At 38.7% G+C, this 72089-nt stretch overlaps 1 protein-coding gene across 2 annotated transcripts; it reads left to right on the top strand.

Moving 5' to 3' along the window:
* Positions 1–15844: 15844 nt before the first annotated feature.
* ZC4H2 (zinc finger C4H2-type containing) lies at positions 15845–45301 on the top strand. 2 transcript variants are annotated; one of them, XM_015076831.3, is made up of 5 exons: positions 15850–16010; positions 37191–37362; positions 38939–39111; positions 39991–40153; positions 43874–45301. In XM_015076831.3, exons 1-5 carry the CDS (start codon positions 15958–15960, stop codon positions 43985–43987), a joined length of 675 nt encoding a protein of 224 aa, XP_014932317.2. In that variant the 5' UTR covers positions 15850–15957; the 3' UTR covers positions 43988–45301. The 2 variants fall into 2 exon arrangements, with proteins under 2 accessions (XP_014932318.1, XP_014932317.2); XM_015076832.3 differs by lacking the exon at positions 39991–40153 and having other exon boundaries at positions 15845–16010.
* Positions 45302–72089: the final 26788 nt, after the last annotated feature.

Genomic DNA, 72089 nt, shown 5'->3' with positions numbered 1-72089 from the left:
TATAACTGGGAAAGAATTCTTCGTAAATATGTGTTGAAATCTTGTTGCTTTAACACTATATCATTGATTCAGTGTGGGGGGGGGAAAGCCAAGAATATCACAAAAAGCATATCACAGCTAATAATTTATAATGGTGAAATGAGTTCCTGAACCTGCTTTTCAACTATGAAGTCTATAAACTGAAAAAGATGAGGCTTCTGCAACAACTCAGCAATACAAAATAGTACAAAGTTTCTAGACATTGACTAATATAAAGAAAAATTTGTTTTGGATCCCTAAGAACACTCTGATTTAATTAACACAGACATAATAAATCAAAATTTTCTTTATTTTATTCATATAGAGTATTGCATAGTGTTAAATACATGAGCTCTTCAGCCAGTTTCCCTAGGTTTTACCCTAGGCATGTCACTTATTAACTAAGTGACCTTGGGGTAGTTATATTACCTCTCTCTGACTCTGTTTCTGCAGCTTTAACACGAGAATAATGGCAATGCCTAATTCATAAAGTGCTTTTAAGAATAAATTAATTTATCCATGTAATGGCTTAACATAGTACCTAAAATATAGTTAAGTACTCAGTAAATGTTATTATTCAATGATGAAACATCATGAAAAATGTGACGTTGTGTTTCTATAACTGGCAAATGAAAAACTTGACTTAATTTTAAAATTAAAACAAAATTTAAACAATTCTTATATAAATGCTTTTTAATGGGAAATAATTATCTTAGAATCATGAAAATAAATATGAATAAGATCCTGGCTTTGCCATTTAGTAAGTGGCTTTTGGTAAATTTATTTCACCTATTTGCACCTGAGATTCCTCATCTATAAAATGGGTGTTGAAATAATAACTGCTTTGAGGATGAAATGAAAGTACCCAGCACAATGCTTGACACATAAGCAATCAAGTGGCTCTTATTATTCTGGATAAAGAATGGGCATATTTAAAATAGAGTTGAGGGACACCTGGATGGCTCAGTCAATTGAATGTCTGACTCGATTTTGTCTCAGGTCATGATCTCAGGGTCATGGGATTCAGCACTGCATCAGGGTCCTTGGTGAACATGGAGCCTGCTTAAGATTCTCTCTCTCTCACTCTGTCCCTCTCGCCCGCTCACACTCTCTCAAAAAAAATATAAATATAAATATAAATAAATAAATAAATAAAATAGAGAAGAGAGGAGGCTTTAGGAGAGTGGTGAAGAAAAGAACCCATAACAATAACAAGGGCTGAGATTAAGAACTAAATAAATCAATCAGGCAGTACATGAATGGAGGAGGATGACACTAAGATAAGGAGCTTAAAGGGATGGGGTGACTAAGTTGATGCCACTCCCATGGTGACAGAGTTGCCAAATAAAATGCAAGATGATCAGCTAAATTTGAATCTCAGTTAAACCACAAAAGTTAGTATGGCTGAGATATTGCATGAGACATACTAAAGAAATATTGTTTATCTGAAATTTAAATCTGACTGGGTATCCTGTACTTTATTTTCTAAATCTAGTAATCCTATCTGGAGGGTGGGATACAATGGCCCCATTTGCAGAGGTTAGCTAAGGACTGCACAGTTACATGGTCTAGAACCAACACCCAATTCTTGAAGTGGCAGCACTAAGTTAAGCCTTGTGGTGGGTGGATTAGACAGCCAGGTATCCAGACTCTTGCAAAATACTCAGGAATCAGCAGGGAGATAGAATCTGGGGTTCTAGAATAGTATATAGAACATAATCAGTGACTAGGAAGTGTGGGGGCCAGATCTGTCCCAAGTAAAGGTACTGGCAAGCAATAAAAGCAAGGTGGAGAATGATAAACCATTGTAGTATTTTGTATCTGTGGGAAGAAAAGAGGGAGTGAAACTTGGCAATATCAACACCAAAATGGGAAAGTAGCAGAAACCTATCTCTGCAGACTTGAGCACAAGTGGGGCAGAGCAAGGAAGTTTGAGAGTTAGGGAATGAAATCACTGACATGACCAGGCCTGGTCTCTGAGACCGCTGAATCCTGAGTATGCCTGGGAGGAGGAAGGCTTGGGGAGTTCAGCTATTGTGAAGGGACACCCAACCTCAAACTTGAGAATGCAAGTAAATTCTAAACCCCACAAATCAGTGTGCAGAGTTATTATATGTCTTGCCAAGTGTTCAGACGTGGGCAGATCTGAGCCTGAATAGTGGCATTAGTGGATTCAGCTACATTTTTAACACACATGTGGATGGTAATCGCAGCCTATCAAAAGGATGAGGTCAGGGAGTATGAGGGATGAGGAGACACATTTGGCCTGAAAGTCACATTCATGTTAGGTCTTAATTTGAGGCCTTGACATTACAGATGAGTTTAAATACTGTCACTGATATAAGACATTATTTAATATTTTCAGAGATATAGCCCATATAGCATAAATTTCACTCGTTTTAAAATGTACAGTTACTTTTTAAAATGTACAATTTGGTGGCTTTTATTACATTCAGAATGTTGTGGCAACCATTTCCACTGCCTAATTCTGAAATATTTTCATAACCACCAAAAGAAAACCAATACCCATTAAGAAGTCACTCTATATAACTCACTGCCCCCCCCCACACACACACACACTGACCCAGCCCCTGGCAACAACAAAGCTACTTTCTATGGATTTCCCTATTCTGAATATTACATATAAATGGAATCATACAATATGTGGCCCTTCTATATGGTCTAATATTTTTAAGGTTCATCCATGTTTTAGCAGGTGATCAGCATTTCATTCTTTTATGGATAATATTTCATTGTAAGGATAAATTATATTTTGATTATCCATTTGTCAGTTGATGGACTTTGGGTGCTTATTTCTACCTTTTTGGGTTTTATTAATAATGCTGCTATGACTATTCATGTACAAGTTTTTGTGTGGACATAGGTTTTCGTTTCTCTTGGGTATATACCTCGTTGTGGAATTAATGGGTCACATGGTAACTTAACTTGTTGAGGACCTATCAACTTTTACTTTGTAATATTCCCAAGAACCTTCAAAATTGGAAATAATCTGAGATTCCTCACCACTGAGAAATCCTATCCTTAACCAGTATTGACTACTGGGATGATCTTCAAGGTCCAATGGAAAGGACTATCCCAATATAGTGCCACCCCCAAATGATGCCTTATGCAATAACTATTAAATGTGCCCTTCCCTTCTCCCCACACTTTCTTATTTCTATTCAGTTTATGAAGATAGGGAGGTGAAAAATGTATCTTTATACGTCTTTCAGATACACTGTATTTTCCAGGTTACAAATCTTTTTGACAGGAAAGCATTACTATTCCCATTTGGTACATGAGGAAACTGAGGCTCCAAGCAGTAATGTGACTTGTCAAATGTCCTGAAGCCAATGAGTTGCTGATCTTGCATTAGATGCTAAGGCTTTAGACACCTGGTCTAGGCTCCTTTTCACTGAAGTCTGTGCCCTATAACACCTCTGGAAAAAGTGGAAGATCACTGGTATGTTTGGGCTCATAAACTAAATCCAGATTGCCTCAACAATGTTGAAAGTTGATCTTTATGCCAAAGGGAAAAGAAATAAACATGGACAGAAGGTTACAAGGAATGCTGGTTTTTTTTTCCTGTGAAGGTAGCATGATTGGGAATGACTTATCTGAAGGGAGATATCCACTCCTCATCTGTAGAGTGTGAATCCTTTGAAGGCCTGGTCTATGCTAGGCCCTGAGATACAGAAGAGAAGGAGAAAGTCTGGCACTAAGGTAAGATGAGTGAGGTATTTGCCTTGGGAAGAATTTTAAGGGGATCCAAAAAAAAAAAAAAAAAAAACAGTAATCAAGATAAACAAAAGTTTTATTGATTTTTGTTTTCAGAAAATTGTAGCTTCATATGCCGTTGCCAAAATAATACAGATAGATCCTGTGCACCCTTTACTGTGTTTCCCCAATGGTAATTCTTGCAAAAAATATAGTAAAATATCCCAAAGAGAATATTGACAATGATACAGTCAAGATACAGAACATTTTCACCACTGCAAGCCTCCCTCACATTGCTCTTTTATAGCTACACCTACTACCCTCTTACCACCATCCTCTTTCTAAACCTTGACAGCCATTAATTTGTTCTCTACTTACACAGTTTTATAATTTCAAGAATGTTACATAATCATATAGTAACTTTTGGAGATTGGCTTTCATTCAGCATAATTATGTTTTCATTGCTGAGTAGTACTCCATGATATGAATGTACCACAGCTTGTTCAAACATTCATGTATTGAAAACATCTGGTTTATTTCCAGTTCTTGGCTATTAAAAATAAAATGGCTATAAATATATGGATTTGGTATAAACATAAGTTTTATTTTTTGTAAGATTAATGCCTAAGAGTGCATTTACTGGGTTGTATGATAGTTACATGTTTCCTTTTTTAAAAAGAAACTTACAAACTGTTTGCCAGAGTGGCCATACCATTTTACATGCTTACCAACATGATCCAGTTTCTCTGAATCCTTGCCAGCATTTGGTGTTATCACAATTTTTTTTTTTATGTTAGACTTTATGATCAGTATGTAGCAATATCTTATTGTGGTCTTAATTTGTACTTCCCAAGTGGCTAATGATGTTGAATACCTTTTTGTGTACTTAATTGCCATCTGTATATCCTCTTCTATAACATGTTCCTTCATATATTTTGCCCATTTTCTAATCAGATTGGGTGTTTTTTTTTTTCTGTTAAATTTTGAGGGTTCTTTATATATTCTAGATGCTAGTTCTTTGTTGACTATGCGGCTTTCAAATATTTTCTTACAGTTTATAGCTTGTTTTTTAATCTTCATTCAACAGAAGTTTTAAATCCTGATAAAGTCCAATTTATCAATTTCTCCTTTTATGGATTATGCTTTTGTTGTAAATCTAAGAATTATTTGCCTGGACCTAGATTCCAAGGATTTTCTCCTGTTTTCCTTTCGTAAAATTTTCTAGTTTTACATTTTACATTTAAGTCCATCATCAATTTTGAGTTAATTTTTGCATAAGATGTGAGGTTTAGGTCAAGATTTTTTTTTTTTCCAACAGATATCCACTTAGTCCAGCATCATTTATGGAAAAGACCATTCTTCTTCCACTGAAATGCTTTTGTACTTTTGCCAAAAATAAGTTTGGTATATTTGTTTGGGTCTATTTCTAGGCTTTCTATTCTATTCTATTCTATTCTATTCTATTCTATTCTATTCTATTCTATTGATTTCTGTGTTTATCCCTCCACCAATCAGTGTTAATTACTGTAGCTATCTAATAAGTATTGAAAGACGTTAAAGTGATTTATTTCACTTTAGTATTCTCTTTCAAAATTACTTTTAGCTATTCCTGTTCCTTTGCTTTTCCATTCCAATTTTAGAATTATCTTGTCTCTACCCAATTTTTTTTTCTGTAGTTTGGTATCAACTACATTAAACTTATGAATCAATTTGGAAAGAATCAGCATTTTGTCCCAGTGTTGATCATTAGGCTCTTGTCTTGTTCTTTATGCTTAATTTGCTGTCCAGGTCACCAATCCCTCTACAACAGAGACTTGCTTTTATCTCACAGAAATGTCTGTATCTACCTTCCTCCATTGCTTCCATATCAGAGCCAACTGGAATCTGGTGGCTGGAGCTCTTGTCTCTATGGACACACCATCCTGGAGGTAGCTGTCTTCTGGGATCTTCCAAATATGCACTCTGTTGGAGACTTCTTGCTCTGCATCTCCTGCCTTTTGGGATACTCCTGTTAATTCATGTCACATTCCAATGAGCTCTCTGGTCTGTGGCTTGTCAGTTAATGTTACAAGTCCAGCTTTTTATGTAGGGCCTGAGTCTTCCCCAAACACCCATCTAACACCTTTGTGAATATGTGGTACCAGGTGAATGGGGAGAATTCTTGGTCCTGGTTTTTGGGCCTTTTCAGCCTTACCTGACCCTCCACTCCTAACAGGGCCACACTAGGCAGGGCTTGTAGCTTGGGACTGGAGGATTTATAGTCTAAAAAGGCCCTTTGGCAAAGCTGTTTTTGGCAAGTTAAAGATAAGCATGTTTATCTTAATAGCACTTTTTACTTGTTGCATTTCTTTGGTCTTCAGCCAGGTCCTGCTTACTCTGATCCTCAGTTTCCCTATATTTAAAATAAGGACAAATAGGACTAAAATTACTGTTTTTCAAAATCCAGTAATTTTTAAGCAACAGAGCACTATGTTGAAAAATCTCTTTCATGAAACCCCCAAAATGAAAACAATACCAGCTGAGCTCTAGTTTAACCAGGAGTGAAGTGGCTCCCCTTTACTCTAAATTTTAGGGCTTTCTCAAACCCAATTTGAAAACCATTGATCTAGCTGATTTCTGAGAGGCTTTTGGAGAACTGATATTCACTAGCCTTTGTGTATTTTTCTTTAATATGAAATTTATTGTCAAATTGGATTATTTGTTTTTTTGAGTGTGGAGTATGGTGAGTTCTTTGTAGATTTTGGATACTAGCCCTTTATCTGATATGCCATTTGCAAATATCTTTTCCCATTCTGTCAGTTGCCTTTTAGTTTTGTTGATTTTTTCCTTTGAAGTTCAGAAGCTTTTTATCTTCATGAGATCCCAATAGTTCATTTTTGCTTTTAATTCCCTTGCCTTTGGAGATGTGTCAAGTAAGAAATTACTGCAGCTGAGGTCAGAGAGGTTTTTTCCTGCTTTTTCCTCTAGGGTTTTGATGGCTTCCTGTCTCACATTCAGGTCCTACATCTATTTTGAGTTTATTTTGGGGTATAGTGTAAGAAAGCGGTCTAGTTTCATTTGTCTGCATGTTGCTGTCCAGTTTTCTGAGCACCATTGGTTAAAGAGAGTGTCTTTAACCACTGGATACTCTTTCCTCCTTTGTCGAAGATTAGTTGGCCATACATTTGTGGGTCCAATTCTGGAGTCTCTATTCTATTCCACTGGTCTATGTGTCTGTTTTTGTGCCAATACCATGCTGTCTTGATGATTAAAGAAGCCTTTGTGTGTTAAATAAACCAAGGGAATACGAGGATCAAGAGGGGTAGAAATGTTGAGTCATTCTTTATTCAGGATGTGCTGGTTTAGAGGGGTATGGGTTCTAGGAACATGCATGTCTTTGCCTGCCAGAGGGATATTGATTCAAGCTTTCTACTGGTGCCTGAAAAAGACCCAGCTCTGAGAATACTTGTCTGGGAAAACCCTCGTGATTCTCCCATTTGGAGTTCCTTAGTCCTTTCTATATGAACCCAGAGTATACTATCAAGTTCTCCCTTATAACACAAATAACAATGTATTACCATTGTTTGTTTACCAGCCCATCTCAAATTAGGCTATGAACTTCCTGAAAGTAGGAACTGCCTTAATTCTCTAGACCTCCAGCCCTTAGAATAACACCCAAAATGGAGAGGTTATTCAATAAACATTTGTTGAAGTGAAATGTTGGATCAAGAAAAAAAGTGTTTCTTGAATTATTTTGTTCCATCCTTGAATACCTTTCCCCCCCACGAAACCCAAATCATCCAAATCATTCTCTAGAAATTTTGTCTAAATTTAAAGAAAGCAAACTATATTAATTAGTCTTCCATAGAGTTAGAATATTGATTTTTAATCTGATTTATGATAAAGTTGAGATGCATTTTTGTGTGCCAATGTGCTATATGTAGGGTTTATCTAACATTACTTGGTTAATACCAAATAATAGATCAATACCAAATAGCAGATCATATAATCAATGTGTATAGTATATTAATGGCCATTTTATAAGACCAGGAACAAAATTGCCCTACTTTTTTAAAAAGTTTATTTATTTTTGAGAGAAAAAGAGAGGGAGAGAGGGAGAGGCAGGGAGAGGGAGAGGGAGAGGGAGAGAGAAAATCCCAAGCAGGCTCCATACTGTCAGCACAGAGCCCATTGCAGGGCTCAATTTCACAAATTGTGAGGTCATGACCTGAGCCAAAATCAAGAGTCAGATGGTTAACTGACTGAGCCACCCAGGTGCCCCTATAATTTCCATATTTTAAAATAATCTCAGAAATTTAAATATTTTGTATCTTCAATTTTATGACAGATTGGTGACCACATCACTAATGTACTTATTTGGCATTTTCATTCCTAAGCAGATAGGCACAATCCTTCCTTTCAATACTTAGTATTTGGAGGATAATGGGAACCTGACTGGTGGGGGAGCTAGGTTGTCAATGGTGGTAAATAAAAAGGCGAAAAGTTCATTGAAAAATATCCATCTTAATATAATGGCAAATATTTCTATATTGCTTACTGGTTTTAAGCCAGTTCCAAATATTAACTCAAGTTAATTCTCATTGCAACTCTGAAAGGTAGTTATAATGACCATCATACCAGATGAGAAGAACAAAATTCAGATAAACTAAGTGATTTGTCCATAAGTCAAACAGCTAAACATATTGGAGCACAGACATGCAGCCTAACTGCAGAGTCTGGGTGACTCACCACCGTGCATACTACTACTGGGCTAAGAAAGGAAAGGATATATGGGGCAGTCAGGTTGGGCAATTATATGGGGTCTATGCAGGGGGATTTTGAAAACTCAGGAAAAGATATTTGTCTTTTCACTTATCTCCCAAACTATTCACTTAAAGATGCCTGAGGTTTCATTTATTGAGATTCATTCCTTTCACTTAAGATTTGGTCTGCTGTTCATAATGCAACCAACCCCTGGGTGAGGTAACACTAAGAATTAGGAGTTATTTTTATTTTCCTAGTCTGTTTTTATTTGTATTTTATGCATATCACTTTGCATTATATAGCTTCAATTTTTATATAGTTAAATCTGTCCATATTTTCCTTTGGGGTTGTTTTTCTTGTCATGGTGGCTTTACAAGTTATCATCCTTCTGAGGCTCTACTATAATTAAAGGTGGTGTTTTTTTGGCCCTATATTAAGGGGGAGAAAATGACTCTAACCTTCACATCATATGCTGCCCTGTCCATTTTGAGATCTCTAAATAAACCTCTATCATTGTTTTCTTATGCATAAATTAAGAAAAACTATTTATCATTTTTTATGCTCTGCTCCTATTTCTGTTCACTAAATTCTTTCCAAATTTGGGGAAACAAAGCAACTCTGAGAATTTGGAGAAGTGGAGAGGACAGTAAAAGGTATTAACAGGTACTGAATGCCTACTATATTTCAGTCATTGTACAGGGTGCTTTTTCATACCTTATCTTTTTTCATTTAATCCTTAAACATCTGTATGAGGAGGAGGAGGAGCCTATGGGTGCTTGCAAGGTGCCCCAAACTGGGAAAAATGTGATTCAGCCCTTCTACAAGCCCAGCTCCATACTTGGTCCTTGAGATATAAAGCAGACACTTAGTAATGAGAGCCTGAAGGTCATTTGAGCTAGACATACAGTTTGGTCTTCCTCAAAGAGGTAAGAATTGAAGGAAGTGGGAGGGGTGTTATCAGTTCTCTGATGGAGAAAGCAGAAGAAAAAAAAAGAAATTTGATGTCAATACCTTGGGGATAGCTTCTATTTTGAAGTAAGGAGGAAGAAAAGAAGCAAAGGAGGAGAAATGCACTCAAAGAAAAAAGCAGTAAAAGTAGTGCTGTGGCTTGAAAGCCAAGGCAAGGAAGGCCATTGCAGTATATCACTCTGAGAACATGGCTCTGACCATCTCTCTGGGAAGCAACAACAAACAGATAGAGCCCAGCAACAAGCCTTCTGTTCTGCTACCATAGAAGCTAAATGAACACTGGAACAGGTTCCAGCAAAAATGAAACATACAGATGAAAGCATTTAGTAGAATAGCAAATATATTAACACACAGGTGAACACACATCTTGGAAAGTCCTGACCATTATCAGTTTATGTGTTCAGGGGGATATCTAAGGAGTCAGAAAAGTTACAAATATAGTTATCCAGTTCTTTTTGTCTACCTATTAATCTTTAAAGATACTCAATTATAACATTGTAGAATCCCAGAGTAACTGACCTAGAATACCAGACACAAGGTCTAACCCCTTTGTGTTAAAAATGTTGGAATGGAAGCACAGAGAAGGAAACAGACCTGCATAGGTCACACCGACAGTCAATGGCAAAGCTGGGCAGAGAAGCCAGGTCTCCTGCCTCCTTCTCTCATTTGTGTGGTTCTGAGTAAATGAGAAACTAATGAGGAAAGAATTGGTGGCAAATATTCCCAGTTAAATTGATGAATTTTTAAAAGTATATGTGGTAGAAAATAGAATCTCAGAACATCAGTACTAGAGCAGGCCCTGGAATTCCTCATCTAGTGTGATGATATTTTACAAATGAGGAAACTGAGACTCAGAAAGGGCTTGGCTGGTTAGTGGTGCAGCCAGTCCCTCAACACAGCTCCCCTGCTTCCTTAGCCTGCCTCTTCATGGAAGCTGATCCATACAGATTTAGAAAACCTGCATATGTTACAGAAATAAATACAACAAAAGCAATTGTTCACATGATTTTTTGCCTCTCCCGGTCAGAATGCACGTGCTGTGCAAACAAGTACATAAGAAGAAAGTTCAAGGAAATGAGAGAATGACTGCATCTTTTAGAACAGGATAAACAGGAAAGAGCAAGGGCAGATGGCTTAAATGACTCACATCTACTGGGAGTTGGAGGGATGGATAACACAGGGAAATAAACAAGAGAGGGCCCTAGGTTCACATCTTGTTGGGCTTAGAAAATGGGGCTTTTAAGCATCTATCCTCTGTTAGATATTTTCTTTTAAGTTCCTGAGTATATTAGTGCCATCTTATCATTTTAGAGATGCGAAGACTGAGACCTCGTAGGGGAAAGAACTTTGAATCCAAAGTCATAGACTCAGCAGTCAATGTACCTCCTCTCTTGAGTTCTGGAGGAAGCTGATGAATGTTTACTAAGAAAATGCAGTAGATGTACACTAGGCTACTTTTATAATAGGGTTTTTTCACAATATGGTTTATAGATTTGGAGTGGGCCTTCCCTACTCTGACAACATTTCTTTATACCCTGCACTTTCATTTGGGGGATTTAGGTCAGTGACATTGGGTAGGTGAGAAAGGGTAGAGGAGCAAGATAGTTTAATGACACAAAGCCATCAAAAATAGCAAGAATCAGGGCGCCTGGGTGGCTCAGTTGGTTAACGGTCCGACTTCATCTCAGGTCATGATCTCCCAGTTCATGGGTTCAAGCTCTGCATCTGGCTCTGTGCTGACAGCTTGGAGCTTGGAGCCTGCTTCATATTCTGCGTCTCCCTCTCTCTCTCTCTGCTGTTCCCCCATTTGTGCTTGCTCGCTCACTCTCTCTCTCTCTCTCAAAAATGAATAAGCTAAACTTTTTAGTTAAAAAACTAAAAAAAAACTTTTTAGTTAAAAAACTAAAAAAAAAAAAAAAACATAGCAAGAATCTCAGATGAAACATGGCCTGAAAATACCTAGCATAATCCATGTAGGCAGATGCAAATTATATGCTAATCACCCACAGTTCCCATCTCCTAAGGGAATCTTGAATAAGTCTTCAATTTCTAACCCCACACACATTATAAGAATTATTAGGCCAGATTAATTGAAGAGATGAAGAATACAAAAATTTCTGGAAGACTGAAAATGGGACTGCTTATCTCTGCTCCCAAGTTACTGGTTGACAACAGGCAGGTGAATTACCATTTCTGATCTTCAGATTTTCCATATGCCACATGTAGGAGCCCTTCTAACTAACACCCTATAGTTCTCTTCCGTTCTTGGCACTACCCTATCATCCAGTCTAAAACTCCAGGAGTCATTTTAGATGCCCTATCTTTTCCTCCATACTTCTTTATCCAACCAGTGAGCAAATAATACCAGTTCTGGATCCAATAATATGTTTCCAGTCAGTCTGTTTTTCTTCATATCCACTGTTACTAACCCAATCCAAGCCACCATCATCTATTTCCTGGATAACCACAATAGCCCTTCACTAGCTTCCTGCTTCTACTCTTGACCCAGTACAATCTGTTATTCTCATAGCAGTCAGAGTGATCTTTAAAAATTAGATCATGGTGCCAGGGTGGCTAGGTCAGTTAAGAGTCCAACTGGCTCAGGTCATGATCTCATGGTTCATGGGCTCAAGCCCTGTATCAGGCTTTGTGCTGACAGCTCAGAACCTGGAACCTGCTTCAGATTATGTCTCCCTCTCTCTGTGCCCCTCCCCTGCTCGCACTTTGTCTCTCTCTCTCTCAAAAATAAATAAACATTAAAATTTTTATTTAAAAAAACTAGATCATGTTACTCCATTACTTTAAACCCTCAATGGATGCCATTGTAATTAGAATAAAATCCAAATTTCTCACTAGGGTTTACAAGATATTGTCTCTGCCCATCTCCTCAATCTACTACTGTTCCCCTCAATCAGCCAGAATCCTACCTACTTTCTTTCATAGATCAAGAATGTTTCTGCCTCAGGACCATTACACTGGCTGTTCCCTCTTCCTGGAATACTCTTTCTCCAGATCATTGCATGACTGATTCCTTTTCAGGTCTCTACTCCAATGTAGAGACTTCCTTGGCCACCCTATCTAAAATATCCTCCCTTCTACCACTACTGTAATTCTATTACCCTCTTTTAGTTTGTTTATTGGCTTTATCTTCACCTAAAATTATCATATTTATTTGTTTTTTCTTTTCCGTGATTATTGTCTGGCTCCTCTGACTATAACACAAATTTCATGGGGCCAGGAATCTTAGGAAAGTAACAGAACATAGTGGTTAGGGGCATGGCCTCCAGAGACAGACAATCTAAATTTGGATCTCAGTTCTGCCACTTATTAGTTGAGTGACTCTGGTAAAATTATCTAACTTCTCTATGCCTTCTAGCTTCCTTTTCTATAAAATGGGGATAATAACAGAAATACTTCTTTGAGTTGTTGCAAAAATTAATCTGAATTAATACATTCAAAGCACTATATCCCCAGTACCTAGAAGAGTGTCTAGCATATAGTAGGTGCCCAAGAAATATTTGAAGGCTGATTACATGAATTAATCCTTGATGCCTCCTGTTCCTTCCCTCCTTTTCTGCTTAGTTTCCTTTGGGAAGGTTTTCTTTGACTGTAACCTTGCCCTCTGCCCAGGACTAAGTTTATTTTCCTGTTATGTGTATTCACAGAACCCAGACTTCTTCCAATCCTTAATTGCTGGGTATAGCTATATATTTGTGTATGATCTTTGTAATATAACTGGTCAAATAAACTGCAAGCTTGCTGAGGGCAGAGCTTATTTTATCTACTATGGGATCTCTGCTGCAGAACATAGTGCCTGACATAATAGGTACACAATGAATAGTTTTTAGCTGAGTGACCCAAGAACTTTGGCTAATTTTTCTCTTAGGAATGCTAATTAAGAAACATGGTTTGAGAAATTTAATAAGTACTTTGCAGCGCGTTTTGAAAGGCAATTGCATCTCTGCCTCCTCTCTTAGTGTTCAGTTCACTATTGAAATACAGGAAAAGATACACAAATTCAAACAGTTTGGCCTCTACTCTTTAAATCTTGATCTATTTCATGAAAGTATCATGCCCACAAGCAACTGGCTGGCTTCTTCTTTACTAATTCCTTGTGTTTTAATGGTATTCACCCCAACATTCCTTGCCCTCCTTACCTGTTTCATAGCAATGAGGACAATGCTGGTCCTGATAGGACTAAGATTTTTTCCCACCGCTTCAAAGCAATCAGTTTTTCTAATAAAATAATGCATTAGAACTCACTGCTAGCACAGCTCCTAAATATTCTCTCATCCATTACAAACTTCTAATCAATTGAGAGTTATTGAACACTTACTATAAGAAGACTACCAGTTTGGCTTGAATATTGTTTTAAGTACTGCTTCAGGAAAAGGGGCAGAAGGCTATAATTTCTATTTCCCTTTGTTTATCTATAACATTTTCCTTCCTCTCTTAACTACCCTGGTTTCTTACAACTCAGTAAAGAGCAGGCGAGATACCTGTTATTGAAGAGGTCAAGAAGCCAAGATAAACTCATAGAAGCTAAGAGTTGCTGGCCTTGGGCCACTGGGCCAAGCCACTTTCCCTATATGAGTCCGTTCTTTTCCTGGTAAAAGGAGATGAACCTACTTACCACCTTCATAGTGGTTGTGAGGATGAAATGAGGGACTGTACATGCAGCTTTCAGCACAGTAGCTGATATGTGCCAGGCACTTAGACTTGTACCCTTTGCCCTCCTCTTACAGGACACAGCTTGGCCCAATTCTTGCCTCTGGACTCTATGGTAGGGTAGCTCAGACCCATAGTCTTTGTGACAAGTTAACTCAATAGTCTTCAAATGCTTACTAGTGGAACTATATGACAGGGATCTTAAAGACCATCAAGAAAGTATTGGGCTAGACACCATGGAAAATTTCCTGGTTGTGAAAGGTATTTCTGGGATCCAAAGAAGAGAGGGGCTTCGTTTTTCCTTAGAGAACCTCTAAAAAATCAATGTGGACATCCACAATGTCCTGAGATATATATTCTACTAACTTTTCTCTAGCACCTAAAAATTACCAAGCCCTGTATTCAGTACCATTGGGATGATCTCACTGAATACTTATAACAAGCCTTTGAAGTGGGGCTAAATAAGTTCATTTTTCAAATAAGAAAACTGAGGCCCAGAAAAAGAAAGGGAAAGCTCATTCAGAGAGACACTGATTCACCTTTAGTTGGGAGAGAGCCAAAGTCTTCTTTTTGTAAAGTCCAGCTCTCTGGCCCAGTCTGTGCTTTGGAAGTAACTATTTCTTACAAGCTCTCATCTCCTCCAAATCATTTTCCACTTGGCCTCTAGAGTTACCTCCCTAAGATATCCCTCCAATCTTATCACTCCCATGCTTTGAAACATAAAATAATTTGGTATTATTTGGCACATAGTAAGCACTTAATAAATGTAAATTGAATAAATGTGTGCCTATATGATTAAGTCTAAACTTTTTAGTGTGACATTCAAGGTCTTTCATATTCTGGCTCCAACCCAGCTTTCTACATACTTTTCCCACTTCTCTTTCCCACCTCCACAGCCCATATATGAACCTTATACTTCAGACACCGTGGTCCACTTGTCCTTTCCTTTATATATGTGTTGTGCCTTCTCCTGGAAAGTCTATCTTCCCCAATGGTCTGGCAAATTCTCCGTCACCTTTTGAGACCTATTTACATCTTTTCTGCTCAGGTTACACCTTATCCATTCCTGTATTATGATAGAACACTGCACTGTAATTAATGGGTCACCTTACAGGCTCTCCTGCTCCTCAAAGCCAAGGACCTGTTTTTATTCATTTTTGCCTCCTTCATTGACTGGCACAATCTGAGCTCAGAATGGATTGAAGGCTGGAAGGAACTAGGTCACTCCCCCAGCTTTAGCAGCTACTCCCTCCTCCCCTGCCTCTTCTCCAACCCCGCCCTCCCGCATCTCCATCTGAATGCCAAAACCACTAATTCCCCTAGCTGCCACCCGAACACTCAACATCCCAAAAGAGAATTCTGCAGCGTTTCTCTCCAGCCCCAAAGCGCCCACTAATTAGCGACTGACTCCTGGTTACCTTTTGGGGATGAGTGGGCGTAAGGGCCCCTGGAGGGGTGTGAGTGAGAAAGTCTTTTATCTCTCCAGTTGCCTTCCGGTGTATTTTTTTCCCATTTTTTCCGCAGGGGCTAGAGGAACATCCCCGTTCACTAGAATACCTCATAACCTTTGACATAATTATCTGTGACAAATTGATTTAAAATGTGGCTGCAGGAAGCGAAATAGGCATGTCTCGCTAGACCTTCTGGGAGTTGTAGTCTCGCTGGTCCTTGCGCTGCCTGGCTTCTCTTGGAGCTAAGAACTACAGCTCCCAGGCCTGCTCAGAATCCTTACCGCACAGGCTCAGATCCCCTGCCTGGAGGAGGTGGTTACGTTGTGTCTATTGTATCGCTGGACTTGTGTGTTTGTACATTTCTCAGGACGAGAAATTGAGAGTGAAAAGCATGGCAGATGAACAAGAAATCATGTGCAAATTGGAAAGCATTAAAGAGATCAGGTAAGTGGAACGTTGCAGCGCCTCCCAGACCCCCTCGAAGCCCCCAAAATGCCCCGCTGCGGGAGGGAGCTGAGTTACCTAGGGAAAGTATCTATTGTTAAGCTACTTGTGGAGAGGGACTGGAAAGGAACCCACGCACGGAATTCAGGGATGGAAGGGAGGCTGGAAAGTGTCGGAACTGAGACTAGCAGAGAAAATGACCAACAGAGACGTCTCTCTTGCCAGTGTCATAGAAAAGCCAGATGGAGACACAGGGGGGTTGGGGGGGGGGGGTTGTTGGTTCCAAGACAGCGTTTTTCATCTAGGGATGGGAGTTGGGGGACAGCATTCTTAAATCCATTATTTTTTTAGTGTTTGTTGGCTCCAGGGTGTATTTGGCTCCTTGCTTTTTAAGAGTCAAGATGTTTGTTTGTTTGTTTTGTTTTGTTTTGTTTTGTTTTGTTTTGTTTTCAGTCTCCTGATCAACTTCAGGACCTGGAACTCAGGCTAGCCTTTTGAGAACAAAGTCCAGTGCATTGGGGCTGGTGGTGGCTGCCAGGGACTGAGAGTTGGGGGTGCAGCGGTATCCAGCAGGCTGGGACTGGGAGGATGGCAAGCACTCAAGCACTCCAGAGTGTGTCATTTTTGCATTCACACACTCACCATCTTCTTCCTCTCCTACCCGGTGCTCCATAAGGAGGATGGGATCAATGGAGACTGGGGAAGTGGTGGCTGTGCCAGAAAGTGGGAGCTCAACTGCAGTTCTAAGACTCCAGAGGTGTAAGGTAGACAAGCAAAGTTAGAGTTGCCTGTGTCCTGACCCTTTCCCTCCAGGAGCAGCATTAGCAAGGCAATGATGTTGTCCTTGCTCAGAACACAGTATCATCTGGCAAGTGGACTTCTTGGGCTTTCCTGCACCTACTATGCTTTGCCAGAACCACACCCCTTCGCCCACTCCAGCTTGGCCTGGGTTGGGCAGTCTCCCTTGAGTGTTTTCACAGAACCTGGGGAAAAGCAGGAGTGGGGGAGAGTGGATAGCAAGTATGTCTCTTTAAGAAATAAGACTTTGGACCAAAAGATTTAATCCTTGGAGTGAATGCCTTAGGTGAGACTCACACATATAGGCAGTGTAGGGAAGCACTTGAGCTTTTTTTCTCCTTTGGATGGTCTGCATCTCTTCCACAGGGGTTTAAAGGGAAGGGAATTATTATTTATTGAGCACCTGGTGTGCCAAGCTCACTGACCCACTATTGCTTATTTCAGCAAGAGTCCGGAGAGCTTCCTACATCTCTTTTACAACTGGGAAAATGGAAGCTCGGAACATTTAAGTAGCTTTCCCAGAGCCAAACAGCTTGAAAATGCCAGATTTTGATAGGAACCCAGTCAATTTGTATTCAGAGGCTCTGGTTTTCCCACTGTATCCCATGGAGGGTCCATGGGAAAGGCTGGAGAGGGGCGTTATGTTGCAATATTTTTCTGAAAAATTATAAGAAGATAGGGAGTGAGATACTTTGGTGTGTCAGAAGGCCAGCTATCATAATAACAATAAGCTAATAAGCTAATAACAGGTAATAAGAAGCTTAGGCCTGAAAGTGGGAGACCTAGACTTTTACTCTTAATGGACTTTAAAGAAACCTCTGCCCAACCCCAAAAGAAGGTACAATTGAGAGCAAGGGAAGTAACTCCTACCAGTGGAGAATACATGGGGAACCTCTACCCTTACCAGTATAAACCAGGCATTCCTACCACTAGCTGGGATGGGTACATCAGAGGCCTACAGAAAGGGCTGAAGTCTCACCAGCAACCAGCAGTAGCAAGGAGCCCCTTGCAAACCTGGCAGTCAACCAGGGGCCCAGTGGAGAACCTGGACTTATACTGATCACTTCCTACAAAACAAAACAAAAAAAAACAAATGTCAGGTCTGCAAAAACCAAAAGATTTAAAAGAGATCTATTGTCCAAATTTAATTTTTAGATAAATCACTTGCCATACCAAGATTATCAACTTAAATGACAAGAGAAAGTAAACACATGCCAACATTGAGATGACACAGATGTTAGAATTATCTTGCAAGGATTTTTTTAAATATAATTTGTTGTCAAATTGGCTTCCATACAATACCCAGTGCTCATCCCAACAAGGATTTTAAAGCAGCTATCATAAAAATGATACACTAAGCGATTGCACCACACTTAAATGATGAAATTGAATATCTCAGCATATAGATAGAAAGTCTCAGCAAGGATATATAAAACATAAAGGAGAACTAAACAGAAATTTATGAACTGAAAATTATTATGTATGTGTACACACACACACACACACATATATATACACACAGACACATGCACACATACCACATACATACATACATATTGGGGGCATACATGTCTAGAATTGTTATATTTTCTTGGTGGCCTCACCTCTCTTATTATGTAATATCCTACTCTGTTCCTTTGCTCTGAAATCTGCTTTATCTGATATTAACATAGTCACTCCTGGATTCTTTTAATTCAAGTTTCCATGTTATCATTTCTTTTTACTCTCATCCTACCTATATCATTATATTTGAAGTACATTTTTAATACACAGCACATGGTTTGATCATTTTTTAAAATCCACTTTAAATTGTATACATATATACAAACACACACACACACACACACACACACACACACACACACACACTGAGTGGATGGGCTCCACAGCAAGATGGGGAAGACAGAGGAACAAATCAGACAATTTAAACATCAAACTATAGGAATCAAAATCCAAACAAAGGAAAATTAGATTCCAAAAAAATAAGATAAAAGAAAGACTTAAGCACAGCCTCCAGACCTGTGGGACTATAAAAAAGATCTAACATCTATGTCAACAGAATTTCAGGAATTGAGGAGAAATGAGGACTATGAAAGTACTTGAAGAAATACTGGCTAAAACTTCCCAAATTGAGCAAAGGACTTGAACCTCCAGAATCATCAAGCTAAGCAAACACCATCAGGATAAATGTGAAGAAATTCACACCAAGATACATTATAATCAACCTTCTGAAAGCAAAAGGCAAAGAAAAGATCTAGGAAGCAACCAAAGACAAACAACACCTTACCTATACATTCAGGGGGAAAAATTAGAAGACAACAGATTTCTCATCAGACATTGACCAGACCCTAGCAGGAACTGGCACAACATTTTCCAAGTGCTGAAGGAAGAGAATCATGAACCCTGAAAGAAATCCTGAATGAAACCCAAAATCTTATGTCCAGTGATAATATCCTACATGAATAAAAGGATTAATTAAGTAAGACATTCTAAAATGAATTGAAGCAGGGAATTTATCAGTAGGAAGTCTACCTTATAAGAATGACTAATGACTAAAGTAGGTTCTTTGAACACAAAATAAACAGTAAAAGGACTCTTGCAAGGAAGAACACAGTGAGCTAAAACATGAGTAAATACAAGAAAAGTTTTTTTTTTTTCTCTTGAGTTGTCTGAATTATGTTTGATGATTGGATCGAAATTTATCTCCCTGTCTCATGTAATTCTCCATGTACATAGAAGAAATGTTTAAGACATTCATGTCACAAATAGGGGAGTGTAAAGGGATGTAAAAGTGGGATGATGTTTGTATATTTCACTTCAGCTGATAACAATGATGACATCAGATGACTGAGATAAATTATGCATACATACTGTAATAATGAGAGGAAACACTAAAAAAGCTATACAAAGAGATGCACTCAAAAACATTATAGATAAATCAAAGTGGAATTTTAAAAAAATGTTCAAGGGGTTCCTGGGTGAATCAGTTGGTTAAGCATCTGACTTCAGCTCAGGTCATGGTCTCACGGTTCATGGGTTCAAGCCCTGCGTTGTTGACTTCAGCTCAGGTCATGGTCTTGCAGTTTGTGGGTTTAAATCCCATGTTGTTCTCTGTGGTGACAGTTCAGAGCCTGGAGCCTGCTTCAGATTCTCTATCTCCCTCTCTCTGCCCCTACCCTGCTCGCACTCTCTCTCTCTCTCTCGCTCTCAAAAATAAACATTAAAAAAATGTGCAAGTCACCCATAGGAAAGCAGGACAAAGAAGAAAAAACAAAAACTAAAACCAGAGAGAACAAACAGCACAAAATAAAATGGCAGGCTGCGGTTTAACATACCAATATCATGTGCATATAAGTGGTCTAAACACACCAATTAAAAATGGATTTAAAAAGTGATACAAGCATATGCTATCTATAAAAAATGCACTTCAGATATAATAATATACATATGCTGACAGTAAAAGGAGGGGAAAAGATACCATGGAAACTTGAATTAAAAGAAACCAGGCATGGCTGTGTTAATGTCAGATAAAGCAGATTTCAGAGCAAAGACAAATCCCAGGAACAGAGTGGGATATTACATAATAAGAAAGGGCCAAGCCACCAAGAAGATATAATAATTCTAGGTGTGTCTGTCCCCCAAATCATTTAAATTAGCTTGCTTTTGACAACTTTACAGTAATATACAAAGGTTGCATCACTTGGTTTAAGAATTTAAAGTAAGGAGAGTACTACAAATATTTGATGTTCACACATAGACAGGTAAACATGTATGGGAGATGAAGAGAAGGAGGGAACAAAGGAAAGGGTAGAAAGAACTGGAGAAAGGAGGTAGCATATCTGTTAATCACCTAATTTCAAAGCTCTTGGGTCATTTAATATTCAATCTTCCTAGTGGAAATCTGGTAGGAATTATTTTCCCCATTTTACAGTAAGGATATTGAGGCTCGGAGAGGTTAGGTAACATATCTATGGTCATACAGCTAACAAAGGGAGAGAATATATCCTATTCACATGGCATATGCATTTCAAAAAATGCTTTTAATCTGATTAACCATTATGCAGTTCTTCAACTACTCTATTCTCAAATCCCTTGAAGGTATGAGCAGAGCAGCCTATTTTGATTAAAAACTAACAATAATGTTGTTTCTAAGCTGAAGTAGCAGTGATGATGGCAAGCAACATCAACAAAAGACCTGATTAAGACAAGCTGGAAGCTAGACAGACTCCCCAGGTGGAGGCCCAGAAAGAAGTACATTCATACTCAGCGCTCATGTATACCAACAGCAGAATTTGAAATAGGAAATGCCTCAGGAATAGATTCTTCCACCACAGACCGTTTCTCACTCATGACTCTGACCATGTGTCCAGCCTTGTCTTTCCTCACAATCCCTACCACACAGCAACACTGTGCTCCAGATCACAGGCCCCAAATCTCACACTGGTCTATTTTGCTCACCCATTCATTAGGCTTTCAAGTGGTGGTGAAAGAGCACACAGATATGTAGAAAGGGGAAGAGGAGAATAGAACAAAAAAGGGAGATGGAAAAGGGAATAAAAGAAGTTATGAGGCAGAGAAAGTGAATGCAGCCACCACTAGATGAACCAGAGCATACTAGTACCTCTTTGACATGCCCATTCCATTCATGAACACACATTATACTCACCCATGCACACATATCTATACACAATGAGCTTTCCCCACTTAAAAAGGGAAAACACATTTTGGAAGTATATACACGTATACCTCATTTTATTGTGCTTTGCAGATAGTGCATTTTTTTACAAATTGAAGGTTTGTATCACCCCTGCATCAAGCAAGATTTTGGGTGCCATTATTCCCACATCATTTGCTCACTTCATGTTCCCATGTCATATTTTGGTAATTCTTGTAAAATTTCAAAATTTTCACTATTATTATATGTCTTATGGTGATCTGTGGTCAGTGATCTGTGATGTATTATTGTAATTGTTTCAGGGTGCCATGAACTGCAGCCATATAAAATGGTGGACTTAATGAGTAAATGGTGTCCATTCTGACTTCTCCACCGCCCAGATGTTTTGCCATCTCTCCCCATATCCTTGAGCCTCCCTATACAATGAGATACATCAATATTGACATTAGACCAATTAATAAACCTACAATGATCTCTAAGTGTTCAATTGAAAGAAACACATTTCTCACTTTAAATCAAAAGCTAGAAATTATTAAGCTTACTGAGGAAGGTAAGTCAAAAGATGAGACAGGCCAAAAGCTAGGCTTGTTGTGCCAGTTAGCTAAGTTGTGAATGCAAAGGAAAATTTCCTGATGGAAGTTGAAAGTGTTGTTCCAATAAACACGTGAGCAATAAGAAAGGAAAACAGCTTTGTTGCTTATATTGGGAAAGTTTTAGTGGTCTGGATAGAAGATAAAACAAGCCACAACATTCCCTTAAGCCAAAGCCTAATCCAAAGCAAGACCCAAAAACTTTTAATTATTTGAAGACTGAGAGAAGTGAGTAAGCTGCAGAAGAAAAGTTTGAAACTAGCAGAAGTTGGTTCATGAGGTTTAAGGAAAGAAGCATTCTCCATAACACAGAAGTACAAGGTGAAGCAATAAGTGCTGATGTAAAAGCTGCAGCAAGTTATCCAGAAATGTCGCTAAGATCATTAATGAGGGTGGCTACACTAAACAGTAGATTTGCAATGTTGATGTAACAGCCTTATACTGGAAATAGATGCCATCTAGAACTTTCATAGCTAGAGAGGAGAAGTCAATTCCTAGTTTCAAAGCTTCAAAGGACAGGCTAACTCTCTTGTTAGGGGCTAATGTAGGTTGAAGCCAGGGCTTATTTACCATTCTGAAAATCCTAGTGCCCTTAAGAATTATCCTAAAGCCACTCTGCCTATGCTCTATAAACAGAACAACAAAGCCTGGATGAAAGCACATCTGTTTACAGTATGGTTTACTGAATATTTTAAGCCTACCATTGAGGCTACTGTTGAGAAAAAAAAGTCCTTTCAAAATATTACTGCTCACTGACAATGCACCTGGTCACCCAAGAGATCTGATAGAAATGAACAACTAGATTAATGTTGTTTCTGAACTTGCTAACACAGCATCCATCTGTAGCCCATGGATCAAGGAGTAATTTCACCCTTAAGAAACACATTTTGTGGGGCACCTGAGTGGCTCAGTCAGTTAAGCATCCAATTTCAGCTCAGGTCATGATCTCACAGTTGCGAGTTCAAGCACCACGTTGAGCTCTGTGCTGATAGAGCCTGGAGCCTGCTTCAGATTCTGTGTCTCCCTCTCTCTCTCTCTGCCCCTCCCCCGTTTGTACTCTGTCTTTGTCTCTCAAAAATAATACATAAATGTCAAAAAAAATTTTTTTAAAGAAATACATTTTGTAAGGCTATAGCTGTCATAGATAGTGATTCCTCTGATGTATCTGGGTAAAGCAAATTGAAAACCTTCTGGAAAAGGTTAACCACTCTAGATGTCATTAAGAACACTCATGGTTCATGGGAAGTGATCAAAATATCAAAAGTGACAGGAGCTTAGAAGAAATAATTGCACCCTTATGGATGACTTTAAAGGATTTAAAACTTCATTGGAGGAACTAACTGCAGATGTGGTGCAAATAGCAAGAAAACTGGAATTAGAAGTGGAACCTGAAGATGTGACTGGATTGCTGCAATCTCATGATAAAACTTTAACAGATGAGGAGTTGCTTCCTATGGATGAGCAAAGAAAGTGGTTTCTTGGGATGGAATATACTCCTGGTGAAGAGGCCATGAAGATTGTTGAAATGAAGAGGCCATAAAGATTGAAGAGGCCATGAAGATTGTTGAAATATTTAGGATATTACATAAATATTAGTTGATAAAGCAGCAATGTTTGAGAGGATTAACTGCAATTTTAAAAGAACTTCTGGGATAAAATGTCACCAAACAGCATCACATGCTACAGAGATATCGTTCATGTAAAGAGTCAATTAATATAGCAGACTTCATTGTCTTGTTTTAAGAAATTGCCACAGCAACCCCACACTTCACCAACCATCACCCTGATCAGTCAGCAGACATCAACATCAAGGCAAGACCCTCCACTAGCAAAAAGATTATCATTCATTGAAATGTCACATGATGTTTAGCTGTTTTTAGCAATAAAATATTTTTAACATATGTACATCTTTTTTAGACATAATGTTATTGCATACTTAATAGACTATAGTACAGTGTAAACATAGCTTTTTATATATTAGGAAACAAAAAAATATTTGGCTTTTATTATTGTAATATTCATTGTATTGCAGTGGTCTGAATCAGAACCCATAATATGTCAGAATCATGCCTGTTTTGTGGTGTGAAGGAGATTCTTTTAAGTATAAGTTTCTGCTCTGGGTCCTCTTTTTTTCTTTCTTTCATCCAACTATACTCCTATGGCTTCAAATATTACTTTCAAATCCCCAGTCTCTACCCCCTAGCATCCTTCCAAGCTTCAGCCCAATACATCCCACAGCCTCCTGGACTTGTCCACCTGGTTGTTCCACTATGATGCTTACATTGGCCAAATCTTATGACTTTGTTTCCCCCTACCCCAGTCCAGGTACTTCCCCTAAACTTCTGGTTTAGTGCCATTATTCTCTGAATAGTTACCTCAGATTGAAACCTAAATGTCAGTGTTGCTTACATTTTTTTTATAACTCACATCTGATGTCTTAGTAAGTCCTATTGTTTCTACATTTGCCATATGGCTCAAATTCCTGCCCTATTCTCCATTTCCACACTTACTGCCCCATTATGCCTTCATCATGACTGTCCTGCGTTTTTGTAATGTTTTATCCATTTGTACCTACAGAATTACTTTCCTGTCTTCATTCTCCTTCCCTGTCTTCAGTGCCATCCACATTGCTCTAAGAACTGCCTTCCTAAAACGCTGGTGTTACTATGTTATCCTTCAAACACATTTACTGACTTCCCATTGCCTATAGCATTTTTTTTTTCAAAACACAGGTCATGAGCCATATGTTTCATGAAATAAATTAGTCAGTTTCCAGTAACATTTATAAAACCTTTTTTAAAATAAAATAAATGGGGGGCCTGGTTGGCTCAGTCAGTTAAATGTCTGACTTCAACTCAGGACATGATCTCACAGTTCATGAGTTGGAGCCCCACATTGGGCTCTGTGCTGGCAGCTCAGAGCCTGGAGCCTGCTTTGGATTCTGTGTCTCCCTCTCTCTGCCCCTTCCCCAGCTCACACTCTGTCTCTGTCTCTCTCTCTCAAAAATAAATAAACTTTAAAAAATTAAAAAATAATAAAATAAGATAGAAAATATAAGCATACATTGCATAAGAAATGGTAGGTGTTCTTCTCACAAACTTTTGTTTTCAAGTTTTTATCTGTCTATGTGTGTATTGAGTCACAATATGAAAATCATTTCTTGCTGTAGGTCATTTCTTACTGTATGTCTACTGGACCACTATTTGCCTACAATTTTTATATTCATGCCCCCCCCAAGGCTGGCCCAGGCCCACCTTTCCAATCTTATCTGCTACTACTCCTTTTCATTCAACCTATCCTTTATCTACCTGAATGTTCCTTGCTCTCTCACAAATTTTCATTCCTATAGGCCTTTGCCAGTGTCAGTCCCTCATTCTTGAATTCCCTTCCCTCATTCTAAGCCTGTAAGTCCTACTCTTTTTTTTTCAGGGAAGACCCAGAACAAACCCTGCCTCTTATTCAAAACCTTCCACATTCCCCAGTCCAAATGGATCACTAACTTTTTGGGCTCCCACAAGGAAACTTACAGAAATTTATTATTCCACTCAAGTTATTCTGCCTTTTGATAAAGTTTTGAATTGACATCTCCTTTCCTTACTTCATTCAGTCATTGCTGTGGCAGCTTCAGCAGGTTCTTCTGTCACCTGGCTTGAGAACTGACACATCCCCAGTGCTCACTCAACAGTTCATCACAGGAGATCTGGTACCTCTGTGATTTAGGAATGGGCAAGTCAAGCCAAACAATGCCCATCACAGGAGGGAGAATGGAGAGGAGTTGACATTTGATAGCTGTAATGAAGTCTTCAAACTGAACTGTTCTAAGATACCTGCTTTTCTGACAGTAGCTGTTTTCCCAGATTAGCAAATAAATATAAAATGGAAGAACACTCAGTATTTATGGAGTGTTCTAGCTAGACTAGAGTAGGCCAGAAAAGCTGGCTCCTTTTTCTTCATTAAGTGACATTTACCAACCGCCTGATCTGTGCTATACACCAGGCTGGGATATTCTGTGGGAACCATTAAGATAAATTAGACCTTCTCTCAATGATCTTAGAATCAAGATGAATAGCTCTGATCTGTCTCCTGAGTTCCAGACTCACATATCCAACTTCCCACTTAACCAACCCCACTGAATGTGCCACTGGCATCTCAAACAGGCCCCAACAGAATTTCAATTCCACCCCCATCCCAAATATTCCCCTTTCTTAGTCTGCCCCATCAGTAAATGTCACCCCAACCCAAAATCTGGAATCATTCTTTATTCCTCCCTCTCCGACTCCCTACATCCATCTGAAGCATTAGTTCAGTGACTTAAACATTAGCATACTGGTTATGCATCAGGCTCTACCTGCTGGACCCTTGAAACAGATTGTTGGGTCCTGTCTCCAGAGTCTGATTAAGTAGATCTGGGGTGGAGCCTGAGCATTTGCATTTCTAACAAGTTCCCAGGCAATATTGTTACTGCTGGTCCAGGGATCACACTTTAAAAATCACTGCATTAGTAAGACCTGGTGGGCTATACATATATAATATATTCTGGATCTATTTTTCACCATTTCCTTATCAACAGATCTGTGCAGTTTTTTTTTTATCCATCTTCACTAGCCAATATCTTTACTTGATCTGCCCATCCTCAAGTCCTACAGGTCCCAGATGTCCTACCCTGCTTGTTGTGTGTGTTGAGGCTAAGCAACCTCCGAAGTTGGATGAGCCTATCACATCTGGTCCAAGAATGGATGTTCCATTGCCTTAGAACCTCTCGTTCTTTCTACCCTTCTTCTTCCACATTAACCAGCAAAAAGCCATTGGAAAGAAGTCAGCCAGCTGAATGTTTTTATTTTGACTTGGGATTCTGTCTGGATAGGCTATGGCCTATGGAGGTCAGGTGTCCTTGTTTAACAGTTAAGTAGCACTGTGGCCCCAGTGACTGTGAGAAACCCTAAGGAAGTATCCGGTGGTTTTCTTGCATTTCTGTGGCCATACCAGCTGCACTTTACCCTCTTGGGAGGATTTCATTAGTAATTTTTCTACATAAAATAACACATTTAATGACTTGAATGCTTTCCTCACTTATTGAGCCAAACGTGACACAGATTCTACTTCATAGAGTCATCCAAGACCTCTGTGCAAGTCTACACTGAATTCTACTTCTCAGGTAGAATTTCCATGGTTCCAGGAGGTTCCAGGATATGCCCTATTTCACCCTAAAAATCGGTGACTGCAGTAGGACAAGAATTCACCCCCATTGGCTTGTTTTCTGTCACTTGAAATATATGAGGAAAGTTCCTTGGTATGGTGCAAAGGTTGATTAGGCTCAGCACAATGAATTATCTGTCTCCTGGTTTGTGAGCTTTGACAAGCCACTTTACTTCTCTCAGCATCAGATTTTTAAAAAATGAAGCTAAACACACCTATTCATATGCTGGTGATAATGATTAAATTAGATGACATATAAAACAGCTAACAATTGCAGGAACATACTAGACACACACACACAAAAATAACTATTATTAAACAGAACCTTTCTGGGGGCAGTTGGGTGGTTCAGTCAGTTAAGTGTCTGACTCATGATTTTGGCTCAGGTCATAATCTTACGGTCATGAGATTGAGCCCCATGTCAGGTGCCATGCTGGGTGTGGATCCTGCTTAAGATTCTCTCTCTCCTTTTCCCTATGGCCTTCCCCCACTCTTGTGTGCATGCACTTTCTCTCAAAAATAAAGAAATGAATTAAAATATAAAAAATAAAGAGAACCTTGTGAATACCCAGTTTCTTCTTCCCAGTTCCTGGCACTTATGAATTCTTAATAAATGTTGACTGAATTAATGAAATCCTCCCCACCCGTGGTAATGTTTTTCTTTCTCTTAGGCTACTGAAATTACATTCAATACCCTAAACTTACTACATATTTGCATTCATTTTGTCACTCCAAATGTAATTTCTGAGCCCTGCTTATGGTGAAAGCAGTGTTATAGATGATGTGGGATTTACAGAGAGAACTATAGAATTGTGCCAGTCTCTAGAAGGATCTTGTATGTATATTATCTGGATTTTAAATTGCTTCATATGTAAGTCTGTACACATAGAGGACCCAGAGGACCATAGCTGTGTGGTCTTGGGCTAGTTCTGTTCCCGGTCTGGACATTTGTTTCTTCATCTCTGAAACGAAGAGGATGGATTTGATTGGTAGCTTTGAAATAATGTTCTGAGGAGCCCTGGGAGTTCCAGAAAGGTATATCAAGGGTCACTGTAATACAGTCAGGCAGAGTTGGATTTGAAGAAAGAATAAGGACTCTGGGGGTCCCACTTCCACTTCAACCATAACAGTTACATTTTGTTCTATTTTCTGTATTGGATCACAATTATTTTATTTGAAGGAAGGGATCTTCTCCTCAGTCACCCACAGGATCCAGCACACTGTTGGAGTAAGTGGTATTTACTTAATAAACTTTCTTTGTCCACTTTATTGATAGAAAATTTAAAGAGAAGGAGCTAGCATGATGCTCACTCTAGATTTGAGAAAGGGAGGACATTTTACTTAAATTTGATCTTAAGCTCAAACTACCCAGTTACTAGACAGAGCATGGAAGGTTGGTCACTAGATACTAAGCCCGAAGAGCATAGTAAAGGCAGTTGACCACAAGGGTAATGTCTCCATTTTGGTTTTCATCATTAACCCCCTCCCTAGTCTTCCTGGGTACTTCAGTTGACCAACTTCATTAAAAATCTAGGAGACTCTTAAAAACAGAACAAACTGAGGGTTGATGGGGGTGGGAGGGAGGGGAGGGTGGGTGATGGGTATTGAGGAGAGCACCTGTTGGGATGAGCACTGGATGTTGTATGGAAACCAATTTGACAATAAACTTCATATTAAAAAAAAGAAAAAAATCTATTTTCCTACACACAAGCCTTTTGACGATTCATTTATTTTCCAAGAGAAACAGGGACAGAGGAATAGAAAGACCTTAGAATTTCAGTTCTGACAGTGTTGTAAGTTTAGATTTAATTCTAGGTGTGGTAAGAATCCATTGGAGGATATATGTTCAACAGCTCTATTGAGTTGTAATTTATATACTGTAGAAAACATCCATTATAAGTGAACAATTCAGTAGCTTTTAGTAAATTTGCAATTATACAACTATCATCACAATACAATTTTAGAACATTTCCATCACCCCATAAAGAACCCTTATGCCCAATTTCAGTTGACTTCCATTCCCACCCGCAGCCCCAGGCAACCAGGAATGTACTTCCTGTCTTTATAGATTTGCATTTTCAGGACATTGCATAAATCTTAGCATATTGTTTCTGAGGTTCACACACACTGTATCATATGCTACTGTTTCCTTTTTTATTGACAAATGGTTTTTCATTGTATGGATACACCACATTTTGTTTATTCACTGACATATTAATAAACATTTTGGTTGTGTCCACCTTTCAGTTTCTAGGAATAATGTTTCTCTGAACAGGATCATATAAGTCTTTACATGGAAATATGTTTTGTTTTTAAATTTTTATTCAAATTCCAGTCAGTAAAGTATATAACATTAATTTTAGGTGTACAATATTCAGCACTTCATACAATATTCAGCACTTGATATAACCAGTGCTCATCACAAGTGCAGTCTTTATCCCCATCACTTATTGAACCCACCCCCCCCCCCACCTGCCTCCCCTCTGGTAACCATCAGGTTGACCTCTATGGTTGAGTCTATTTATATATATATATATATTTTGTAGTTTCAAGTTTTTATTAAACTTCCAATTACTTCACATATACTCTAATATTAGTCTCAGGTGTAGGATTTAGAGATTCATCACTTACATACAACACTCATTGCTCATCACAACTGCCCTCCTTAATACCCATCACACATTTAACACATCATCCACTTCATCTTCAGCAACCCTCAGATTGTTCTTTATAGTTAAGAGTAGTAGGTTTTACAGATTTCCTCTCTTTCCCCCTATATTCATGTTTCCTGTGTTGTTAGTTTTAGCCATTCTGACAATGTGAAGTGATATCTCATTGCAGTTTTGATTCATGTTTCCCTGATGATGAGTGATGTTCAGCATCTTTTCATATGTCTATTGGACATCTGAATGTCTTCATGGGAAAAATGTCTCTTCATGTCTTCTGCCCATTTGTTAACTGGGTTATTTGTTTTGTGTGTTTAGTTTGATAAGTTTGTTATAGATTTTGGATAGTAACCCTTTATTAGATATGCCATTTGAAAGTATCTTTTCCCATTCAGAAGGTTGCCTTTTAGTTTTTTTATTGTTTTCTTCACTGTGCATTTTTTTTATGTTTTATTATTTTTATTTCAATTTTTAAAAAAATCCTAGTTAGTTAAAATATATGGTAAAATTGGTTTCAGGTGTAGATTTAGTGGTTCACAGCCAACATATCAGCCAGTACTCATCACAATAAGTGCCCTCCTTAATGCCCATCACCCACTTAGCCTATCTTCCACCCACTTCTCTCCATAAACCTGCAGTTTGTTCTCTATATTTAAAAGTCTCTTATAATTTCCTTCCCTTTCTTTTTTCCCCTTCCCCCATGTTCATCTGTTTTGTTTCTTAAATTCCGCATGTGAGGGAAATAATATGGTATTTGTCTTTCTCTGGCTGGCTTATTTTGCATAGCATAATACGCTCATTATTACATAATTACATAAATACATAATTAGCATAATGAAGCTAGAGCTTCATCCATGTCCTTGCTAATGGCAAAATTTCATTTCTTTTTTATGGCTGAGTAATATTCGTGTGTGTGTGTGTGTGTGTGTGTGTGTGTGTATACATACACACCACTCTTCTTTATCCATTCATCACTCAATGGACATTTGGGCTCTTTCCATAGGTTGGGTATTGTTGATAATTCTGCTATAAACATTGGGTGTGCATGTGTCCCTTAAAATCTGTGTTTTTTTATCCTTTGGGTCAATATAATAATTTCTGGGTCATAGGGTAGTTCTATTTTTAACTTTTTAAGGAACCTTCGTATTGTTTTCCAGAGTGGCTTCACCACTTTGCATTCAGACCAAGAGTATAAGAGTGTTCCCCTTTCTCCTTATCCTCACCAATATCTGTTGCTTCCTGTGTTGTTAATTTTATCATTCTGAAAGGTGTGAAGTGATATCTCATCGTGGTTTTGATATGTATTTCCCTGATGATGAGTGATATCGAGCATCTTTTCATTTATCTGTAAGCTGTTTGTATGTCTTCTTGGGAAAAATGTCTATTTATGTCTTCTGCCCATTTCTTTTTAAAAAATGTTTATTTGTTTACTTATTTTGAAGGGGGAGGGGCAGAGAGAGAAGTAGAGTGAAAGTATCTCAAGCAGACTCTGTACTGACTGCACAGAGCTTGGCACGAAGCTCGATCCCATGAACCTTGAGATCATGACTTCAGCCGAAATCAAAAGTCACATGCTTATCCAACTAACACTCCCAGGCACCCTGTGTTCTGCCCATTTCTTTACTGGATTACTTGTTTTTTTGGGTATGGACTTTGATAAGATTTTTTTATGCTTTTGGATATTAACTCTTTATCAGACATGTCATTTGCATATATTTTCTCCCATTCCATAAGTCATCTTTTAGTTTCATTGATTGTTTCCTTCCCTGAGCAGAAGCTTTTTATCTTGATGAAGTCCCAATAGTTCATTTTTACTTTTGTTCTCCTTGCCTTTGGAGATGTGTCTAGTAAAAAGTTGCTGCAGCCAAAATCAAAGAGGTTGCTGTCTATGTTTTCCTCTAGGATTTTGATTGTTTCCTGTCTCACATTTAGGTCTTTCATCCATTTTGAATTTATTTTTATGTTTGGTATAAGAAAGTGGTCCAGTTTCATTCTTCTGCATGTGGCTGTCCAGTTTTCCCAAAATTTATTGAAGAAACTGTTTTCCCCCCATTGGATGTTCTTTCCTGCTTTTTCAAAGATTAGTTGACCGTTTGGTTGTGTGTCCATTTCCGGGTTTTCTATTCTGTTCATTGATCTATGTGTTTTGTTTTTTTTTTTTTTTGTGCCAGTACCGTATTGTCTTGATGACTACAACTTTGTAATATAGCTTCAGATCCTTAATTATGATGTCTAAAGCTTTGTTTTCCTTCCTTTTCAGGATCACTTTTGCTCTTTGAGGTCTTTCGTGGTTACATACAAATTTAGGGTTGTTTGTTCTAGCTCTGTGAAAAATGCTGGTGGTATTTTGGTAGGGATTGCATTAAATGTGTAGATTGTTTCGGGTAGTATAGACATTTTAACAGTGTTTCTTCCTCTAGTTCATAAACATGAATATTTTTCCAAATATTTGTGCCCTTTTCAATTTTTTCATAAGTGTTCTAAAGATTCAGAGTAGAGATCTTTTACCTATTTGGTTATGTTTACTCCTAGGTATTTTATGGATTTTGGTGCAATTGTAAATGGAATCAGTTCCTTGATTTCTTTTTCTACTGTTTCATTATTGATGTATAGAAATTCAATAGATTTTTGTTTGTTTATTTTGCACCCTGCAACTTTACTGAATTCGTGTATCAGTTCTAACACTTTTCTGGTGGAGTCTTTCAGCTTTTCTACATATATTATCATGTTACCTGCAAATATTGAAAGTTTGACTTCTTCCTTGCCAACATGGATGCCTTTCATGTCTTTCTGTTGTCTGATGCTGAGGCTAGGACTTCCAGTGCTAAGTTAAATCACAATGGTGAGAATGGGCATCCCTGTCTTATCCTGACTGTAGAGGAGAGGTTCACAGTTTTTACCCATTGAGGATGATATCACCTGTGGATATTTCATATATGGCCTTTATGATGTTCATTTATGTTCCCTCTATCCCTACTTTGTTGAGGGTTTTTATTAAAAAAAATGGACACTGGACTTTGTCAAATGCATTTTCTGCATCTATTGAGAAAATCGTATGGTTATTTAAAATTTTTCTTTTATTTTAGAGATAAAGGGAAAGAAAGAGCACACAAGCAGGAGACAGGGGCAGGGGAGGGAGAGAGAGAGAGAGAGAAAGACAGAGAGAGAGACAGAGACAGAGAGAGAGAGAGAAAGAATCCCAAGTAGGCTCCATGCTTAGTGTGGAGCCCAACATGGTGCTTGATCCCATGATCCTGAGATCACGACCTGAGCTGAAATCAAGATTCAGACACTCAATGGACTGAGCCACCCGGGTTCCCCAAGAATCATATGGTTCTTATCCTTTATTTTATTAATGTGGTGTATCAGATTCCTTGATTTGCAAATACTGAACCACCATTGCAGCCCAGGAATAAATCCTGCTTTATTGTCATGAATAATTCTTGATTGTGGTGTTTTGTTTGATTTCCTATTATCTTGTTGAGAATTTTTACATTCACCTTCATGAAGAATATTAGCATATAATTCTCCATTTTAGTGGAGTATTTGCTTTTGGAATCAAGGCAATGCTGCCTTCATAGAATAAGTTTGGAAGATTGCATTCCATTTTTATTTTTGGAACAGTTTGAGAAGAATAGGTAGTAACTCTTCTTCAAATGTGTTGGAGAATTCCCCTGTGACGCCATCTGGCCCTGGAATTTTGTTTGTTGGGAGTTTTTTGATTACTCATTCAATTTTCTTGCTGGTTATAGGCCTGTTCAAGTTTTATATTTCTTCCTGTTTCAGTGTTGGTACTTTATATGTTTCAAGTATTTTATCCATTTCTTCCACATTGTCCAATTTGTTGGAACACGTTTTTTGCATAGTGTTCTTTTATAATTGTTTGTATTTCTGTGGTATTGTCAACTCTCCTCTCTCATTCATGATTTTATTTATTTGGATCCTTTCTCTTTTCTTTTTGATAGGTCTGACTGGGTATTTATCAATTTTATTATTTTTTTTAAAGAACCAACTCCTGATTTTATTGTTGTGTTATGGTTTTTTCTTTTTTCTATATTATTAATTTCTCTCTAATCTTTATTATTTCCCTTCTGCTGGCTTCAGGTTTCATTTGTTGTTCTTCTTTTAGCTCCTTTTGGTGTAGGTTCAGGTTGTGTAATTGACATTTTTCTTTACTTATTGAGATAGGCCTGTATTGCTATATACTTTCCTCTTATGATTGCTTTTGCTTCATCCCAAAGATGTGGATCGTCATGTTTTCATTATCATTTGTTTCCATGTATTTTTTTTATTTCTTCTTTAATTTTCTGGTTGACCCATTTAATTGACATTTATTTGTTTTCTTTCCACATGTGTGTGTGTGGGGGGGGTTAAGTTTCATAGTGTTGTGGTCTGAAAATATGTAATGGTATGATCTCGATCTTTTTGTACTTGTTGAGACCTGATTTGTGACCTAGTATGTGATCTATACTGAGAAGTGCACCCATGTGCACTTCACAAGAAAGTGTATTCTGCTACTAAGTCCATCTGGTTCAATGTGTCATTCATAGCTTCCTTGCTGATTTTCTGCTTATATGATCTGTCCATTGATGTAAGTGGGATGTCAAAATGCCCTACTATGATTGTATTATTATCATTGGGTTCCATTATGTTTGCTATTAATTATTTTATATATTTGGGTTCCTCAAAGTTGGGGACATATCTGTTTACAATCTTTTAGATTTTCTTGTTAGACCCCTTCATTATGATATAGTGTCCTTCTTCATCTCTTACAGTCTTTTGTTTAAAAAGTAGTTTGTCTAATATAAGTATGGGTATTCAGCTTTCTTTTGATGTCCATTAGCATGATAAATATTTCTCCATCCCCTCACTTTCAATCTGCAGACATTTTTAGGTTTAAAATGAATCTCCTGTAGGCAGCATGTAGATAGATCTTTCTCTTTTTTTATTCATTCTGACACCCATTCATATATATATATATAATTTATTGTCAAATTAGCTAACATACAGTGTATGTGGTGTCCTCTTAATTTTGGGGGTAGATTCCCATGAATCAACATTTACATACAACACCCAGTGCTCATCCCAACAAGTGTCCTCAATACCCATCACCTATTCTTGTTTATTCATGTTTATTTTTGAGAGAGAGAGAGAGAGAGAGCATCGGAAGGACGGGGGAGGGGGGAACAGAGGATCCAAAGCATGCTCTGAGCTGATAGCAGTGAGCCCAATGTGGGGCTCGAACTTATGAACCATGTGATTATGTCCTTAGCCAAAGTTGGACACTCAATGAACTGAGGCACCCAGGCACCCCAACACCCATTCTTTTGAATGGACTATTTAGTACATTTATATTCTGAGTAAATGTTGATAGTTATGAATTTAGTGCCATCTTATTGCTTGTTGTCTTTATTTCCAGAGATTTTCTCATTTCCTTTCTAGTCTTTTTCCCAAAGAGTCCCCTTTAATATTCCTTGCAGGGTTGTTTTAATGGTCAAAGTCCTTCAGGTTTTGTTTGTCTGGGAAACACTTTACCTCTCTTTCTATTCTGAATGATAGGCTTGCTAGATAGGGTATTCTTGGATGTAGGTTTTTTCTACTCAGCATATTGAGTATATCATTCCACTTCATTCTGCCCTGCCATTTCTGTGGAGAGATCTGGTGATGCTAATCGTATTTGTCTTCCCTTGTAAGTTGGGATTTTTTTTTCTCTTGATGCTTTTAGGATTTTTTTCTTTATCTGTATATTTGGCAAATTTAAGTACAATATCCCTGGTGTTTCCCTGCTTTTCTTGATTTTGGTGGGAGTTCTGTGAGCTTCCTGGTTTTGGTAGTCTGTCTCCTCCCTCAGATTAGAAAATTTTTCAGCTATAATTTCCTCAAATAAACCTTCTGCTCTCTTTTCCCTCTCTTCTTCTTCTGGGACTCCTATGACACAAATGCTATTATATTTCATGGAGTCACTGATTTCCCAAGTATACTTTCATGATCCAAGAGTTTTCTTTCCCTCTTTTGATCAGCTTCATTATTTTCCATTATTCTATCTTCTCTTTCACTTATTTTTCCTCTACTTCTTCCATCCTTGTGTTCATTGCATCAGTCCATTTTGCATCTCAGCTATTGTATTTTTCACTTTGGCCTGAATGATTTTAAGCTCTTTTGTCTCTGAGATAAGGGACTCCTTCATGTCTTCTGTGCTTTTTTCAAGCCCAGCTAGTGATGGATAACAGCTAGGAAGTACCTCAGAACCAGAGAGTAGAGAGCCAGGGGGAGGACAAAAGTGTGCTGCAGTGGGGCCTCCTTCCATTTTGTGCATGTATATTTTGAAAAATGAAATCTGAGTGCATATACATTTTATTGAGTATCATATCTTCAGTACTTTTCATGTCACAAGTCTTCATAATGATTCATTTTAATGGCTTCTAAATATTACAATTTTGCCCATAGTCCATAATGAACAGTCTTGTGTATTAACCTTTTGTTTTCCTTATTTCCTTAGAATAAATTCACAAGGGTGGGATTACTTAACCAGAGAGTATACAATTGGGATTTAACAACCAATAACAGGTTTTATTTTTTTAGGAAAAGAAATGAGCTATAGTTCTTCTAGTCCTCTTCCTCTTCTGGAACTGAGTAGTTGACCCTGTAGAGCTGTGCTGTCCAATTAGCCACATGTGTGGTTTAAATTAAAGATAAATTAATCAAAATTAAATAAAATTCAAAATTCAGTTCCTCAGTTGCACTACCAACATTTCAAGTACCCAGTAGCTACATATGCCTGGTGGCTAGTGTATTGGAAAGCATAGAGACAGAACATTTCCATCATTGTACAAAAGTTAATGGACAGTGCTCCTTTAAGAATGTCTCAAAAGGCCATGGGTGGCATTTCGAGTGGGAATTATTTGTGGTATGGGACTTTACTGTGCTTTGAGAGGCTGTTTAGCATCTTTAGCCCATGTTCACTACATGCCAGTAGTGTTCTCTCCTGGATCAGTCTAATAACAAAAAGTCTTCCACATTTACAAATGTCCCACAATAGAATAAAACTATCCCCTTTGAGACCCACGGAGCTTCTATCTTAGAATAGAGAATCTCCTAACTTTTTGTCGCTGGCTTTAGGTTGGCTATGCCTGGAGAAAGAAAAGCTTAGAAAGGTGGCTTAGAAAAATAACCCTGGTTCAGGGCCTAACTGCACTCTATTCCCATTTTCCTCCCTTCTCCTACTGGTCTGTTTCTTGCTTTTTGGTAATTGCAGGAACAAGACACTGCAGATGGAGAAGATCAAGGCACGTTTGAAGGCTGAGTTTGAGGCCCTTGAATCAGAGGAGAGGCACCTGAAAGAATACAAGCAAGAGATGGACCTGTTGCTACAGGAGAAGATGGCCCATGTGGAGGAACTCCGACTGATCCATGCTGATATCAATGTGGTATGTAGCTGATGGCCAGAAGCCTACCTCTAGGCCCTCTGAGAAATAGACAGTAGTGAGTACCATGGCCTCTTGTGATGTGGCTTTGGCCAACCAACTTGGGAGAGTAGGCATCAGGCTGTAGTGGAATGGAAGAATCCAGGAGTTCTGAGATCTAGTCTTGGCTCTGTCACTGATTGACTGTATATCACTGGACAAATCCTTTTTTCTGCTAGGCCCTATTTTCCTTCTCTTTACTATGACAGGGAGTCAGTCACCTCTAAAGTCTTTTTCAGCACTGATGTGCTCTCATTCTGGGAGTTGAGAGTTAGCCTTAGGGTAAAGCAGAGCAGACAACTGCCTCTTGGGTCTAGCTCAAAGGGCTCCAAAGCTTCCAAGTAGGCTAAACAAATAATATCTGCCAGCCTACTAAAATGAAGCTCCCTCATTAGAGTCTCTCTTTTGGAGATACTTGGAACATGGAGAATAAACTGCCAGCTAAGGTGATAAGTTTCCCACTTTTTGGAGTTATTCAAATATGGTCTGAATGATCACCTCTCTGAGTTGCAGTATTGATATTCCTGCACCAGGAGGAAAATTGGAGGTGCTTACTTATAATGTCCTTTCTAATCCTTAGAGCTTATGACAATAAAAAGTATTTTTTTAATTACATTTGAAGGAGTTAAGTTTTTATTCTTGGGAAACTCATTTTTATGACAATACTTATTTCCTGATATTGCCAAGCCAAGGACCTTAAAGGAAATATAGATGTGACTTAGACAGTAGTAATGGTATTTTCTGTGTCACAAGATCACAGGATTCCAGGGTCTCATGAGGAGTTGGCATTTCTGCTGCCAGCTAACCAAGGATACAAAGTCAATTCAGTTAAGAAAATATTAGCTGGGGCTGAGAATCTAACCCAGTGGATCTCAAACTTAAACATACATCAAAGTCACATGGAAGAGGCTCTTAAAACATAGATTATTGGACTCCACACCAGAATTTCTGATTTTATATGTCTGGGGTGGTGTCTGAGAATTTGAGTTCCTAATGAGTTCTCAGGTGGTGCTAATGCTACTGATCTAGTGACCACATTTTGAAAACCACTGATCTAAGAGAAAAGCCACTAGCCTGGGAAGCAGAAGTCCTGAATTTTTGTCTAGGTTTTGCCCCTGAGAAGTATTTCTCTGAGGAAGTTTTTTTTTTCTTCCTGAGTCTCAATTATCTGATATCTAAAATGTTGGTGGCGCAGACTAAATGAGCTCTAAGGTCCATTCTAGCTTTAAGGTGCTATATTTGAATAATAACTACCATTAATTGACCCTTTACTCTGTGGTAGTCCCTGTACTTAAAGCTTATATGCACTCAATCACTGAATTTTCCTAAGATTATATGAGGTAGGAACTATTATTATCACCATTATACAGATGAAAAAAACTGAGGCTTGAAGAGAGTCACATAGACTACAGGGTGAATTAAGGACATGACTATAGATTGGCCTGGCTCTGGAGCCTGTGCTATTTTATCCACTCAGCTATAGACCCTTGTGGAGAATGTTGGTGTCTTTTCTTGGTACCTACCTCACTCTATGTTTCAGATGGAAAACACCATCAAACAGTCTGAGAATGACCTAAACAAGCTGCTAGAGTCTACACGGCGGCTGCATGATGAGTATAAGCCACTGAAGGAACATGTGGATGCCCTGCGCATGACTCTAGGCCTGCAGAGGCTCCCTGACCTATGTGAAGAGGAGGAGAAGCTGTCCTTGGAGTAAGCTGCTTGCTCCCTGTCCTTGCAACATACACACACACAACACATACATACTTACACACACATGTAGCGGCACATATACAAACATAAAATCTGGTTTAAAAGTCATGGTACCCAGTCCTAGCCCCAGGACTGTCAGTGGTTGACTCATTGTATGACCTTGGGCAAGTCTCTGTGCACCAAAACAAGGACAGTTAGACTAGTATTTCTAGGTGGCTTTTAAAATTCTTTGTGCAATTTTGGTAACACATGACTGTGTCTGTGACTCTTTATGTGTGTGTGTGTGTGTGTGTGTGTGTGTGTGTGTGTGTGTCTGTGACTCTTACAAGTTTACTTCCCAAGTCAAGGTCCAGAAGGGATGTCTAGAAACCTTTGAAAATATAGAAGGCTGGGCTTTCATGGTCTCTAGCGGCTAGCCTTGGAACTTCTGTTTAAGACCCAGAATTAAGAACTACACTCACCTTACAGAGACAGTTCAATTCAGTAGAAGGAAGCAGACTTCCATAAGGCAGAGCAGGCTGCCTGTGGATGTTGTGAGCTTCTTACTCTGACAAGCATGTCAGCATAGGCCTGAGGATACTTAATGGGAATATTGCAAAGGTACATGGGATAAAAAATAGGAAAATGCCCTTTAAGGACTTTGCTAGCCCTGGGATTCTTGATTTTCTGGGTCTATCAGAGCCAGAGAGCAGAAGGATTACCCTTACCAGCAGACAATGAGCCAGGTACCCAAGGGGAACCTTGTGCTGGGGAGGGTGTAGGAACTTTCTACACTGAGCCACAGCCCAACCCCTTTGGTTCTGTGGCATGGAGTCTCTAAGAGGGGCAAGGTTCTCCTTGCTTTCAGAATGATCCAGCTAATGTCTTTCATCTCCAAAGTTACTTTGAGAAGCAGAAAGCAGAGTGGCAGACGGAGCCTCAGGAGCCCCCCATCCCTGAGTCCCTGGCCGCTGCAGCCGCTGCTGCCCAACAACTCCAGGTGGCTAGAAAGCAGGACACTCGGCAGACAGCCACCTTCAGGCAACAGCCTCCACCTATGAAAGTAAGTGAGCTGGGTAGGGGTTGTGGAGGAAGAAAGGTGTCTTCAAGCAACCTCATGGAAGGCTGGGATGGGGGCTTTGGAATTACCTATTTGGTGCCTTCCTAAAACAGCCTTTGCTTAGGACACAGAAGAAGGGGTGTTTTATATGTGCTGTAGCAGACCAGCTGTTTTTTTTTTTCTTTCAAGATTTTATTTAAATGTAAGTTAGTTAACATATAATGTAGTATTTGTTTTAGGAGTAGAATTTAGTGATTCATCACGTGCATGTAACTCCCAGTCCTGATCATAACAAGAGCCCTCCTTAATTCCCCTCACTCATTTAGCCCATTGCCCACCCACCTCCCTTCCAGCAACCTTCAGTTCTCTGTATTTAAGAATCTCTTATGGTTTGTATCCTTCCCTCTCTGGTTTTATCTTATTTTATTTCATTCCTTTCCCCTATGTTTATCTGTTTTGTTTCTTAAATTCCACATATGAGTGAACTCATACGGTATTTGTCTTTCTCTCACTGACCTATATCGCTTAGCATAACACACTTGTTCCATCCATGTGGAAATGGATGCAAATGGCAAGATTTCATACTTAGTGATGACTGAGTAATATTCCATTGTATATATACACTACATCTTCTTTACCCATTCATCAGTCGATGGACATTTTGGCTCTTTCCACAATTTGCCTATTGTTGATAATGCTGCTACAAACATTGCGGTGCATGCACCCCTTCGAATCAGTATTTTTGTAACCTTGGGGTAAATACCTAGTAGTGCAATTGCTGGATCATCAGGTAGTTTATCCCTGATGAATATGGATGCAAAAATTCTCAGTAAGATACTAGCAAATCAAATTCAACAGCATATAAAAAGAATTATTCACCATGATCAAGTGGGATTCATTCCTGGGCTGCGGGGCTAGTTCAACATTCACAAATCAATCAATGTGATACATCACATTAATAAAAGAAAAGATAAGAACCAAATGATCCTGTCAATCGATGCAGAAAAAGCTTTTGACAAAATTCAGCATTCTTTCTTAATAAAAACCCTCAAGAAAGTCGGGATAGAAGGAACATACTTAAACATCATAAAAGCCATTTATGAAAAGCACACAGCTAATATCATCCTCAATGGGAAAAAACTGAGAGTTTTCCCCCTGAGATCAGGAACACGACAGGGATGTCCACTCTCACTGCTGTTGTTTCACATGGTGTTGCAAGTTGTAACATCAGCAATCAGACAACCAAAGGAAACCAAAGGCATCCAAATTGGCAAAGATGAAGTCAAGCTTTCATTTTTTGCAGATGACATGATATTATACATGGAAAACCCAATAGGCTCCACCAGAAATCTGCTAGAACTGATACATGAATTCAGCAAAGTCACAGAATACAAAATTAATGTACAGAAATCAGTTGCATTCTTATACACTAATAATGAAGCAACAGAAAAATAAAGAAACTGATCCCATTCACAATTGCACCAAGAATCATAAAATACCTAGGAATAAACCTAACCAGAGATGTAAAAGATCTGTATGCTGAAAACTATGGAAAGTTTATGAAGGAAATTGAAGAAGATACAAAGAAATGGAAAAACATGCCATGCTTGTGGATTGGAAGAATAAATATTGTTAAAATGTCACTACTACCCAAAGCAATCTACACATTCAATGCAATCCCAATCAAAATTGCACCAGCATTCTTCTCAAAGCTAGAACAAGCAATCCTAAAATTTGTATGGAACCACTAAAGACCCTGAATAGCCTAAGTAATATTGATGAAGAAGACCAAAGTGGGAGGCATCACAATCCCAGACTTTAGCCTCTACTACAAAGCTGTAATCATTAAGACAGCATGGTATTGGCACAAAAACAGACACATAGACCAATGGAATAGAATAGAGACTCCAGAACTGGACCCACAAAAGTATGGCCAACTATTTTTAACTTTTTTTAATTCAAATTAGTTAACATACAGTGTACTCTTGGCTTCAGGAGTAGAACCCAGTGATTCATCTCTTACATATGACACCCAGTGCTTATCCCAACAAGTGACCTCCTTAATGCCTATCATCCATTTAACCCATCCCACCACCCACCTCACCTGCAGCAACCCTCAGTTTGTGCTCTGTATTTAACAATCTCTTATTGTTTGCCTCCCTCTCTGTTTTTATCTTATTTTTCCTTCCTTTCTCCTATGTTCATCTGTTGAGTTTCTCAAATTCCACCTATGAGTTAAATCATATGATATTTGTCTTTCTCTGACTGACTCATTTCACTTAGCATACTACCCTTTACTTCCATCCACATTATTGCAAGTGACAAGATTTCATTCTTTTTCATTGTCGAGTAGTATTCCCATATATATAAACACACACACACCATATCTTTATCCATTCATCAGTCAATGGACATTTGGGCTCTTTCCATAATTTGCCTATTGTTGATAGCGCTGCTATAAACATTGGGGTCCATGCACCCCTTTGAATCTGCATTTTTGTATCCTTTGGATAAATTCCTAGTAGTGTAATTGCTGAGTCATAGGGTAGTTCTGTTTTTCATTTTTTTTGAGGAAGCCCATACTGTTTTCCAGAGTGGCTGCACCAGTTTCCATTCACATCAACAGTGCAAAAATGGTTGCCCTTTCTCTGCATCCTTGTCAACATCTGTGGTTTCCTGAGTTGTTAATTTTAGCCATTCTGACAGGTGTGATGCAATATCTTATCGTGGTTTTGATTTGTATTTCTCTGAAGATTATTAGTGTTGAGCATTTGTTCATGTGGCATACCAGCTGATTTTATAGCCTCACATTCCCAGAGGGGCTACAATGCAGGGAGATTGACAGGATCTGCCAAAGCATAATTTTTAAAAAGTTAGAAACAAAACTTGTGCAAATATATAGTGAGCATGTGTTGTTAATGAGGAATTCAACAGGATTACAAAGCTGGTTCAAAAAGCATTTAAGAAACACACATATATAGTAAGGGAATGAAAGGAATGCTGAAATAAGTTTGGAAAATTAAATACAGAACTGGTTGATGAACTATAACCTTTATCTCTCCTTTGGAACAGAAATAATCTGCATCTCTACTGGGCAAAAACCATTTGTTGCTTATTAGCATAAATCACAGAGTCGGGCCCTGATCAATAGTAAATAATCAAATAAAGGAACATTCTCCTAGAGCAGGGGTCAGCAAACTAGAACCCACAGGCCAAGTCTGATTTGCTCCCAGTTTTTGTAAATAAAGTTTTACTGGGGCACATGTATGCTTGTTTGTTTATGTATTCTCTGTAGCTTCTTTCACGTATAACAGTTATAGTTGAGTAGTTTTAACTACCACCATGTGACCTAAAAAGTCTAAAATATTTATTCTCTTGGCGTTTGTAGAGAAAGTTTACTAATATGTATCCTAGAGAATTGAATAATCCTTGACACAGCCTGTTGGTCCATGCTTTAACATAATATTAAATGGATATATAACTCTCATTTTGTGTTATTTCCCAACTTTGGATATTTTTCCTCAGTACCCTTCTTTGACCCTCATTCTTTTATAGCCCTTACATCTGTTACATCTGGCACTGATCTGTCTACTTGAGTCTCAGTCATTGATTACTACTCCTTTCTGTTGGAAAATCACAACTGCTTTCTGGGGATCAGAAGCCTGAACTATAGGCTAAAAGAATCTGATTACTAACTTTCTTTGTCCTGTGTCCTTTCACTAGGCCTGCTTGTCATGTCATCAGCAAATTCATCGGAATGCACCTATATGTCCTCTGTGCAAAGCCAAGAGTCGGTCCCGGAACCCCAAAAAGCCAAAACGGAAGCAGGATGAATGAAGAGATGGAGAATACATAGAGCTCTGCTGCTCATAACCCTTCCCCTTGGCCAGAGTGATTAATGTCCTGATTTGAGACCACCCTCCCCTACCTCTGGCAAGTTTCCTATTTAATGTGATGGAAGCACAACCCCTCTCACTTTGCTCTTATTTCTTTTTTCTCTTGGAGTTTCTGATTTAAGAAGGTGCTAATGACAGTGTGTCTGATGATCCCTTCTCTCCCATCCACATTTCAACCCTTGCCCTTGTTTGAAGTTGAGGGAAGGACAGAAAGCCCAGATGTGATTCTCTGCCTCTTATGTCTGAGGCCTGGGGCCTAAGGGCTGAGGGTTGGAGGAGGCCCTTACTTCAGGTAAAGGCTCCAGTGTGCCCCCTCCTTGTACTTTTGCCTTAGGCTCTGAAAGGACAATAGTCTTCTTGCAGGACTTTCCAGTAGCCTTGGTGTATATTTCTCCCCCACTGCCACCCTCATCTCATCTCATCTAATCAAAGTCCAGAAGTAACTTGGACAAGGCCTCCTTTTGGAGTTCACTCTCACCCTAGTCTCCCAGATATACTAAAGTTCTCAGGTACCAGGCTGTGTGTCTAGAGATTCTGAGACTTACGGGTTTTTCTCCCATAACCTTAGCTTTTCAAATTAATGGCAGAAGTTCCCCACAGTGAAATTAGGGAGCCACACCCACTCCACAAGTCCTTTATAACTTGCTGCCTAAATCATTGGGCTCTAATGTAGGAGCTGCCTTATGTTGAGAGGGACCCTATGCTGACATCTGTGTTGCCAAATGTTCAAAAACATTTTGAACAAAACCATTTTTGTTCAGAACTATTATTCTGGCACTTACATAGTGATATATATGATAATCAAGTGAGTGATAACCATTTTACACAGGCAAGAGGGTGGGACTTCCCTTCTATCCATCCATCCCTCTCTTGGGTCTGCCCTCTTCTGTAAGGAGGCCTCAGGTCAGCTGCTGGCCACCCCCTTTCCTATAGATTCTCCAGGTGGCCTTCCCTTATAGAAGAAAAGGCACTAGGCTCCTCAGGCCCTGTATCTCTCCTCTCTACCAAAATCAGATGTCTAGTCAAGTTACTCTTATACTTAAAGACAGAGATGGGAGTTGGCTGAGTGAGAAAGTTTTAACTCCAATCTCAGTCCCTGGCTGGGGAAAGGGGGATATTTTCTTCCTTCTTTAACTGTAGTTTCAAGTTGCTGGTGTTCATGTGTTCATAATATAAAAAGTTCCTCTGCTCTTTGAAAGTAGAGTGTTATGTCTGTACGAAATCTTTTAAATAAACATTTGTTCATTGGAGTGAATGCTGACTGAATGCTTCTAAGTACCAAGTAATATAAAAGACATAGTGCCTTTTCCCCTTCTGGGTAGCTCTTCTTCCCTTTCATTCCCTCCACCCTATAAATGAGGAAACTGAATAAACCACTGCACAATAATTTACCCTATTATTATAATTTCCATTTATTCTCTACCCACTCTGTCCCAGGTCTCTATGCAAGATGCTGTATGTACATGATTGTATTTAATTTTCAAAACAATCTAATTTTAATGGTTTTTTTTTTGAGAGAGAGAGAGAGAGAGAGAAGGAGGAAGTGGGGGAGGGGTAGAAGGAAGGGGAGAGAGAGAATCTTAAGCAGGCTCCACACCCAGTGCACAGAGCCTAATGCAGTGCTCTATCTCACAACCCTGAGATAATGAGCTGAGCTGAAATCAAGAGTCAGATGCTTAACTCACTGAGCCATCCAGGTGCCCAAAAATGTTTCAAGCTAAGTACTTTTATTACCATTTTCCAAAAAATAAACCAAAGTTCAGACAAGTTAAATAACTTGTCCCAAGTTAAACAGCTGGTAAGAGAAATTTTAAGATGTGAACCCAGATTTGGTTCTAGAGCCTGTTTTTCCCTACTTTTTCTCTATAATTATTTTTTTTAAAGCCTTTCTCCCTTTGGGGATGGTTTGATGATAGGAGTAGTTGAAATAACTCTAAACTAGAAAATAGGGTCTAGGAATCCAGTGACTGATACAGGAATACAAAGGCCTCCTTCCATACAGGGATACAATAGGGAACAACAGTGAAAAACCATCTAGTTTCAGAGCTCCCCATAGGGTGGACTAAGGTTTCCATTAACACTGTGTTGCAGTTAGGGGTGCCTGGGTGGTGCAGTTAAGTGTCTGACTCTTGATCTTGCCTTGGCTCAGATCATGATCTCACTGTTTGTGAGTTTAAACCCCATATCGGGCTCTGTGCTGATGGATGCAGAACCTGCTTAGGATTATGTCTCTCCTTCCCTCTGACCCTCCCCTGCTTGTGCTCTCTTTCTCTCTCAAAATAAACAAACTTAAAAAATAAAGAAAAGACTTTCAGCTCAACAGCTCCCTCTGTTCAACACTGCTTCCTCTAATGCTTCTCTTCTGCAAGTGTTGATCCCAAGGGTTCCATAATTAACATCTTGTACATTAAACTGTCCTAGTGTTTCCCAGTAACCCAGTAGCTGACAAAAATTTCTCTGTGCCTCAGTGTCCTCACCTGGAAAATGGGGAAAATAATAGTACCCACTTCCAGGACTATTGTAAACAATGCTATGTACATAGTAAGCACTCAATACGTGTTAATTTCCTTCAGGTAATTGAATGACTAGTCAAAAGAAATACTGTTTGTCAAAACTAACATTACTTCCTTACCCAAGATTTTTTTCATCTACAGGACTGCTTTTGAGGTGTCCCAGGCTCATTGTGGGCAAAAAGAGCACACTGAGCTACGTGACTTTGAGTATAACCTGTATAGGCCTCAGTAGGTCCCTGGAAGTATATGAGGAGTGGTTATTGCTCTGCATCCTTGACACACTGGAGTTCATATTTGTCAATTATAAAATTCAGTTGTAGCACCACTAGGTCAGTCATTTCCCAGGGACACTTCTGAATGGGAAGGGAACAGTAACGTGTTGAGCACCTACATCTGCTAGCCACTGGTTGGGGTGCTACTACCTCATTTAGTTTTTCTGGTTTATTTATCTATTGTGAAACGAATTGCCTGAAAACTTAGTGGCTTAAAACAACCATTACTCATGATCTTCAATTTGAACAAGACTTTCAGGGAATAGCTTATTTCTATTCCATGTGGTGTTGACTCAAACAGCTTGAGTCAGGCTGGAGGGCTTGGCTAGGGCTGGAGGATCCAAGATGTCGGCACTCTTGATCTGGCACCTCAGCTGGAGTGGCTGGAAGACCTATGGGCTGTCTGGGCCTCCCAACTCCTTTGTTAGTATTTTATCCTCCATGGCCTCTCTTCCAAGTTGAGTAGTCAGACATTTTTAACCTGGCAGCAGCTTCCAAAAAGGTAAAAAACAGAGCTTCAAGGCCTTTTGTGGCATAAGACCAGAAATGATACAGCAACACTGCTGCTGTACTCTACTGGTCTAAGCAAGCCCAGCTGGGCTAACACAGGAAGCCCAGGTTTAAAGAGTGAGGAAAAGGGACTCCATACCCTGATGGGAAGGACTGCATGCATGTCAGAGATAGGAGGAATTATTGGCCATATTTACACACAATCTACCGCATCTTCCAGCAACAATCTTTCAAGGAAGGTGTGATGTCTGTCCACTTTATAGATGATAAAACTGTGGCTCAAAATGGTAAAGTAATTGCCCAACAACTAGGAAAAAGGCAGAACCAGAGGTCAGACCTAGGTCCATCTGCCTCTGAAGCCTGTGTTCCTTCTGCCTAAGTGCAGTGCTGCAAGTCCAAGACCTGCTTAAAGGAGAATGAATAAGGGAGGAGAAGGAATAAAAATACAGTGAAAGAAGAAGATAATGGAGATTAAAGAGAGAGAAAAGATGGAGGAGAATAAAGGAAGTTAATTGTTATATTGGTAAAATCCTTTACAATGAAAGCACCTGTTTCAACATTCTCATCTTATGCTAATGCTAATAACCCTGTACTGTTAGTAGAGAATATATTATCATTCACATTTTATAAATGAGACCCAGAGAGGGAAACTTGCTTACGCAAAGTCATATAGCAAGTTAAGAGGAACTAAAGGCACAACTAGAACTCAGGCCTTCCAATCTTGGAATAACCCAAACTGGGGACCTCTTTACATGTTTGACACAGTGGGAATGAATTTTTTGCATGCTTTGTGCCAGAGGTTGCTTTTATGCTGAGAATAGGAGCTCACTCTACAGAAGGCCAGGCAATTTTAGCAAATCTCTCAAAGTCCAGTTCCCTATTACTACTGTGCCATCAGCTATGAGCATATTTGGAATGATCAACATGTCTCAAGATAAATTCTGGGAAGTCTGTTAACTCAGGTCCAGGTTCCCCTAGCTTAGTTACTAACCCTCTATTGGCCTCCATTTTCTCAAATGTGGGGCAGGAGCAGTGGTAGCCCTCTCTTCATAGCATTGTTAAGACTAAATGTGCTAATACATGTAAAGTGCCTAGAATAGCATCTGAGAAGCATTCAGTAAATGGTAGCTATGAGGAAGAAAATAATGATTATGAGGGACTTCCTGAAAGGACAAAGATGGGGAGGAAAAATAGGAAGGAGGAAGGTAATGAGGAAGAAAGAGGAAGGAGGAAGGTAATGAGGAAGAAGAGTAGAAGAGTGATGAAGGGATTAGGGAAGAAGTGGGAGAGGATGGGGAAAGGGAAGGGTACAATAGGGAAGAGATTACATCATGTAGGGCATCCCAAATAAGGAAAAGGTGATAGCCGAAAGCCATGGTTCCTTTCCTGGAGCTTGATGAGACTGAGGCTCTTCTGCCACCTGTCACTGAGTCTGTTTAACAGTTGTAAAAGACACAGCGCCCTCTTGGGAAGCAGGCAGAAGCCCCTATTTCTAACACATTCTTTTCTGCTTGTGGATAGGGATGTAAGAGTATCCTTAAACAAGAATCCCTAATATGTGGTATAGGCTCATGTGCACTTCAATGTTTTTTGAACTGTACATCATATAGACATGACATTGACTCAGGAACCAGTTGTTTCTGGTTTCAAATCCATTGTTTTTATTTATTAGCAGTGCATCTTTGAGCAAGTCACCAAACTTGCTGACCTCCAGTTTCCTCATTTGTACACTGGAAATAATAATTGCTGTGTGGGGTTGCAGTGAAAACTTTCAAAATGAAGAAGGGAAGGATCACCATTACTGAATGCCCGTAATTTAGTGGGTACTGTGTTGAGTGTTTTCAGATACTTTATCACATACAGAAGATAGCATAGTGTAGTGGCTAAGAGCATCAATAGTAAAGAGATTCTTAGCAACTCTCAGCAATGACATTTGCTGTGTGACCTTCAGTAAGCTCATTAACTTCTTGAAAGCTTATGTTTACAATGGGGGTAATAATAGAATTTACCTGATTGAATTGTTAGGAGGATAAAATGAGCTAACATTTATAAAATGCACAAAGAAAGCATTATTTGAGTGAGAAAGCAAATAAATCAAATCTTCCTAGCAACACTTGGTGTCACCAACTTAGAGATGAGAAAATTGAGGCTGATAGAAGTCAAGTATCTTTAAATTTAGGTCTGACTCCACTAAACCACAAAAATGTTTAGAGTGTACTGATGCCTGCAATTTATTATGAAATACATCAACTCTTAGGTGGATTGATGGATTGATAGAAGGATAGATAGGTGATCAAAGAAGTTCAGTAAAATGCTAATTGTAGGATCTAGGTGAGGGCATGTGGGTGTTACCTATAAAATTTGCTGTATGTATAAATTTTTCATAAGAAAATATTGAGGAGGTAAAACATCTATCTGGTAATATTACTCCTTTGCCTACAAGCCTCAGATTGTTAACTAGTATTATCACTTTATAATTTGACCTCTTGTATGATCAGCATAGCTTTTGTTAAGCCCAATGGAGTTGGCAGAGCACCAGGGAGGACAGATGATAATGGAGACAGGGTGATAGATTTGTGTTCCCACATAGGGTGACATTCTTGTCCCAGTCCTCCCAGGACTGTTCTGATTTTAAAACAGAAAGTCATACATCTTGGGAAATCCCTCAGTCCTAAGCAAACTGGAATGGTTGGTCACTTTACTGCACCTTTGGTCCCAGCTGTACTGTGAGCCTTCTTTTTCTTTGGTGGTGTTAAGGGCAGCTGTCATTTACTGTTTTTAATTTATGTCATAGGATGCTTAGGGGCTCTGGGCAAATACTTTGAGATCTGGCCCTGACTCATTCACTCTGCCAACTGGGCAGATGCTGCACCCTGCTGGTGATGGGGTGCATGTATTACAGAATTTCCCCCACATTGTTGTGCACACCCAGTGCAGAAGCAATTATGCCTGCTCCTTTCTCCTGTATACATCACCACCATCCTAGCCATTCAAGTTTGAAATCCCATAACCCTGACATCTCCAAGGGCACAGAGACATGGCCCTTGATATTTGGGTCCCACTGCCAACCCTGAATCCAGACATTCTTCCACATTCTGACCAAGTAACCACACTGCTTACAAGGAGGTGTCCGGGTTCCATCCAGAAAGCAGAAGGGATGCCTCCACAGCAAGCAGGTGCCTGTATTTGTCCAAAAGGGATAAGGAACAGATGCTCATATATATGGCAGCACCTGGAAAAAGTGAAGAACTAACCTAGCAATCCCCAAAGATACAATGTCTGTTTTTAAGTGTTCCCAAGAGAAAAGCCTACAGAGAAGTACACTTCTGTCTAATATTACTCTGGCAAGTCACCATATGCCTTACAAAACTATGGCTTACCAGGATTTTATATGGCTTGCTTGATGCCTTCTAATATACAACAGTCTGTGACACATGCATTGGGGTGAGGAAAGATCTGAAAGAGCCAAAGTATAATAATTTCTCTTTACTGAGTGAGCATTTTATATGATTTATCTTTCTTTTTCAAACTAGAATTAAATTCTAATTAGTTAACATATAGTGTAATAATTCCATGAGTAAAATGTAGTGATTCATCATACATCTCATAAGAAATGCCCTCCTTAATACTCATCACCCATTTATACTTCTGTCCATCAACCCTCAGTTTATACTCTATCATTAAGAGTATCTTATGGTTTGTTTCCCTCTTTTTCCTCCTTCCCATATGTTCCCTGTGTGATCCCATTCAAATTCTTTTAATAACTTCTCAGACATTAAATCCCATTCCTGGCATAGCTTATCTCTATTTAGATTTGAATCTAGTAATTTAGAGCTGGAAAGGTGCTGAGAGTCATTTAGTCTAACTCATCCTTGTACTAATGGAAACATTAAATCCAGAGAGGGGAAGGGACTGGCACAGGTCACAAATCACAGAGGTAGAGCTAGAACCAAGGTCTTCTCCTGTAATCCCAACCTATTCCAGGTTCCTGATGCCAACTTTGTCCTAATTCATCTAAACACCTAGATGTCTTTACACTGGATCTTCTCTTTGCTAGGGTATCTTTGGTCCTGTTCCTAACATGACCAAAGGAGGTCTCTGGCCATTGTTGCAGTAGCCAGTGAGCTGTGATGGGGGAATTTGACATAAAAGAGCTCAGTCCCATGGGACAAACAATGTTTTGGGGGAAATCCAGTCCTGTATACCATCTAGAAAGACTGAGCTGAACTCTTTCCATTAACAAGATGGTCTTTACTGCCTAAAGCTCATCTCTTAAGAGAAGGCATTAATTCCTCCCAGTTCTAGATCAAAGCCTATTGGACCTTCATGTATGCTCCACCTCAGCTCCTGATTCCCAGATTTTTCCACATCCAAAAGGGCTCAGACTCTTAAAAATTATGGCTTCAGATCCCCCTTTCTGCCCCTTAGCCCCCTCTCATATTTCCAAGTCTCCTTCCTCTTTCTCTAAGTTCCTCCAGTCCACCTACTCCTGGACCTCAGAGGCTTCAGGCCTGGGACACTTTCCTGGTCCACCAACTCCATCCTGCCTTCCTACTCCAGCCTAGACCTTCTGGTCAATTGTTTTAGTATTTCACTTGCCAATGCCTTCAGGCTGTCTTCATTCCCATCCTTTCTAAATGCTACTTGGAGAACTCAAATCAAGGACAGTTGCTGCTATTGTTCTGGGCAGCTAAGTGTTGCAGGGAACACCCTCTAATCCTGTGTAGTCTGGACCTGCTTAGCATTCATAGACCCTAACTTTATCTGGGTCTTTAGCACTATGCAGTTAGTTCCTGGTCACCATACCGTTGGTCCCTGGTCACCTTCCTTTCCTTATTCCTTCAGTGAAGAAGAGTGAGAGCTGTCATCTAGAGGTCATATGGGTGCTCAAAATTGCATATGTTAAGTCAGCATAGGTAGAGGAGAAGGGCAGTCTATAGTTAGGGTCATCTGAGTTTAAACCTTGTGTCTTCAAGTTATTGGTTTTGTGACCTTGGGCAGGTCCATAATCTCCCTTAAACCTTATTTTCTTCTTCTATAAGGTGTGGAAAATTTACAAAAGCACTTTATCATCCATTGTGCCATTTGATCTTCCCCAAAATGTTAAAAGAAAAGTAAGATATATCAAGGAAATGCAATCTCTAGATCTTGGATTGGATCTCAATTCAGAAACTAACTGTAAAATATGAGGAAAAAACAGGGAAATTTGAGCACTAATTGAGTATTTAATAACATTAAAGAACTGTTAACTTCTTAAGTTGTGATAATTATACTGTGGTAATGTTGTAAAGCAGAATTCTTATATTTTAAATATACATACTACAGTATTTTAGCATGAAATAAGACGATGTTTGCAATTTTTTTTAAAGTAACCCAGTGAAAAGTTGAGAGAATAAAGGGGGCTATAAAGTGACCATGTTAAAATTGGAAGATGTGGCAGGGGGACACCTGTGTGGCTCAGTCACTTAAGCGTCCAACTTCAGCTCAGGTCAGGATCTAGCAGTTTGTGAGTTGGAGCCCTGGGTCGAGCTCTGTGCTGACAGCTCAGAGCCTGGAACCTGATTCAGATTCTGTATCTCCCTCTCTCTCTGCCTCTCCCTTCCTCACACTCTGTCGCTCTCTGTCTCTCAAGAATAAATAAATGTTAAAAAATTTTTTAAAAATTGGAAGATGGGGGGTTAAAGATAAGATGGTAGAGGAGTATGGTGGCTCTAAGCAGGGTGCCTCCTCCCTTGAACACAGGTAGATAAATATCAAATCATTCTGAACACCAAGAGATCAACTGGTAGTCTTAGAGAACCAAGCTGCATGTCTATAAACCAGAAAGACAACGCATGGAAAGTAGGAACTGTATTTAAGAGTTTGTGGAAGAAAAGAGCCATGGGTGCTCCCCAGGGGAGGAAGTAGTAACTGTGGTGGGAGTAGAAGAGAGAAGGAGGAGAAAGAAAAGGCTCGGGGGGAAAAAAGAGTGAAAATACATGCAAGTAATTACACAATAAAACGACTCCCCAACACATTTGATGGGGGAAAAGGAGAAGATTGCAGTTTTCTATAAAGAGTGGAGTGCAGATTCTGGTTTCTGAGGTCTGGACATTGCCAGGTTTGTGCCTGGGGCACTTAGCAGTGCTCTGGTGGGAAAGCAGAGCTGAACGCCAGCAGCAGCAGCCTGAAGATTCCCAGGGTTATATACGGAGAAGTGGTTCCCCTGCTTTGAGTGCATTTGGTAAAGGTGATACAGCCTCTCTGTAGGCAAAGGACTCTACAGGTACCATCAAGCTGTACTGCTCACCAGTATAGGAACAAAGACTCCAGCTGAGGTTAGGAATCCCTGGCTCTGGTTGTATGTTGCAATTTACCATGAACTCTTAGCAAGGACACTGTCACATTGCTGTCTTCTGTAACCAGCCCGCAAATTCCACAATGCAGGAAAACACTTTCCCAGAAGACCAGTGCAGGTCCCAGATGGTGGGGTCTCTGAAATGTGGGGTTTTGAAACATAGCCATGCCTGAGATAAAACATAGGAGTGCTACACTGTTTGGCAGGCAAATATCTTGGACACAGACAAGGTGAAGGCAGGATGGAAACCAGGGACCCAGGCGAGGTCAATGTTTATGCATATGTGAGGGCTTACTGAAGAGGGGTGGTGTGCATTTCCTGCTGCTTAGATGAATGAATGGGGGAGGCCATTTTCTCCCTGTACTCAGCAGCTTGATCAACTTCAATGAGCTAAATAGCACCACCGATGGAGAATAGACCTGCAGCACCAAGTCCTTCCCGCCTAGGCCCTGTAGGCACATCTCCACTAGGGCAAATGCACCTGAGAATCAGAGCAGCAGACCCCATCCCCAAAGACTAGCAGAAACCCCTCTCCCACACCAACTCTACTGATCATAGGGTGCTACTGCAAAGCTTTGGCTCTGGGGAAAAAAAAGATCTAGTATAATTTGGGTTTTTGCTTGTTTCTTTTTTTTTATTTTTGTGTCTTTGTTTCTTTCTTTTTTAGATACAAAAAGAGCAATTAATTAATTTAATTTTTAAAAATTATTCAAAATATTTAACTTCAAATTTTTAATTTTTTCTTCTTTGCTTTTTATTTTTTTTCCTAGCAAGCTTCTTGTGACAGACGAATTACATTAATGGACAGATTATCTAAGCATAAAATCAACAAGGAAACCATGGCTTTGAGTGACACACTGGACTGGATAGACTCAACAGATATATTTCATCCTAAAACAGAATACACATTCTTCTCGAGTGCACATGAAACATTCTCCAGTATAGGTCACATACTGGGTCACAAATCAGCCCTTAAGAAATAAAAAAAAATCAAGATCATACAATGCCTTTTTTCAGATAATAATGCTATGAAACTTACATTCAACCAAAATAAAAAAATTTGGAAAGCCCTCAAATACATGGAGGTTAAAAAACATCGTACTAAAGATTGAATGTGTTAACCAGGATATTACAGAAGAAATTGAAACAAAATATGGAAGCCAATGAAAATGAAAACACAATAATCCAAAACCTTTGGAATGCATCAAAGGAAGTCCTAAGAGGAAAGTATATTGCCATTCAGGCTTATCTCAAGAAGCAAGAAAGGACCCAAATACACAAACTAACCGTATACTTAACAGAGCTAGAAAAGGAACCACAAATAAAGTCTGATGTCAGCAAGAGGGAAATAATAAAGATTAGAGCATAAATAAATGATATAGAAATAACAACAACAAAGAAAACAGTAGAACAGATCAATGAAACTAAGAGCAGGTTATTTGAAAGATTTACCAAAATTGGTAACCCCTTAGCCAGACTTATCAAAAAGAAAGAGCAATGACACAAATAGATAAAATCACAAATGAAAGAGGAGAGATCACAAATAACAGCACAGAAATACAAAGAATTATAAAAGAATACTGTGAAAAACTCGGCAATCTGGAAGAAATGAACAAATTCCTAGAAAAACACAAACTACCAAAATTCAAGTAGGAAGAAATAGAAAATTTGAACAGACCCATACCATGCAAAGGAATTGAAACAATAATAAAAAATCTCCCAACAAATAGTGGTACCTGGGTCAGTTAAGCATCTGTCTCTTTAAAAACAATTAATGCTTATTTATTTTTGAGAGAGAGAGAGAGAGAGAGAGAGAGAGAGAGAGAGAGATGTGAGTGGGGGAGGGGCAGAGAGAGGGAGACACAGAATCTGAAGCAGGCTCAGGCTCTGAGCTGTCAGCACAGAGCCCAACGCAGGGCTTGAACTCACAAACTTCATGGGTTTGAGCCATCAAACTCTGTTCTGACAGTGCCAAGCCTGCTTGGGATTCTCTCTCTCCCTCTCCATGTACTCCTCCCTGACTCATGTTTCTCTCTTTCTCTCTCTCTCTTTCTCTCTCTCTCTCTCTCAAAATAAATAAGTAAATTTAATTTTAAAAAATCACCCAACAAACAAGAGTCCTGGGACAGATGGCTTCCCAGGGGAGTTCTACCTGACATTTAAAGAAGACTTAATACCTATTCTCCTCAAACTGTTACAAAAAAAAAAAAAAAAGAAAGAAATAGAATGAAAGCTTCCAAACTCATTCTCTTAAGCGATCATTACTTTTATTGCAAAACCAAAGACCTCACTATAAAGGAGAATTACAGGCAAATATTCCTGATGAACTTGGATGAAAAAATTCTCAACATGATATTAGCATATCAAATTCAACAGTACCTTAAAAAATATTCACCATGATCAAGTGAGATTTGTTCCTGGGCTGCAAGTCTATTTTAATATCTGCAAATCAATCAAAGTGATACACCACATTAATAAAAGAAAGAACCATAAGAAAAATATGATCCTGTAAATAAATGCATAAAAAGAATTTCACAAAATACAACATCCATTCTTGATAAAAACCCTCAAGGAAGTAGGGGTAGAAGAAACATACATTAACATCATAAAGGCCATATATGAAAGACCTAAAGCTAATATCATTCTCAATAGGGAAAAACTGAGACCTTTTCCCCTTAGATCAGGAATGAGACATGGATGTCCAGTCTCATCATTACTATTTAACATACTATGGAAGTCTTAGCCTCAGCAATCAGACAACATAAAGAAATAAAGGGCATACAAATCAGCAAAGAAGAAGTCAAACATTCTCTATTCTCAGATGACATGATACTCTATGCAGAAAACCCAAAAGATTACACAAAAAAATATGTGAATTCAGTTTAGTTGCAGAATATAAAATCAACATACAGAAATTTGTTACATTTCTATACACCAATAATGAAGAATCAGAAAAAGAAATTAAGCAATTGAGCCCATTTGCAATTGCACCAAAAACCATAAGATACCCAGGAATAAACCTAAGTAAAGAGGTAAACGATCTGTACTCTGAAAACTATAGAACACTTATGAAAGTAATTGAGCAAAACACAAAGAGGTGGAAATCATTTCATGCTCATTGATTGGAAGAACAAACATTGTTAAAATGACTATATTTCCCAAAGCAATCTACACATTTACTGAAAATCCTTATCAAAATACCACCATTTGTTTGCAGAGCTAAAAGAGACAATCCTAAAATTTGTATGGAACCAGAAAAGACCCCGAATAGCCAAAGCAATCCTGAAAAATAAATAAAACTGGAGCCATCACAATTCTGGATTTCAAGCTATATTACAAAGCTGTAGTCATCAAGACAGTATGGTACTGGCACTAAACAGACACACAGATCAAGGGAACAGAGCATAAAACCAAGAAATGGATCCATGACTATATGGTCAATTAATCTTTGACAAACAAGAAATAATATCCAATGGAAAAGAAGACAGTCTCTTTAATAAATGGTGTTGGGAAAACTGGACAGCGACATGCAGAAGAATGAAACTACACCACGTTCTTATACCATACACAAACACAAATTCAGAATGGGTGAAAGACCTAAATGACAGACAGGAAACAATCAAAATCCTAGAAAAGATCACAGGTAGCAACCTCTTTGTCCTCAGCCAAAGCAAGTTCTTACTAGATATGTCGCTGAAAACAAGGGAAACAAAAACAAACATGAACTATTGGGACTTCATCAAGATAAAATAGCTTTTGCACAGTAAGGATAACAATCACCAAAATTAAAAGGCAGCCTATGGAATGGGTGAAGATATTTGCAAATGACATATCTGGTAAAAGGTTAGAATTCAAAATCTATAAAGAACTTATCAAATTCAACAGCCAAAAAACAAACAACCCAGTTCATAAATGGGTAGAAGACATGAATATACACTTCCAAAGGAGACATCCAGATGGTTAATAGACACATGAAAAGATGGTCAGCATTACTCATCAACAGGGAAATACAAATCCAAACCATGATAAGATACCTGTCAGAATGGCTAAAATTAAAAACACAAGAAACAATAAGTGTTGGCAAGTATGTGGAAAAAGGGGAACCTTCTTGCCTATTGGTGGGAATGAAAACTGGTGCAGCCACTCTAATAGTATGGAGGTTCCTCAGAAAACTAAAAATAGAACTACCCAATTATCCATCAATATCCCTATTAGGTATTACCGAAGGGATACAAAAAATACAGATTGGATGGGGTACTTGCACCCCAATGTTTGTACCAACACTATCAACAATAGTCAAACTATGGAGAGATTCCAAATTCTCATTGAGTGATGAATGGATAAAGAAGATGTATATATATATATATATATATATATATATATATATACATACATATGGAGATATGGGAAGGGTAGGAAAAATAGAAGAGAGGGAAATAAACCACAAGAAACTTCTAGAGAATAAACTGAGGGTTGACAGAGGGATGTGGGTAGGAGATGGGCTAGATGGATGATGGGTATTAAAAAGGGAATATTTTTAGTGTTTCAAATAGTTAATTAATTAATTAATTAATTAATTAATTAAATTTAAATACAAGTTAGCATATAGTGTAATAATGGTTTCAGGAATAGAATTTAGTGATTCTTCACTTACATATAACACCTAGTGCTCATCCCAACAAGTGCCCTCCTTAATGCTCATTATCCATTTAGCCCATCCCCCTACCTAACCCCCCTCCAGCAATACACAGTTTGTACTCTGTATTTAAGAGTTTCTTATGGTTTGCCTCCCTGTTTGTTTTCATCTTGTTTTAATTAGGGAACTTGTGATGAGCACTGCATGTTGTATGTAAGTGAAGAATCAGTGAATTATACTCCAAAACCAATATTGCACTCTATGTTAAATACCTAAAATTTAAATTAAAAACAAAAAGAACTTGAGGATGCATACATAAGAATTGATCTTATTATTCTCTCTAATTGTGAATATTCTTGGAATTTGTAATTGTAAAATCATCTGGGGAAAATTTAAGTTATAATAACTAGCAACAAATATTTTTTCCTAGTTTTATCCAGGTTTCCTCAGTGGGAAATCTAGTACACTGAATGCGCCCTAAAAGGATTTAGGAATTTTCAGGAAGGTCTCATATATCTTGTAACAGATATTTTCTGGTTACTACATGCTATACGTCACCTTAACCTCATTTTTCTCTGTCTCCCTGGTGTATGATGCTCCCTTTTTCTACTTTTTTTTTTTTTACTATTTGGTCTGTTTTATGAGGAAAAGCTGACTCTAATATCACTAGTTCCATGTAAAATAGGCAAAGATTCTAGAGCAATATCTAAGCCCTCTTTTCATAATACTTAGGAATGAATTCTCAGAGACTAAGTGTATGTGAGTGGCATACTGTACTCAGAATCTTTATACTAAACACTGAACCATTATTCTTGATTCTCCCATCCTTTAACTGTTCCCCTAGAGGACTCCTTGGTCTCACATGCAAAGAAGCCCCCATGGAGTTGAAGGGGCCACATTATTGGTATTTCAGTTCTATTTGATTTCTGAATTGAATGTACCTAGAATCTCTATAAGTTTCATAACAATTGTTCTGGATAGACATCAGTAGATCCACTGTACTGGTAAAGAAACTAATGCTCAGAGGTTAACAGTAATTTGCTTAAAGCCACAATACAAATAAATGACAGTGCTGAGATTTGAGTCCGTAAAGCCTGATTCCAGGGTCTGTGCTCTTTCTTTTTCCCATTTACTATACACCCACATTGAGTCTGTTTTATTTTTTCATGATATAAATGTTGATGAGTTTCAGAGAATGAGGAGAATGGCCTAAGGCTAATAGAAGATCTATATTAGGAAAGAATAAGAAGTAAAATTGGATAGGTAGGGTGGGCTTGATTACACATGTCTTGGAATATCAAGCTCAAGAGGATGAATTGGCTCTGAGAAAGACTAGGGAAATCATAGGATATCTAGTATCAGGTGAGGTGTGATGAAAACAAACTCCCAGAAATGTGAAGAGGTTGAGGAAAATAGAAAAGGGCCTTGTTGCTTTAGTTTTTGTTCTTATGAGGGTCATAGGGACAGAACTCAATTACTGGGTGCTCAAGCCAAAAGAATCCCAAAGAAATCAGAACAGAAATCGAAAACGTCCCTGAGCAATGAATAACTTCCATTTATGTGTCTACTTAATTTTTGCTGCCATTTTGTTCCAAAACACTCTTCAGAAAATGAATTAAAAACTTAAATAAAAGATAAACTATGTTCCAGCTATTGGGGTGGGGGAAGTAATTTCCCTCTACCTTTCTATGTTCTTGGCTTGAGCCTCTGCAACAACAACAAAAAAAAAACAAACAAGAGAAAAAAAAACAGAAGTTTTATTAAAATGTATTTCTCATGTATACATGGGAGATAGGGAAAAATAAGTAACTCTAAAAGAGGTGGCTTATAATTCAGGCTTAAGTTCTTATCACAAAAATAACTTAAATGATAATTATATGAAAAGAAAGATGTGTTAACTCATCTTGTTGTGGTAAATATTTCACAATATATACGATAATCAAATCATCACATTTTACACCTCAAACTTACACAGTGTTATATATCAATTATATCTCAATGAAGCTGGGGAAAGTAAGAATTCAGGCTTAAATACCATCTTAGCTGAGACAAGGAAAGGATGTGGGGGAAGCCAGTTATAGGGATATGACCAGGAAAAGCACTATAAAGAAAGGAAAGGTTTGTTATAGAAATTTAAGTAGATACTTTCTTTGTTGATAAGATTCTTTTGTGATTTAAACTCATTCTTCCTTAATGGTACAGAGAGAAAGAAACACTTATAAATGGGGATTTCCTTTATAAATTTAAATTTCCCTTACTAAAGGGTAACTTCTCTGGTGTGTTTCAGAGCATCTCCTTTGTCTGCTGTTTCTCAAAAGTATCAGCTTACAACAATCCTTATGCCAAAGAAGCACGTTTTTGGATAGCATGTTATTTCATTCTTCAGTATTATTAAGTGCTCAGTGCACATAGGAAAACAGAAATTTAAATTCAAATAGAATTCTCCTATCTTGCTCCCAATGCCTATACAGCCCTGGAGAAAGTCTCTCACTTCCTTTCACACTACATCGCAACAAGAACAGTTCAGGGGTGTAAAAAACTATATTCTTAAGATGAACTGAAATCTGCCGGTAGCTTTTTCTGAATTTGTTATGAGTCCTTCTTGTTCTTCCCTCTGCTTCTATATAGAATCCATCAGCAATCTCTTCTATATAGCAGCCTTCCATGTTTGAAAACAGCTTCTGCTACTCCTGGCTGTCACTTACATCACTCACTTATGCCCCCCCTCCCCAAATTAAACATTATCTTTTATTTTGCGAAAAGGCAACAAAGAAAGCACAGGCTGAATTTCCCATGGGAACATAATTGCATATATACCCAAAGATAATTTCATTTGAAAATTGTGCTCATAGATACACACACACACACACACACACAGTACACATAACTCATGGTTATAATAGATTGGTGAGTGGATTTGGTGAAAGGGAGAGAGACTGAATTGCATTTTCAATGGGAAATTCCATATCTGTTGAGCCTGCTTGAACAATCCTCCTGTATGTAGAACTACTGTATAAATCTCTGATCCTTTCTTTGGTGCAGTTTGGTGAATGTCTGATCTTTATGGGATGTCCCAGGAAATTTACCATATTTAATAAGGTGGATAAATCAATTATGTCCTTTCTGTTCCCATAATCTTCAGTGATGTTCTGCCAACTTTTCTGTGGATTAAGGTTCTTTAAGAAACAAACCTTTTGGAGGAATCCTGGGAAGATGTCAGCGTAGGAGGAAGCTGGGCTCACCATGTGTCCTGCTGATCACTTAGATTCCACCTACACCTGCCTAAATAACCCAGAAAACCGCCAGAAGACTAGCAGAATGGAGTCTCCAGAGCCAAGCACAGACGAAAGGCCCACGGAAGAGGGTAGGAAGGGCGGCGAGGTGGTGCACACTACACAGACTGGCAGGAGGGAGCCGGGGTGGAGGGGCGGCCTGCCGGCCAAGCAGAACCCCCAAGTCTGGCTTGCAAAAGTGGAGGGGCTGAACAGAATGTGTTCCGACAGCAAGTGGGACTTGACATCTGGAAGGTTATAGACTAACAGCCCTGCTCGGAGAACAGGAGGGCTGGAGGACAACGGGAGGGAGAGTTGTTGAGCCCCAGGACGACAGAGCTCAGTTTGGTGGGGAACAAAGGCGCTCACCAGTGCCATCTCCCTCGCCCATCCCCGAGCCAAAATCCCAAAGGGAACCAGTTCCTGCCAGGGAACTTGCTTGCACCATGAAAACACCCAACGCTGTGCCTCTGCGGATCCATCCCTCCGGCGGGTCTAACTCCCTCCCGGTGCCACAGGGCCCCTCCCAAAGCAGATCTCCGAAGGAAAAGCGAGCTGAGCCTGCCCCTCCGACCACTGGGCACCTTGCTGATCCACCCCAGCTAATACGCCAGATCCCCAGCCTACCACAAGCCTGGCAGTGTGCAAGTAGCCCAGATGGGCCACACCACCCCACAGTGAATCCTGACCCTAGGAGAGGGGAAGAAAAGGCACACACCAGTCTGTGTCCCCAGCGGTGGGCTGGGGGCAGACATCTGGGGGCAGACACCAGTCTGACTGCGGCCCGCCCACCAATGCAAGTTATTCAAGACAGCACAGAGGAAGTGCCCCTCAGTCCCAGACAACTCCAGGGACTATCCAAAATGATGAAATGGAAGAATTACCCTCAGAAAAAGTCCAGGAAATACAAACAGCTAATGAACTGATCAAAAAGGATTTAAACAATATAACAGAAATTGAATTTAGAATAATAGTCATAAAATTAATCACTGGGATTGAAAACAGTGTAAAGGACAGCAGAGAATCCCTTGCTACAGAGATCAAGAGACTAAGGAACAGCCAGGAGGAGCTAAAAATGCTATCAATGAACTGCAAAATAAAATGGAGACCACTACGGCTTGGATTGAAGAGGCAGAGGAGAGAATAGGTGAACTAGAAGATAAAATTATGGAAAAAGAAGAAGCTGGGAAAAGGAGAGAGAAAAAAATCCAGGAGTATGAGGGGAAAATTAGAGAACTAAGTGATGCACTAAAGAGAGATAAAATTGGTATTCCAGAGGAGGAAGAGAGAGGGAAAGGTGCTGAAGGTGTACTTGAAGAAATCATAGCTGAGAACTTCCCAGATCTGGGGAAGGAAAAAGGTATTGAAATCCAAGAGGCACAGAGAACTCCCTTCAGACGTAACTTGAATCGATCTTCTGCATGACATATCATAGTGAAACTGGCAAAATACAAGGATAAAGAGAAAATTCTGAAAGCACCTAGAGATAAACGTGCTCTAACATATAAAGGGAGACCTATAAGACTTGTGACGGATCTCTCTACTGAAACTTGACAGACCAGAAAGGAATGTCAGGAGATCTTCAATGTGATGAACAGAAAAAAAATATGCAGCCAAGAATCCTTTATCCAGCAAGTCTGTCATTTAGAATAGAAGGAAAGATAAAGGTCTTCCCAAACAAAAACTGAAGGAATTCATCACCACTAAACCAGCCCCACAAGAGATCCTAAGGGGGATCCTGTGAGACAAAGTACCAGAGACATCGCTACAAGCATGAAACCTACGGACATCACAATGATTCTAAACCCATATCTTTCTATAATAACACTGAATGTAAATGGACTAAATGCTCCAACCAAAAGACATAGGGTATCAGAATGGATAAAAACACAAGACCCATCTATTTGCTGTCTACAAGAGACTCATTTTAGACCTGAGGACACCTTCAGATTGAGAGTGAGGGGATGGAGAAATATTTATCATGCCACTGGAAGTCAAAAGAAAGCTGGAGTAGCCATACTTATATCAGACAAACTAGACTTTAAATTCAAGGCTGTAACAAGAGATGAAGAAGGGCATTATATAATAATCACAGGGTCTATCCATCAGCAAGAGCTAACAATTATAAATGTCTATGTGCCGAATACAGGAGCCACCCAAATATATAAAACAATTACTCAGAAACATAAGCAACCTTATTGACAAGAATGTGGTAATTGCAGGGGACTTTAATACTCCACTCACAGAAATGGATAGATCATCTAGACACACGGTCAAAAAAGCAACAAGGGCCCTGAATGACACATTGGATCAGATGGACTTGACAGATATATTTAGAAGTCTGCATCCCAAAGCAACAGAATATACTTTCCTCTTGAGTGCACATGGAACATTCTCCAAGATAGATCACACAATGGGTCACAAAATAGCCCTTCATAAGTATACAAGAATTGAGATCATACCATGCATACTTTCAGACCACAATGCTATGAAGCTTGAAATCAACCACAGGAAAAAGTCTGGAAAACCTCCAAAAGCATGGAGGTTAAAGAATACCCTACTAAAGAATGAATGGGTCAACCAGGCAATTAGAGAAGAAATTAAAAAATATATGGAAACAAAAGAAAATGAAAATACAACAATGCAAACACTTTGGGATGCAGCAAAGGCAGTCCTGAGAGGAAAATGCATCGCAATCCAGGCCTATACAAGAAACAAGAAAAATCCCAAATACAAAATCTAACATCATATCTAAAGGAAATAGAAGCAGAACAGCAAAAACAGCCTAAACCCAGTAGAAGAAGAGAAATAATAAAGATCAGAGCAGAAAGAAACAATATAGAATCTAAAACACTGTAGAGCAGATCAACGAAACCAAGAGTTGGTTTTTTGAAAAAATAAACAAAATTGACAAACCTCTAGCCAGGCTTCTCAAAAAGAAAAGGGAGATGACCCAAATAGATAAAATCATGAATGCAAATGGAATGATTACAACCAATCCCTCAGAAATACAGCCAATTATCAGGGAATACTATGAAAAATTATATGCCAACAAACTGGACAACCTGGAAGAAATGGACAAATTCCCAAACACCCACACGCTTCCAAAACTCAATCAGGAGGAAATAGAAAGCTTGAACAGACCCATAACCAGTGAAGAAATTGAATCAGTCATTAAAAATCTCCCAACAAGAGTCCAGGACCAGATGGCTTCCCAGGGGAGTTCTACCAGACGTTTAAAGCAGAGATAATACCTTTCTTTCTCAAGCTATTCCACAAAATAGAAAGGGAAGGAAAACTTCCAGACTCGGTCTATGAAGGCAGTATTACTTTGATTCCTAAAGCAGACAGAGACCCAATAAAAAAAGAGAACTACAGGCCAATATCCCTGATGAATATGGATGCAAAAATTCTCAACGAGATACTAGCAAATCGAATTAATCAGCATATAAAAAGAATTATTCACCATGATCAAGTGGGATTCATTCCTGGGATGCAGGGCTGGTTCACCATTCACAAATCAATCAATGTGATACATCACATTAATAAAAGAAAACATAGAAACATATGATCCTGTCAATCGATGCAGAAAAGGCCTTTGACAAAATTCAGCATCCTTTCTTAATAAAAACCCTTGAGAAAGTTGGGATAGAAGGAACATACTTAAACATCATAAAAGCCGTTTATGAAAAGCCCACAGCTAACATCATCGTCAATGGGGAAAAACTGAGAGCTTTTTCCCTGAGATCAGGAACCTGACAGGGATGTCCACTCTCACCGCTGTTGTTTCACATAGCGTTGGAAGTTCTAGCATCAGCAATCAGACAACAAAAAGAAATCAAAGTCATCAAAATTGGCAAAGATGAAGTTAAGCTTTCACTGTTTGCAGATGACATGATATTTTACATGGAAAATCCGATAGACTCCACCAAAAGTCTGCTACAACTGATACATGAATTCAGCAAAGTTGCAGGATACAAAATAAATGTACAGAAATCAGTTGCATTCTTATACACTAACAATGAAGCAACAGAAAGACAAATAAAGAAACTGATCCCATTCACAATTGCACCAAGAAGCATAAAATACCTAGGAGTAAATCTAACCAAAGATGTACAAGATCTGTATGCTGAAAACTATGGAAAGCTTATGAAGGAAATTGAAGAAGATATAAAGAAGTGGTAGAACATTCCGTTATCATGGATTGGAAGAATAAATATTGTCAAAATGTCAATACTACCCAAAGCTATCTACACATTCAATGCAATCCCAATCAAAATTATAGCATCATTCTTCTCAAAACTAGAACAAGCAATCCTAAAATTCATATGGAACCACAAAAGGCCCTGAATAGCCAAAGTAATTTTGAAGAAGACCAAAGCTGGAGGCATCACAATCCCAGACTTTATCCTCTACTACAAAGCTGTAATCATCAAGACAGCATGGTATTGGCACAAAAACAGACACATAGACCAATGGAATAGAATAGAAACCCCAGAACTAGACCCACAAACGTATGGCCAACTAATCTTTGACAAAGCAGGAAAGAATATCCAATGGAAAAAAGACGGTCTCTTTATTAACTCTTTTATAAGTGTTTGAAAATCTTTGTGGAAAAATATAAGAAAAGAGTCATCTTCTCAACTCTGTGAAAAAATATTGTGGAGAGACCCTCAATAAACCAACATCTTGCTTTACCAATTTAGAAGTGTTTAAAAATAATTTGGGGAATTATAAGAAAAGTGCCATTACTCAACTCTGTGAAACAACAGCTGGAGAAACAATTTTCAACTTACTTCTTATTTCACTAAGTTAGAAGTTTTTGAAAACAATGGCGGGGAAGTTGAAGGAAACTGGAATATACTCAAGTATGTGAAACAACCTAGTGTAGAAACCATCTTTCAAGTAACATTTTGTTTCACTAATTTAGAAGAGTTTGAAAACTTATAGGGGGAAGTATAAGTACCATATACTCAATTCGGTGAAAGAACATAGTGGAGAAAATATCTTTCAACTAAAATTTTGTTGTACTAAGTTAGAATTGTTTGAAATACTAGGGAACGAAATATGACTAAATTACCACAAACACAACACTGAGAAAGGGTGGAGATAACATCTTTTCACTAACATCTTGATTCACTAAGTTAAAAGTGAATCACTTAGCTGGGAAGGATAAAGAAGGTGCCATATCCTCAACTCTGTGAAACAACACTGTTGAGAAACAATGTCTCAAGGAACATCTTCTTTCACTAAATTAGAATTGTTTGAAAACTTAGGGAAGAAGAAAAATAGTGCCATATACTCAACTCTGTGAAATAACACTGTGGAGACACCACCCTTCTACTAACTTCTTCTTTTACCATGTTAGAAGTGTTTGAAAACCTTTGTGGGGAAGAATAATGAAAATGTTATAAACTCAACTTTGTGGGAAAAAAAAACATTGGAGAAACCATCATTCACCGACCATCTTGGTTCACTAATTTAGACATGTTTGAAATCCTATGCGTTGAAGTAAAAGGACAGTGTTATATAAACAACTCTTGGAGGAAACACTATGGAGAAAAAAATCTTTCAACTAAATTATTTTTTCACTTACTTAAAAGTGTTTCAAAACTTATGTGGGTAAGTTATAAAGGAAATGCCATTTACTCAACTCTGTGAAAGAACAGAGTGGAAAAACCAACTTTCAACTAATATCGTTTCACTTAGATGTGTTTGAAATAACAGTCTTAAAAATGTATGATAAAAACCATAATATCAACTCTATGAAAGAATAAAGAGAATAAATCACCTTTCAACTATAATTTTGTTTTAATAATTTACAACTTTCTGAAAAACTATGTGGGGAAATATTTAAAAAGGGTCATATACCCAAATATGTGAAACAACACTGTGGAGGTATGAACTTTAAAATAACTTCTTCTTTCACTAAGTTAAAAGTGATTGAAAACCTATGTGGGGAAGTATAAGGAAAGTGCCATTACTCAACTCTGTGAAGGAACACTGTGAAAAACACAACTTTCAACTAACATCTTGTTTCACTAAATTAGAAGTGTTTGAAATAGACGTCTAAGGCAAATAAGGCAAATGCCATATTCTCAATTCTGTGCAAGAATAAACAGGATAAATCACCTTTCAACCATAATCTTGTTTAAATAATTTACAAGTGTTTGAAAATCCATGTGGGGAAGTATGAAAAATGGCCATATACCTGAAAGGGACAAAGGAGTTATCATTTTCATTGACTTCCATATACTTTTTAATTTCCTTTTTAACTGCTTGGTTAGACCATTCATTCTTTAGTAGGATGTTCTTCAGTCTCCAAGTATTTGTTACCTTTCCAAATTTTTTCTTGTGGTTGATTTCAAGTTTCATAGCGTTGTGGTCTGAAAATATGCACGGTATGATCTAGATCTTTTTGTATTTATTTAGAACTGATTTGTGTCCCAGTATATGGTCTATTCTGGAGAACGTTCCATGTGCACTGGGATGCAGCAAAGGCACTCATAAGAGGAAAGTATACAGCAACCCAGGTCTTCCTAAAGAAGGAAGAAAGATCTCAGATACACAACCTAACCTTATACCTTAAGGAGCTGGAAAAACAACAGCAAATAAACCCAAAACAAGCAGAAGACAGGAAATAATAAAGATTAGAGCAGAAATTAATGCTATCAAAAACAAAAAACAAACAAAAACACTAGAACAGATCAATAACCAGAAGCTGGTTCCTTGAAAGAATTAATAAAATTGATAAATGACTAGCAAGTTTGATCAAGAAGAAAAAGGAAAAGACCCAAATAAATAAAATCAAGAATGAAAGAGGAGAGATCACAATCAACACAAAAGAAATAAACAAAAATAAAAAGAGAATATTATGAGCAATTATATGCCAATAAAATGGGTAATCTGGAAGAAATTGACAAATTTCTGGAAACATATACACTACCAAAACTGAAACAGGAAGAAATAGAAAATTTGAACAGACCCATAACCAGTAAGGAAATCGAATTAGTAATCAAAAATCTGCCAAAAAACAAGAGTCCAGGGCCAGACGGCTCTCCAGGGGAATTTTACCAAACATTTAAGGAAGAGTTAACACCTATTATCTTGAAATTGTTCCAAAACATAGAAATGGAAGGAAAGCTTCCAACCTCTTTCTATGAAGCCAGCATTACCTTGATTCCAAAACCAGACAGAGACCCCACTAAAAAGGAGAACTATCGACCAATTTCCCTGATAAACATGGATGCAAAAATCCTCAACAAAATATTAGCCAACCAGATCCAACAATACATTAAAAAAATTATTCACCACAAGCAAGTGGGATTTATACCTGTGATGCAGGGCTGGTACAATATACGCAAAAAAATTACCATGATTCATCACATCAATAAAAGAAAGGACAAGAACCATATGATCCTCTCAATAGATGCAGAGAAAGCATTTGACAAAATACAGCATCCTTTCTTGATAAAAAGATAGAAAGTAGGGATAGAAAGAGCATACCTCGAGATCATAAAAGCCATATATGAACGACCCAACGCTAATATCATCCTCAATGGGGAAAAACTGAGAGCTTCCCCCCTAAAGTCAGGAACAAGACAGGGATGTCCACTCTCATCACTGTTATTCAACATAGTATTGGAAGTCTTAGCCTCTGCAATCAGACAACACAAAGAAATAAAAGGCATCCAAATCGCCCAGGAGGAGGTCAAACTTTCAGTCTTCGCAGATGACATGATGCTCTATATGGAAAACCCAAAAGATTCCACAAAAAAATGGCTAGAACTGATTCATGAATTCAGGAAAGTTGCAGGATATAAAATCAATGCACAGAAATCTGTTGCATTCCTATATACCAACAATGAAGCAACAGAAAGAGAAATCAAGGAATCAATCCCATTTACAGTTGCACAAAAAGCATAAAATACCTAGGAATAAATCTAACCAAAGAGGTGAAAAATCTTTACACTGAAAACTATAGAAAGCTTATGAAAGAAATTGAAGAAGACACAAAAAAATGGAAAAAGATTCCATGCTCCTGGATAGGAAGAATAAATATTGTTAAAATGTCAATACTACCCAAAGCAATCTATGTATTCAATTCAATCCCTATCAAAGTAATACCAGCATTCTTCACAGAGCTAGAACAAATAATCCTAAAATTTGTATGGAACCAGAAAAGACCCCAAATAGCCAAAGCAATCTTGAAAAAGAAAAACAAAGCAAGAGGCATCACAATCTCAGACTTCAAGCTATACTACAAAGCTGTAATCATCAAGACAGTATGGTACTGGCACAAGAACAGACAGTTCAATGGAACAGAATAGAGAATGGAGAAATGGACCCACAAACATATGACCAACTAATCTTTGACAAAGCAGGAAAGAATATCCAATGGAATAAAGACAGTCTTTTCAGCAAGTGTTGCTGGGAAAAGTCAACAGCGACATGCAGAAGAATGAACCTGAACCACTTTCTTACACCATACACAAAAATAAACTCAAATGGATTAAAGACCTCAATGTAAGACAGGAAGCCATCAAAATCCTTGAGGAAAAAGCAGGGAAAAACCTCTTTGATCTTGCCCGCAGCAACTTCTTACTCTACACGTCTCTGGAGGCAAGGGGAAAAAAAGCAAAAATGAACTACTGAGACCTCATCAAAATAAAAAGCTTCTGCACAGCAAAGGAAATAATCAGCAAAACTAAAAGGCAACTGAAAGAATGGGAGAAGATATTTGCAAATGACATATCAGATAAAGGGTTAGTATCCAAAATCTATAAAGACCTTATCAAACTCAACACCCAAAAAACAAATAATCCAGTGAAGAAATGGGCAAAAACATGAATAGACACTTCTCCAAGGTCCATCTCCAAGGGCCATCCTGATGGCCCACCGACACATGAAAAAATGCTCAACATCACTCATCATCAGAGAAATACAAATCAAAACCACAATAAGATACCACTTTACACCTGTCAGAATGGCTAACATTAACAACTCAGGCAACAACAGATGTTGGCGAGGATGCAGAGAAAGAGGGTATCTTTTGCATTGTTGGTGGCAATGCAAGCTGGTGCAGCCACTATGGAAAACGGTATAGATTTTCCTCCAAATCTCAAAATAGAACTACCCTACGACTCAGCAATTGCACTACTATGTATTTATCCAAAGGATACAGGTGTGTTGTTTCAAAGGGACACATGCACCCCCATGTTTATAGCAGCACTATCAACAATAGCCAAAGTATGGAAAGAGCCCAAATGTCCATCAATGGATGAGGAGATAAAGAAAATGTGGCATATACATACAATGGAGTATTACTTGGCAATCAAAAAAATGAAATCTTGCCATTTGTAACTATGTAGATGGAACTGGAGTGTATTATGCTAAGTGAAATTAGTTACAGAAAGACAAAAATCATGTGACTTCCCTCACATGAGGACTTTAAGAGACAAAATCGATGAACATAAGGGAAGAAAAACAAAAATAATATAAAAACAGGGAGTTGGACAAAACAGAAGAGACTCATAAATATGGAGAAAAGAGGGTTATGGGAGGGGTTGTGGGAGGGGTGATAGGCTAAATGGGTAAGGAATATACACCTGAAATCATTGTTGCACTATATGCTAACTAATTTGGATGTAAATTTTAAAAAATAAAATATAAAATTAAAGCAAAAAAGGGGATAAAGGAGAAGGTTTCATTACCATTAAGAGTCTATAACCAGGTGAGAGCAGAGTCGGAATATCTTCATCTTGATACCTGGTGGTGCTCTGGTGGGAAGAGCAAATTCCTAGGAGAAGACAGTGAAGTCTGAGGGGTCCTTGAGCCACACAAGGAGAGGCAGTTCCTCTGTTAGGAGGATATTTGATAGAGGCTGTGCAGCCTAACCACATGAAAAGGTCCTAGCAGACTCCAGATTACAGCCACATTTGCTGGTGTTGGAACAAAGACACTAAGGTGAAGCCTGGTGCCAGAGGTGTGTTGTGATTTACTATAGTCCTTTAATTGCTGCTGCCATACAATTTTTCTGAGTGAGGAGCTCGCAACCAGTCACACTCTGTGCCTCTGCAGCAGTGTAGTAGTGTGAGCATTCCTGGGAACCGACTGGCACCCAGCCATTGATCAGGAAGATCATCCCCCAGAGGGTCAGAGCAGGTTCACCCTGAAGGACCCTCAGAAGTGAAGGGTTTGGAAAAACAGTCCCGTCTGGATAAAATTCAGGAGGATGATGCTTCTTGGGAGGGTGACGGCTTGGGCGTGGACTGTGTAGAAGTGGGGAGTGGATCAAAACTGGAGACAAAGGAGGGATGCTTTATTGCTGGTTGCCAAGAGTTCTGATGTTAGAGACTGGGAAGCCGGGTGAAGCCATTTCTACTACCCCAGTGCATACGGCCTACATGTGCCACACCAATTCAGCCCACTAAGCTAAGCAGCATCACCTAGTGGAGAAAGGAGCCATTACATCAAGCCCCATCCAACTGTGCCAATTAATAC

Source organism: Acinonyx jubatus, chromosome X, assembly GCF_027475565.1.
Source record: "Acinonyx jubatus isolate Ajub_Pintada_27869175 chromosome X, VMU_Ajub_asm_v1.0, whole genome shotgun sequence".
NCBI classification, from domain to species: domain Eukaryota; kingdom Metazoa; phylum Chordata; class Mammalia; order Carnivora; family Felidae; genus Acinonyx; species Acinonyx jubatus.
This window is presented reverse-complemented; position numbering and strand designations above follow the sequence as displayed.

Bases quoted from the DNA above. Each gene is read 5' to 3' on its own strand.
- ZC4H2 (XM_015076831.3), top strand. From the start codon at position 15,958: ATGGCAGATGAACAAGAAATCATGTGCAAATTGGAAAGCATTAAAGAG. The intron at 37,363-38,938 runs GTATGTAGCTGA...TCTATGTTTCAG, and splicing joins TCCATGCTGATATCAATGTG to ATGGAAAACACCATCAAACA. The intron at 39,112-39,990 runs GTAAGCTGCTTG...TCATCTCCAAAG, and splicing joins GAGGAGAAGCTGTCCTTGGA to TTACTTTGAGAAGCAGAAAG.